Genomic DNA, 60,948 nt, shown 5'->3' with positions numbered 1-60,948 from the left:
AATGTACACATCATAAAGCCTGGTGTTGAAGTTAGTCTTACAGTCTCCAGTCCATTTACAGTCAAACTTTAAAGTCCCGTATCAACCAGATTATCTTTACTTTTTTATTAACATAGTTCCAGTGCATTGCAGAAATTATTTATTTAATTTACAGTCCGTACAGCTAAGTGCAAGTTATCAACAGCTCAGAAGATATTCCTGAGGAGATTCGATATAAGATAACCTTTCCCAAGGAAAGAGAGAGTCAAATAACTGAAAAAGTAATTGGTCTCCATAAAACCATGCAAGATCTGGTACACCTCCAAACTAGACACCATTGAATAAATAATCTTAGAGCTTCAACTTCAAAAATCAAGCTCAACTGGTATTTCTATCCCTCCTTCCAATGTCAGAAAACACTGTGGGTCTGAAAGAATGCGGAGCTGTAAATGGAAAATACAATCAACCTTGGAGATGAGGAAATATCTTTGTCAGTCAATGAATCCCATTAAAAGTCAACTTTATTACACGTTTTTACTTTATTTTTATGAGATGTCCTGCAAACGAACACATTTCCATATATTTGCTTAATCTGTGCACCATAGTATAACTTGGCCCATTCATTCTTAGGTTACGTGAGGTATTACCAGCATCAGAACGGTCTTTAGTTACATACCTGAATCATAAACCCGTGGCAAGGAATTAAGGGAAGCTGGAAAAACATGTTTTTTGGTACAAACATCGTAGGCTTCTTATGTCATGGGTAGGTGTTATGGAAAATATAAGATATATTCCCTTTACATGAGCTCTGTTGGGGTTTCATTTGAAACTGTGGTCATTAACAGTGACAGAATGAACATTAGTAAATAAAGGATGCTCACATGGAGTTTATATTTGTTTGGTGCAGTGAAATCTTCTTTTCTGGAAAGGATTTAGACACTATTATGGCGTTCCTGGAGGGTTTGATTGCATTCAATCTGATTAACACTAGAGAGGCCAGGGACTTACTTAGGATTAGTTCTGGTTCCCAGTTTCACTTGTAATCATTTCAGATGTATTGAAACTCCATCACACCGTTCCACTTGTTACACAAATCAATGCTAGGGATTGCTAGCCATGGCTTGACATTGGGAGTGTTGACGTAAAATCTCATGTGCTGCTGTTCCAAGGCGTCCCATTTCGTTTCATATATTTCCCCAGACCACACACTCCTGTGAGGGGCACATACTGGCAGCAGAGCAAGGAAACACTGTTGTGTCCATGGCTTACATTTTGACCCCACAATTGGATGCTCTCCAGGGATGGGACCAGAACGGGTTAAACTTAAGGCCAGTACGGGCAGCCCACCTGAAAACACAGTGGGTGCACTTTAAATTGTAATAAGAGGTGTCTCAAACTTTTCTGATATATGCTACGTGCTATAAACGATAACCTGCATCTATGTTATGAACATGGTGTCTATTTTTTCTTTATTTCATACCAGTGACGTCAGAGGGGAGAGCGCGCACGCGGCTCTCACGCTTCACTCTGAACTCTTCGGAGCGCGCGCCGGTCTGTGGTGGCGGGAGGTCTGTGCTCGCGCGCGAACGTTAACGGCTTCGGTTCAGATAAGACGTATATAATTAAATAAAATTAAAATAAAAATCAGAGAGGAGGAAAACAGAGTTAAAACAGTGTCTGCGTTCGGATTCAGCGCCGTTTCCCTTCAGAAGTGGATTAGAGCTGAGCTCGGTTTAACTTCTCTCCCCAGAAAATGACCCGCGGCGGAGCGAGGACCGGATCCCCCTCAGAGGTAACTCTAACGGCTCGGCTGCTCACATTCACTCCGCGTTGGTTTCTCATGGTGTTTGTTTGTGTCCGGTGCTGCTCGTTTTGGCTTTACTACTCATTTTCGCGTCTTGTTTTAGCTTTAATAAAATTTTTATTGGGTTAGTTGTAGCTAGAGTTGTTATAATAACAGGATTTATTGCTGAACCTCTCATTATTTATTTTATTATTTTTTTTATTTCTCTGCTCCTTTTTTTTTTTTTGCTTCAGTGCTCTTTTTCAACATTGGTTTTTGTCGGAAAATATTTTTCAGTTGTGTTTTTCTGGTGATTTCTGGGTTAATTTGGCCTTATTTCAAAATTTCCATGTTTCAGTTCGCTTTGCCTTGGATTTTTCTGCTCAATTTCACGTCTGTTTGGCTTTACCTCTCACATTCACATCCTGCTTTGGCTTAAAATGTTTTTTTTCCCTGGGTTTCTCTTCATGCTCACGCCTTCTGTTGGCTTAAGATGGGGTTTTCTGGGTTAAAGCCTGTGTTGGCATGTGTTGAATGTTAGCTAAGAGACTACTGTTGGAACAGAGGAAGAAAATTCACACTGTAAAATGTGGGCGTTAAAGCAGTGGAGTGGGTTTTATAGGGGGTTTAATTTCAGTTTCTAAGTAGTACACATTATATGTACATTTTGAAGGATTAAAATATAGCCTAGTTATTTTAGCAGTGGTATCAGTACAACTGTAATGTGCCTGTTGTGGTTTGCCCGCCTGGGATTCAAGATGCACCACCTCTGGCGGGTAAGTAAGTGAATGACAATAACAACAACAGACATTCTGGTGAAACTGCCTAGTGCACCTTTAACTCCTTCAAGCATCTACATTGTTTATGAAATGTTATAATTTGAATAAACCTGGTGCATTCGTTTACCACTTTAACTATTACAGTGAACATTCAAAGCATATCGACTGTGTAGGGAAGTTTTCTTGAAAGTTAGGCAGTTGGGCTACACCCGGTACAATTAATATAATATAAAATCCCTGGGGAGGACGTCCAGGACAAGCTGCATTTACAATATTTTGAAGAAAACTTTGGCTTCCTGCTGCAACAGCCAGCACTCAATGCACTTGAATCAATGTTGGGAATTAACATTGATTTTAGCTCTGACACTGGGTTTTGCCCTCATTTAATCCTCTTTTAGCCTTAAAGATGCACTGCAATTTCACCAGTGTCTGTCTGTTATTGCAGTTCAACTACATCAGTGCTAGTGGACACAGATCAGTGCACAGGTGAATTAGCCAAGGCAGCTTGACAGGTTTTCTCAAGCACGGAATGTGTTTCTTATTTTTTAAGTATTTTTTCAACTTTCATTGTAATTTGAACCACTAAAAAATATACACTTTATATCGTTGCCAAATGCTTTTGATATAAAGTGTATTGCTGTATTTAATGGAATTTAAAGAGTGCAAATGTTAACATAGTGTTATGAAAAACACATCATTATATTCATACTTTTTAAAGTTGTTTTTATTTGCAGAACTTTTATCTCATTCTTGATCAAATTTCAGAAGAACAAATATTCATTGAGTATCATGGAAATATCGTATACTACATCTTTGCCTCATTTCCCTGATGTAATACTGATGTAAATTAAACAAACACAGACAAACATTGAAACCCAAACTGATCCATACACACACATAAACAAAGCATGTGGTTCAAACCAGTGCCACTGATGCTGGAGCACGGGCTTTGTTTCTATGTTTGTAGCAAAGCAGCGTTAGTTTATTATTAACACAGTTGCTTTACTGCAGGTTAATGTATTAAATGTAATTTGCCTACTGGAAACACTGAATGCTTTGAAAAGGAGCCTGTCTCTAATCTAGACCCTAACATCTCTTTGATAACCAAATGAATTCTGATGAAGGATCGTAACATGAAGCTTGATTGACGTTTGCTTTGAAATTTGCACAAGCCATGTTTGCATCGCGAATGCTTAACAAAAGATTCCATGAAAGTCTTGATGGAAACGTAGGCTGCTGCTGGTCAGATGACATTATGAAGTTATTTCTCTGATTTTGTCACATGCTGCTCTCTCGCTTGGATCCTGCCCTGTTCACTCTTCTTTTTCCTTTCTCTATGACTCATAGAGGTATAATCAGGAAGCCCTATTAATCTCGGTTTCATGGAAATTGACCTAATATTACCCTGTCCACCTCCAACCGTGTAAAAATAGCTCTTGGGTGAATTATGGCCTTTTTAAAGTTGCTCAAAACAAACAAATAAAAGAGGGAGTCAGATATTTTTCTTTGCTTGCTTTGAAATACATGGAATGGTGTATTTATGGGTAAGAAATTAAGGTCTTATGTCCTGTAAAATTAAGGTGGATGGGGATGACTGTTTGATTTGGAGACGTTCAGGTGGGTTTAGCCAGCCAGGGCAGTTCTGTTACAGTGAGACATACATCACAGTACACAAAGAAAAAAGCCTCCTACCTTGACTTTTAAATCACTCTGAATAAGCTGAATAGGTTAATACCATGGTTCTCAAAGTGTGGTATGCGTACCACTGCTGGTAAATGAAATGACCTCGAAAAATGTACTTCTGAATTAAAGAATGTATTGATAACTACAAACCAAAAGAATTTATGTGTAAATTACATAATGTTTCACAGTTTTCATAATTGTGCTTTTATGAAATTCGTTTGTGTTTTCAAAAAATATAGAGTGCATTTTTTCAAGGGTGGGAACACGATCCCCCAGTATTTGGTGAAATGTATGTAAAGAAAGCCTAGTTTCAGATGCTGGACCGAAGCAAAAGCTAGACACAGACATGAGCAATTTGGAGTTTATTACAAAAAGGACAAAGCGGAAACGAGAAAACCAAAAGCCGAGACATACTCCGGAGCCCAGAAGGACTAAGTCCAGAGATAAAAAATATGGAGAAGCAAAGTGAGGATTCTGTACACGTGAAGGCAAAATAGAAGAAAACACTCAGCTGAAGGAAAACAATGTGCCATATCTTCACATCATTAGAGTCCTAAAAAACTGTTAAACAAACCTTCACCTACGGGTACAAGTGCAGAGAGGCACGGTGACCTGCTCCTAGCGCCATGCTGTTTTCACCTGTAGCCTATTACAGCTCACAACTGATATTAAATTGACGACTTCTCATTTTTATTTCTTTCCAAATAAAAATGTACATGTTTTCATAAACGTATAATTGTGTTTAAAATGTTCAGTTTAGGCCTATAGTTATTTTTCATACTCTTTGTATTGTTTAGTTAGTTTTTTTTATTATTTATTTTGTGTAATGCATTCAAATGTCCAGTAAAAAGGCAACAAAAACATGCGAAATTCAAGAAAGACTTTGCCTTATGCCTCCACCTGCCTCCAGAACTGAGGAAAAACCAGGGTCACACATGTTTCTGTGGTAAGACTCATAGGTGGTACTTGGAGGTTTAGGTTTGATAATGGGTGGTACTTAGTTAATACAATGCAAGATACTTGGAGGACAGCCACTCTTTAAATGACCATATTCGATTCACAAGCCGTTCAGCCTAAGATTTAGCTCAGTGCTCTACCGCATCCTGTGATAGTCTCTCAAAACCCAAACAGTTCCATGTAATTCAATTCCTTGAACAGAAGAGCACTACATGTGTGCTTGAGTAATCCAATTCTGAAACCAACAGCCTTACTGAGTAACTCAAAGAATATATACCTTCAGGCCGGAGAGTAGCACTTGTAGTGCTTCATTATGCATGTGCAAAACATGCCGAGATTCCTTAGAAGCTAGTGATGTCTCAGAATATGACACACGATACAAAACTGGTGGCTATTCCTCCTTAAGAATTCTTTGGGGGCGTTTATGAACTTCTCCCCAAACGCCCTGGCGGCCTCATCATCTTCATGCTATGTAAACTAAGTCAGTTTTAAATTCTTGGCTCTGCTTGTACTGCTGCAACTCAGGGTTTTAAATGACTTGCTATGTTGCTTGGAGATGGAATTTTTTCAAAGCACCTTTTAATAAATGCGCATCTTTGTGTGACCTGTTATGACAGTGGAGACAGTGGGGTTACATCAGAAGACGTTAAAGATTTTCTGCTGTGGTAATTAAATTATTATAGAGAGCGGTGAGATAATGAGAGAGTGGTGTCTGTTTCTGTGTGTGTCCATAGAATGGAAGACTGCATGTATAGAAGCTGTCCAAGCTTTTAGTCCCAGCTTTGATGATTGCCATTATTGATGTCTTGAACGTGCTGAATTTTACGGTCTGTGGAATAGCAAAGTTAGGAGCAGGCAGAAGCCACAAGTAAGTGATACAGAGCCGCTCCCTGGTTGATTTGAAAACACGGCAGTATATTATGATTTACAGTGAGTGTTGTTTAAAATCGGAACACACAAATCCTCCCTGCCGGCCTTTGCTGATTTTGATTTTGTGAGCTATTTCAGTGCCTCGCGGTAAATCAGCCAATCAAAGCAGAGCTCATCAAATTATTTGCGAGCTCACCAAATACAGAAAAACAGCTTGTTTTTTTCTCATTTTATTCAGTGCCAAATTATAGGGTGGTGTATAAAACCACAGTTGGGCGTTTATTTGTCCCTGACTGAATTTACATACCTTTTATATAGACATCAGAAAACCGTTTAAAATGCTAAATAATGCTTCCAGTGGCACCTATAAAGCTTTAACCAACAATAAAAAGCAATTATAACTCATTCCAGTGGACTGTAATTTCACTAATAGTGTTTAAGAAATTATTGATACGTTTGTAATAAACATCAGTATGCCAGTGCCAAAGCAGAGGCGCTGCCTGTTGCCTTCTGTTTTAGATGTGTTTTGAATGAGTGACTTGAATTTTAACTGCACAACATAATGAAATTCATTGTCTGTGGTAACTGACCCTATGATAAATATACTGCAAATAGGGATTAGGATAAAAAAAGATACAGGTTTCAGTTAATCCTACAAGCGCACAGGTAAACTGCTTATTGGTTTTATTTGTGGTCTCATAGCTTATAAGAGTATGCCATCTCGCAGTGATAAACATCAGCCTTCCAGTCATTTTGATTCTTGAGAGAAGCTTTTATAAAGAAAAGGAAACCACCGCTTTTCTCCCATACACCTCTCCCACTCACTTGAAGTCTCTGATGTGGTGTGCTCTGAGAGATCTTAACAGTCAGAAGTCCTGTTCATACTCTGAAGTAGAACGCAGTTGCCTACACACAGGGGAAGACATGTGGAATTGGCTTTTATATATTTGAATGTGGCATGGATGAGGAATTTGAATCGTGAAAATGTAAGGAGAATTGAGAATGTTTAAGGCATGAGCTGTTGTTCAGTTGACAAAATAATTCATAATATGAAATACATTATGCATTCAGTAATGTGATTTCAGTCGTGTCAAGGGGTCACCATTGCTGACAAATGTGTTTCGCTTTTCACACACCTGTATCATTGATAAAAATAAGAACTGACCATTTGGAATAGGTTGTTCTTGAGTGGTCACACGTTAGCCTAAGTTCACCTTGCTCAATACAAAGTGTCAGCTGAATTGCTGTAAAGCCCTGCAGCATCAGGCTGTGGAGCAATGTATTGGTGTTCTTTGGTGTGATGGATTACTCTCAAAAAGGACTCCTAGCAGCTTACAGCCATGGTTGTTGTTACTTAGCAACTGGTGTTTAGCAGTGAAATAGGTATCACGGAAAATGTGCAGTTATAAGTATTAACAACACTTGTGGAATTCTTTACAACCACTGAGATTGTGTGTATGAGACAAGCTGCTGTATAATAATGTCATGTGACAGGGGGAATTGACAGGGATGTGGTCAGTGTGTGTGTGCGTGGATGGAAGGGGTTTATTTGTGGAAAAGCATTGAGCTGATGATGCCTGATAAAACTGGCAACAGTGTTCCAGCGTCACAGTGTGATGATGGGTGATGCAAGCCATTTCAATCTCAGATGTGCTGTCTCTATCCCTGTTCAGGAGGCACAGAGGCTGAGGGTCAAAAACCAGAAAACTAGATTAAGCAGACTCACAGGCCCCAAGAATAGCTTATTATCAATAGCTGCACCTCGACTATTCTTAGAGTGGAGATGCCATGTAGATGATAAGGGTTAATGGCCTACTGCGCACATACACGCACAGAAGTGCCTACTTACTTCCACAATATATCCCTCATAAAACTGTAAAATTCTTAGTGTATTGCTAAGTCTTTGAGACACACAGCATACTTCTAATCATATGCACCATTCACATTAATGCGTGTGAACCCATAAGGCTGGTTTAGAGGAGTCAGGTTTAAATGTGGGTGGCACGGTGGCGCAGCAGGTAGTGTCACAGTCACACAGCTCCAGGGGCCTGGAGGTTGTGGGTTCGATTCCCGCTCCGGATGACTGTCTGTGAGGAGTTGGGGTGTTCTCTCCGTGTCCGCATGGGTTTCCTCCCACAGTCCAAGAACACACGTTGGTAGGTGGATTGGCGACTCAAAAGTGTCCGTAGGTGTGAATGTGTTTGTCTGTGTTGCCCTGTGAAGGACTGGCACCCCCTCCAGGGTGTATTCCTGCCTTGCGCCCAATGATTCCAGGTAGGCTCTGGACCCACCGCGACCCTGACCTGGATAAGCGATTACAGATAATGAATGAATGAAATCAAAACAGCTGTAAAATACAAGTTATGGGGGGTTTTAAACATAAAAAAGTGTGCAGAAAATATAAGTAGTACAAAATACAGCCAGCGTCTAAGACTGAACTTTGTGGAAAAATACCTTACTGTGCAAAATTTTAGGCAACTGATAAAATGAGATTTAAAAAGATAGTAATCTGAGCACTAAGAATTTACTTAAACAAAAAATTACACAAATAAATAAATCTAATATTAGAATAAAAACAAATAACATTATTACAGTAAGTAATGATGTTCCATAAGTCAATGTGTTGGTTTAACCCTTTCCAAATCACTCCTTGTATCATTTGAGGTCATCATCCAATACAAAGTTTTAGCGGTTAATTAATACTTCATTATGTTAAATCAAACATGCTGATGATTAAACAAATCCTTAAGATCAAGGATCAAAATATCAGAAAACAAACTGTTTTTCACACTCTCTCATGACACATCTAATACTTTTCAGAAAAATACTTTTACAGTGTTTATGCTTTTGCAATTATATATTTTATACAAGCACCAGGCTTATTGAAAATAATAATAATAATAATAATCTTAGACCGTTGAACAGTACTGTACCTTTGGAATAATGAGAATTGAGTTGTTTAAAATGACTTGGGGTTGTAATAAAGGCTCATTAATTCTAAAAAAAAATTAATAATAATTGGTTTCTTTTTTGACACAGAAAAGTAAATCTGTACTTAATAACCCTTTTAAATAAATGAGATGATAGATTCTGACTTTTGTGTAGTACAGAATCAGAGCCAGTAATTATCTCAGGTTTGTGCTAGAGGGTCTTACATGAATCATGGGGGCTCAGAAACACTTTGTGACAATATTTCCAAAGACACACGTGCAAAAGTACACATAGCTGGAGCTAATTATGTCTACATCTGTGCCTTTATGGGGTGTGTATGTACACTTGTATGTGCTGTGTCTTTATGGGGTTACATGTACCGTTAAGAGCAGAATCACAGCCTGGGAGCTATAGGAAACACTTATCAGTGGCTTATCAAATTAGCATTGACTGCTCTGTTTTTACCCGCTTGAGTTTTATAGCGTAATTAAGGCTCCTTTTTCTACGCGTGCTGCGTTAAACAGATTAGGTCTGAGTTGATTAAATCTTTCAAAGTACACAAAACAGTATGTGAGCAGTTAGATGTCGGTTTCACCCATTTAATAAATCCCCTTCTAACACACATGCTCGTCTACCTTACCTGTAAATTATATTAACTTGGAGTCATTTGTCCTGCAGGGCCGCAGACGGTCACTCAGGTCATGAACGCAGTCACCATTTGGAGATAACTGGAAAGGACATGGCTTTACCAGCTACATTTAGAAATGTGCTTCAAGTCAAGTCAGCTTTGCTACCATAAGTGGCCCTTGGGAGATTAGGAAATGTTGTTATAAACTTATAATATACACGTCACACTGGAGAAATCAACATTTCTTCCAGTGGAAGATTACATTTTTGGTTGATGGGGAGTTATGTTATGTTTTCTATTCTATGGTTGTTTTTAGTGGAGGCCAGTTGGTCCCATAATGAGTGGTCTTTTCCGGCATTGCTTATTTATATATACCTTTGACTTCTTCCTGAAGGAAGTGCCACAAACAAAGGAAACACTGGGTGGATATAATTCATAATGAACCTTAAGAGTGTTTCAGTTTGAGCAGGTTATATAATTGGATTATTATTAATAATTGGATTATTATTATTAACTGATGCTGCAGGAGGTTCCAGGCAGTTATCTTAGAAAGTACTTGGACCACTCTGTGTCTGATTTATTGGTCACATTAAGTCGAATTGGGTTTGTCACATCCTTGACTAAGCACCTTTTTCTTTATTTTTAAACACAGTTTCTTTCTTTTAAATATGTTTCTGCATTTCTGTACTCGTTGTTATGCACATTTATTTTTTTCTTGGGTACATACAATTGGATATAACTTCAATGCATTTGGTTTGTTTTTAGCACAAGCCCCCTGAGAAATCTGGTTATGTGTCAGTGTGTTTTGTGAATGAAAACATTCCTGGAGGTTTGTACCTGCTTCTGCGTGCATCATAGCAATATAAAAGCTGTTTACATACTGCTACCAGAATAAAGTTCAATTCCAATGGGGTTTTTACAGAGAATATTGAGGTGGTGGCATTTTATTTGTTTTGAATATTTTAACATTTTAATCACCACTCCACCTTTGCCTGCTTCGAATGTTGGTGTAGACATGTCACAGTTTTATGAGTGAATAAATAATTATGGAAATGCAATCAAAGATGTGTTCTCGACCTTATACACATTTGCCATGAATGAATTCCACAGTATTCTATCGTGCACATGTTGTGGGTGCTTAGTTATTTGCAGTTTTGTTTTGATATCAATCAATCCAACGTAATATGCTATAAACCATGTATACTGCACTGTTTGTTTTGTGAATTTACTTCATTAATAAGTTCCATTGTGAGTTTTTCTGTTTGCTGTTTAGAATAAAATGCGCTTGGTTCTCACCCCAGCTCCAATCTCCTGACACTGGAACGAATGTGTTTTGCCCAAGGTAACATGACATATTTCATCTGGGCTGTGCTTTCTTTAAAGAATACTTCATTTACTGATTCACTTTCACATTAATAAGAAGCTCTTTTAAGTCACATTTGTGAGAATTCTTCTCAATTTATTGGATCCTTGTGACCCTGCTGATTTTCCTCCCTGTTCCTGATCACTTCTTGGTCATTTTTATGTGTGCTTTGAATATTTTAGACAACACACTGAAGTCTCATTTTGAATTATGGTGTTCCTTAGAGATTCTTTTGGAGAACGTTTGGCATGGTTTTACAGACGGTATTTCTTCACATTGTACAAATTAGATGTCATAGTGATCGCTGCTTAATGGGAAAGTTGGAACACATTTACTTGGTGTGACATGCAACGGTTGATAGCAAATATCAAGGGATTTCCTGTAAACAAACATTATAAAGATGGAGATGTACTAGGATAGTAAAAAATTAATGTGGATTTTAAAAGTTGTTTGTGAAGGTTTTTTCTTTTTTAATAAAAAATGTAGAATGTAGATTTTTGCTGGTTTTATGAGTTGTGTAAAGCAGAGATTAAATAAGCATACAGCACTGAAAATGGTCAGTAAAGTGATAAATAACCTGTTCAATAGTAGTTGGGTTAGTAGTTGGTTTAACAAGACATAAGACTTAAGCACGGCAAAGAGATATAGCTTTGTTATATGTCAGTGTAGCATAAAACAGCTTTCTGTTTTGAGGAATGATGTTAATGTTAATGTTAAATTCAGTTTTTTGAGGAGAAAACATGTTGAACTTGTTATCCTTTGATTCACTCTGCCTACAGCTACATCCAGTCTTCTCATGCACAGCTCAGGGTTCGGGTGCGACCTCTGAGGTTTTCGTAAACAGTCTGTTATCACTACTTAGTGTTAGAAAATATGGCAGTCAACATACAACACACACACACCTAAATGTGTATTACCCTCAATCGTCTCTGTAACAGTTAAGATATTTCTTCTGTTTTCTTGGATCCAGTCAGTAGTGCAGAAGGTCTTTCGCATTTCATATGGTATCTTCAGTAATCAGATGGTGAAACCCAGCATATGCTTAGTCCTACTGAGCAAATCTTTCTGCATACTTTCCTTCCACTGACAGAGTGCCATTTTTGAGAATGTTAACATGCTTGAATGACAACTCTCAGTTCCGCCGTGTGGTCATGCAGAAGCCCATCTGGCTGGAGCATTACTTGGCATTTCTTAGCTGCTCTGCCATATAAAGCAGAAGGACAGAGCATTCAAGGGTATTAGGAGCTGTAGCATACAAAAAACTCTATATTTTGAGCAGGGTATTAATTTCAATTGATTTCAAGATAGTATTTTGTATGCATATGCAAAATCGTTAAAAATAGCACAGGTCAGTGTTTGTGTTGTTGTGTAATTGATCCAATGATTCCCCCCCCCCCCCCCAGAACTGGGATGTAACGTAGAATCCTTCAGCATCAGTTACAGGTTTTATATAGGACACTTCATAGTTAATAAAAACATGGCATATAGCAGTCATTTTATGTATGGTGTGTATGACCATGTATTTTAATCAAGGAAAAAGCAACATTTGTTCTGTACATTTTAAGTACAGTGATTTAACCTGGCCACGGTCCTTGGGTGAGATCAGCTATGAGACTTTTTGTAAGTGTGCCAGTCTCAGTCAGGATGAAGTGGTGTTTGTTAGGGTGTTAAGTGGTGCTCTACAGCACTCACTCAGGAGGGAAAGCCTGAAAGCCCAGATCACAGGCACTGCACACTGAGTGTTTTTCCACCCCTGCTTAAACTAGCTGCCATATGCATAATTCTCATGCTCTCATCCCACACAAAATACATGCAGCTTGTATCCATGTACAGTACCAGTCAAAAGATTGGACACATCTTCTCAATAGTCATTGGTGGAATAGGGCTATTCACTGTATAGAAGTGTGTGCCAGCCCTACCTCTGCACAACCTGCTCAAATATTAAAGAAGGCGAGCAGTTCTTCAAATTAACCCCTGACGAGACCACAGCTGTTCACTGAAAACCATTCCAGGTGACGACCTCATGAAGCTGTTTGAGAGAACGCAGAGAGTGTGCAAAGCTGTCATCAAAGCAAACGGTGGCTACTTTGAAAAGTCTAAATTATAAAACATATTCTGGTTTGCTTAACACTTTTTTATCTACTACATAATTCCATATGTGTTCCTTCATAGTTTTAATGTCTTCCTTATTCATTTACAATGTAGAAAATAATAAAAAACAAAGAAAAACCATTGAATGAGAAGATGTCCATACTTTTGACTGGTGCTGTACATTCACAATAAGTGGAAAATGGCCCAAAACAAAGGAAACACTCCCTGAATGGGTGTGTCCAAACATTTGAGTGGTAGTGTATATACCTATTAAGGCAATAAGACTTACATTGCCACAATAAAGTGACCAGGTCCCTTGATTTAAGACATCTACAACTGTACTGTATTCCTCTTAAAGTCATGCCCTCAGAATACGTTTTGATGGTGGTGGTGTAGAGTGATGTGCATATCAACACAACTTCTTCATAAGTGTGTAACTGGGTTGTAATTTGGTGATTTTGAAGTCCATAACATGATTTACATCATTTTAATCATCAAAACTCTCAGTGACCGCTTGGCCCTGTGGATATGTATGCTGTTATTTTAGGAGAGACTCCTACCTCTCAGGGGACAAGTGGACCCAAACCGTAACAGAATATTACCCTTCAAAGCCAAACAGAAGCCCAGTACCTCTCTCATTGTAGGGGTCCAGGGTCTTTGTGCATGCTCTACATGTTTTTGTCTCAGGCACCACCAGTGTGCAGCATTCACTTGGGTTATGTAATGGCAGCCAGTCCACACTAATACGTTCATCACACATCAGCTATTAGATAGAGAAGAGTAGGGATATCCCCAAATATTCACCTGTTAAAATATTTGTACATTGGGTAGGTATTCGGTTTTTAATATTGAGATTCGGGTATTCGTTTTTTGGATAAATGTGGCTATCGATAAAGGCAATGCTCCACTCCATCTGTATTAAGGTTTTACAGCTGTATTCTGCCTCATCAACTTAAAATTCCCGATTGAAGCCTAAATGAGCCTAACACCCTAGAATAAGCTACTTACAAAGAAGCTTGGTGAAGCTACAGTTCATTTTGTCAGCTTTATACCTAGAAATAGACCAGACCACTTCCACAAAGTTCTGGTTAACTCGTGTACTCTGTACCCTTATCTACAGTGTAGGTGCAAGTTAGGGACCCAGTTAGCGGGAGTTACAGCACAGACTTAGGGATGCAGATTTTATGAACGACAAACACCCCAAATAGTCAAATATTCGCTGAATTATGCAAACAAAGCACCGAAGCCCTAAAAATGGTATATGGGAGAACCCTGGAGAGGAGATGATAGAGGAATACTGAGCCAATTCTTTGAAGATAGTCCATAAGAGACTACAGAGTCAGATTTGTAGGAGAGGGTAACAACTCTACTCTTTTCACCCCAGAACTCAGAGAACCAGGACCTCAGCTTTACGTCTTTGTAAGATTCATTATTTATTCAGTACAGTGTCCTGGTCACTGCACTTATGCTTTGGGATCACCAATGACAAGAGCAGTGCCCCCTTCTGGCCCCAATGACACACCTCCAGCAGCCACTCAAACTTTCTAGGGGGGTCTCCCATCCAAGTAATTGCCAGGTTCAAACTTGTTTAGCTTCAGTGGATTTGCATGTTCTGAGGTTCAGGTGATACGGCTGCTATTGCTAATGCACAAACACCACCTTCCAACCATGCCTTTATAATAAACCTTTTTCCACAGTCATTTAGATCTTTTCCTCCTGCAGTTAGGATCCAATATTGAGATCAGCTGTAAGTGCTGAGAATTTTATACCTGCTACAGTGAATATGTATTTGATTCCAGCATTAGAAGAAAGTTTTATCTTTGTATTGCCGCTAAATTGTTTCAATTACAGCTGCGCTAAATCAGACCCGCGCTATTTGCTTTTGCTCAGCTTCAAGTGCCGCTGTCCTGAGCACAGCCGGTGATTACCAGAATTGAGTTTCCATGACTGTTTCTGAGCGAGGCTGAAAAACATGATTGTGACTTGCGTCATCAGAGAGAGGGTTGCTGATGTCAGAATGGCTTTGGCCCATGTGGTTGGACCCTTGGCCCTGACTGCTGTGTAAACAAACATAGGGCCATGACCTTGCTCCCTGCCTCACCTGCTGCCGTCTGAACCCTGAAACATGTCTGACACAAACATAGCGGCCCTCTTTGTGAATCTCAAACTTGAAATGAACAAAGAAAAGGCAGAAGAGTCATCTTTGTAAAACAAGGAATACATCCAATTGAAAAGCCACATAGGGATTTGATGTTTGGTTTTATTTAATAGAGAATAAGTTGCTAATTGCTCTTATAAAGTGGTTACAGCTTGAATGTTATAAACAAAGTTCAAAGAGTAAAGTAATTTACTATTAAAATATTTTAAATGAACAAGCACTGCATTTTTTTAACCACAATTAATTACTTGATTTGTTATTAAAAATGATTTTCATGCATGCTTTAGTATGTATATTTCATAATAGCTTTGAACATGTTTCAGTCTCAGATCTAGAATGGGTATTTTTTATATCATGAAAATAAATAATAATTAAAAAATAATACAAACTACAGAAGAGGGGATCAGTGCAGATATGGCTCAGAGAAAACTCTCTTTTCCTGAGGCTTATTGATCATTGGCTTCTCTGCTATTTTAAATAAAAGCTCAAAGAAAGAAACATAGTCATGACTCGAAAGTTTCTAAGAAACCTTTGAACTCTGTCAGTTTTAGTGGGCTTTTTTTTCTCCCTGAGGCTGGCCTCTTTGTACATTTTGGTTCTGCCAACCGTACTTCTAGAAAATCAAATTTTAAGAGAGTATCTTGTGGTCTAACCTCCTGTCGTCTGCAGTGAGGATTCTCCAGGGAGCTGTTAGTGTCCTGCCAATGTTCACGCTTAATTTCCCAGACTTCTGCAGGCTCACTGAGCAGGTGGAGTACAGGAAATAAGCCCATATGTGTGGGAGCTGCACTTTAGCTGCTTAATTAACCCCACTTCAGCTGCTGTAACATCACCCTGCGTCTGTTTGCACTCTGAACTAAAAGAAATGGCATTCCCTTTGAGTTTGTACAATGTGTGTATATAATTGGTTTGCACCGTGCGTGCCATATTGACATGCCTATTTATGATATAGCAAGTTATTCTGCTACACAAGGATAAAAGGCCATATTAGGTGTAATTGTACAGTGCTGTGCTTGCACTAATGGACACAAAACTATTCACATCCTGGTTGTGTAGCTGTGGCTGAAGCTTGGTTTACCTCACTGACTGGTGACAAAAAGGCCATTTATTAACACAGTAGCACACAAGGTGACTGCCAGTAATTACAAAACCCAGGACTGGAAACTAGATTAAGGATTTGATTTGAATGGATTTGTAGACCTCTGCGAGAGTATGCCAAATACAGAGAGACCTCTTTCAACAGTAAGGTTTAAAGGAGACATATTTTACACCTTTTTCACAAGTCAGCATAGTTCCCTGGTGTCCTAACGAAACATCTGTGACATGCTTTGATCCAAATACCACGTAGATCAAACAACACATAGCACTGTTCTCACCATCTAAACAGCTCTGTTAAGAATGGCCTATTTCAGCTCCTTTAAATGAGAATAAGCCAAAGCTGACTTCACAGCCTGGGAGGGAGGAGCATGGAGTAGACACAATTTTTCTCAGTTCTCTTCCTTCTCCATTGTTGTTTTTGGCATATTTAATAACTACACTTATTTCCTGGTGCTTGTTGTGTATGTTTTACCCCATTTAACCCTGTCATTGCACTCTCACATAACTCTAGGTCCAGTGCTGTGATTGGAGAGGCTCAGAGGAGGAGGTTGGACAAATCTAAAATATGAACTCCACATAAGAAGCAGCATTAAATCAGAACGGCTGACTTAGGCAGCCAATAAATGACTGGCAGGGTGGTCTTATTTCACCGGTTGTGGATTGGTAGACTCCAGATATTCAAATATATGTGTAAATGCACATGTGTAATTTATTTAGTAATTTGAAGGTTCCTACCACAAAGACAATTAAATATTTCTGCTGAAATTGAATGGTGTTAGTGTAAAATAGTCATTCACTTTGTTTCTGACCGGTCTTTAAATGGTCAGGTGCAGCATGATGTCAGGTCACAATCCCAGAAGTAAAATACTCGGAAAACTACACAGTATCAGAGGTGAGATACGGTCTCGCTTCTTTTCAATTAAGGTTTAAATCCTGGCTCAGGTACAGACTGATGTCTAAAGTGTCATTCCCTGCTTATGTGAAGAAATAGAACTGATGTTATCAGCTGATGTCAGATGCATTAGCTATGTTTGTTCATGATAATGTACCTGACAATGGAAGAACATTTGTTTATGAACAGACTGCATATTACACACCTCTAAACTGGACTGGACTGGAAAACATATTATTTTATTAGTGTTTTTTCATCACAGTGGTTCACATTTACATATTCTGTACTGAAATCAGTTTCTGTATGGTGGTGTAAATAGCAGGTGTATTCTTAAACATGCATTCACTTACAATTGATTTGACCATTCATTCATTCATTCATTATCTGTAAGCGTTTATCCAATTCAGGGTCGCGGGGGGTCCAGAGCCTACCTGGAATCATTGGGCGCAAGGTGGGAATACACCCTGGAGGGGGCGCCAGTCCTTCACAGGGCAACACAGGCACACACATTCACTCACACACTCACACCTACGGACACTTTTGGGTCGCCAATCCACCTACCAACGTGTGTTTTTGACTGTGGGAGGAAACCGGAGCACCTGGAGGAAACCCACGCAGACACAGGGAGAACACACCACACTCCTCACAGACAGTCACCCGGAGCGGGAATCGAACCCACAACCTCCAGGTCCCTGGAGCTGTGTGACTGCGACAACTACCTGCTGCGCCACCGTGCCGCCCTTGATTTGACCAGTGATTTGGTATTTAAAAAGGCCTATATAGCAGATGATATTAACATGTTTTAACACCTAGTCCTATAATAAATGCTTTACTATTTGGACTTTTCATACGCCTTGTCCCACTGACACTGGAGAAAAGCATTTAGTCGCATTTCTTTATTCTGGTCTCAGTGGCTTCAGACCTCAGGTGATAACCCTCCACTATAGGGCAGCTGAAAAAGTTTATTCAACACAAAGGAACTGAACTCAAAAAAAGGCCAAATACAAAAGCACAAGGCAGAAATGCCAATTCCCTCTTGAATGAATGATTCTTCTGCACCATCATTGACCTCCTTGAGAAAGTTTTTAAACTGTTCCACACCTTCAGCTGCTTCACCTCACCATGCTGAATTGTAATTCATAGATCTCTGTGCTTGTGAAAATGGCTGAGGTAACCTCCTGCTGTCTGTTTGAAGAGTTTGGACCCATAGGACAGGCTCATATTTTTCCCCTTCAACAAAAAGTTTACTCCAACGGATTGTAATAGACAACATCTGAAAGTACACAAGGGCTCGAAGGTCAGACTCAGTGAAATAGAAATAGATTGCTTTGGAATGAGTGATTGCTCATGCGGCTTGGCACTGCACCCACAAGCACAAGCCAAATTTCAAAACGTAGCTTGCAGTAATATAGGCTACGTATGGAGGGCTCTCCCCCAGCGCCCTAGGTTTACTTTGAGGCGTAACCCATACACCATTGTATGAAACCATTTGTACAGTGGGAGGGATTACTCTTATGTTGACAGCTGACTTGATAAGGTTGTTGTGGTTGTATTGCACTGCTCTGATGCCACCAGCACTCATGATTAGCCAAGTAAACATCTTTGATCAAACTATCCCTTTAAATGGAGAGAAACTATTGGTGAAATCATTAAAAAGTTTCACTGACATTCCAGCAGTTAGTAGCTGATTGATTTATTAGTGTCCCGAGGGCTTTGCCCGAGAACTCTGTAGGTTAAGCATAATGTGTCACCCTGTATTGTCCACTGTGCCCAAAATAATAGAGAGGTTAAAGAACCTGAGGCAGATTTTCAGTATTTACATAAGCATGTATGAGAATGTCCTGCAGGCCATTGGACAGCATTTCACAGCAGCAGCAATACTGTCTGAATCAGAGAGAGCGAGAGACAGAGAGAAAGTGGGAAAAATAATAACCAGAGGAAGCAACAGAACTGAAAGAGGCCACTAAGATTATGTCAGATAAAAGGTCAGATAAACAAAAAATAAACGGATATTAGAGTGATAAATACGCCTACGTTTTGGTCTTTCTACTGCATTTACAACTACTCAGATGAGACAAAAACAAAGAGAACAGCCTTTAATTGTCCCTCACTTCATTTTCTTCTTCTACATTTACATTTATTTGTAGTGTTAGGTCACTGTTTATTACTGTTATTAGGTGTTTTTTTTTTTTTACATTTTTGAGTCATCCCTAATTTTAAATGCTTCCACAATGAATGGGCTAGAGAGTGAGGGATAGTACTGTGGGTGTTCTCTCTCTCCCTCTCGCTCTCTAGCCATCATGCAGTCTCTTAAATATGTGTTTATATATCACTGATACATTCACACCTTGGTAGATTCTCTGAGCAGTGTTTCAGAAGTGCACACCAATGGAATGCTATAGATGTGTTATTGCTATGTTTGAGACACTCCTACTTTCACTGTTGTCCCTTTTTGATTAAAACCGTCCAACAGTGCCAGAAATCTGGCTTATTAATCAAATTAGTTTCTGTATAACAGCTCTCTCTGTTTTGTAAGGTGGTGTACTGGAAGGCCCAAAATATTATAGAAACACACCTGTGTTATGTCTCTTAATTACCATATTGGAATTTGATGTGTCATCTGCCATTTCATTTCCATTTTTGTGTTGTTTTTTGGGTTCTCGTGTCCCTGCTGAGAGCTGGTATGTGGTAGTATGTCGAGGAGATGAGTGCTTGGACCCCTTTCCTTAGCTATTCCTCAGCAGAGTCACGAATGAGCGCTCCCAGCAGCAGCCTCCTGTTTGATTAACAGCAGCCTTATCGTGCTATGGAGCAGAGGATTACTGTGGCATTCACTTTAAAACAAACATTCTGGAGCAGTGTAATGTCTTGTCTGACACGAACCCAGGCTCAGTGGCACCGCTAGCAGCACCGAGCTTTTTAGTCATTCCCTTTGAAGAGTTATGTGGGGTACTTTGGAGGATTTCTCCACTTGAAAGGTCACGACTTTCAGAAAAAGGTTTAATATCTATCAGTGCCTCACTTTGTCGTACACAGTTCAATGACCATCATCATCAACTAATTATTGAGGACTTCATGAGCTGTAGTGTAGTGTAGAAGAACACAGAAAGAGTTAAATCATTAAAATATGCTTAAAGAGGCGTGAACTTTGTAAAAATCGGTGGCCTTTTTCTTCAAAAGGCCAAGTACAGTTTCTTGATAAGTAATTGGAGCTTTGTGAAAATTGGTCCGGACTAAGGCTTGAGGCTCATTAGGTTGGAGTGTCTCTATATTTTTTTCTTTCTTTATTGTGCCCCCGTTGTAATTGCAGCGTGCCATATATAAAAGGTGTACAAGGCTTTCATGTTGTTGACTGTTCTGTAGGCCATAATTCAGCATGATTTTTGTCCATTGACTTTTTCATCACATGAGCAGCCAAGCTTTGCAGTAATCTTAATTATACATATTAAAGTACATTATAAGTATAACCCAGAAGAGTGCAAAATTGAATCATGGGTCATCAACTGTTTGCTGTATCCACTTCAAACAGCACAGAAATACAGTACCATCATATCATCCCTGTTGAATTTGTCAGTTCATTGTAATAGTACTATTTTCGGTTCCTTTTAACATAGCAACTTTTAAAAATAGCTTATTTATTATTATACATAATCTTGCATATTCCCCTGACCTGACAGCGCTTGGCTTGGACATGGCTGTTGTAGCATGCCTTCATATTCCACTACAGTTGTACGTCTTCATTTTAAATGGCAAGTATCATAACCGTGCTGAATGATTCATTGTATTTTATCGTAACGGCAGTATGAGTAACTGTAGCAGATGTATTGTTAAAGCTGCACAATATTATCTTTTGAGATTTGGTGATTTCTCTGGTGGAAATGTACAATTGCATGCAGTGTGTACAAGAACATTTTGTAACACTGCTTGTGCTTCAGATCAACTCAGTCAAAACCTGGTGAAAGACATGCCTTCAGAGAATGTAAGTGATTGATCAACGACTACCGTCATCATTTTGTCAACAGTGTAATGCTGATTTTGTGTTTGAGACTCACTTAAATGGTCACATACCCAATCCATCAACAGCCCCTTCTTTTTGAGCTGTGTTTGTGATGTTAATGCTTTAAAATGCATGATATGGTCTGGAAAACTACCAAAGATTCTAGTGGCATGTGCCGTCTAGTGGCCTTACATGCTATTGATGAACTGTAATAAAAAAGAAGCAAACTGCTGCCCCCTGTCATCACTAAAGGGCAGATTTGTAAATGTCAAGGCATTTGAGCATAGGACAGTGAGCAGGGCTCTGGCTGGTGAGCAGCTGTCTGTCAGGTGCTGCAGGTACAGGCAGGTGTGTGCTAATGCACTGCAGAGAGAACTAGCCCCACGTGCCTCTGTCTGTGCTTATTCAACTCTGTTTGTTCCCTGAAGCTTTGCGTGCAGCTGTCACCAGGTGAAAACCTTCCTCTGGTTACGAAAGAGGAGTTAGACAGAGCAGATGAGGTTTTATGACTTTGGAACAGATGTACTAAGCCTCCCTGCTAGACCTCTGGTGAAATTAGGACACATTTATCAATGAAAAAAGGAAATTAATTCACTTCTTGTCACTGAACTAGGATTTTTCTTTGTTCTCAGTTTTTCTCACATGCACAAATCTGGCGCTAAAGCCCATGGCCCAGGGCTTGTATTTATCCTAAGCATAGGCTTGTCACAATTATTTATCATATTCTCATAATATAATATAATATTTTTAATCTTGCCCTGCAACCAGTTGTGGCAAGTTGGCTCCAGATACACAGTGACCCTAGTTAGGATGAAACAGTTAGAGAAAATGTGAATGAACACATGAACAATAATTTAAGATGAATTGAATTAAAATAATTCTATTTGTTAGTCTCTAATCATGTGCAAGGTACAGCTAAGATGTAACATACCTCTTCAGCCAATTTGGCAAATTCTGAATTTTACTTGAGTACATGCATAAACTGAACAAAAAGAGACAATTAAACGGTTAATTGCAGTTAATTATACTGTGTTAAATTGTCATTTAAAATTTCATGATTGTGAAAGGCCAACCAAAACCCGACGTTCAGCTCAGATGTTTGACTTTCCACTTTTGCTTTTCATTACTGGTCCCTGCTGTTTGACATGAATAACCAGTGGAGGCCTTGAATGTGAGGATAAAGTGACTCCTGGCTTTGGTTGGGCTGGTGTTGAGTAAATCTTCAGGGTCCAAGGAAACCGGCAGCTGAATTCAGGAAGAGGTTTCAGTTAATAGAGTCACACTGTGCTGGATGAGTAAATCGGTACATTAGTGGAGTAGTGGGGTAGATAAAATACCTCGCAAATGTGTTTTTTTGTACTTAGTACAGCTAGCATCAGCAGTGCAGAAGCTCCTAGGCTCAGTGTTCAGTGTTCAGGAAAATGCGTTTTACCAGCAAGACAGCATCACAAAGCCACAGACCAGATGAAGACCTCAACTTCCCACATGACGGAGAATTCCACCAATTTTTTCAAGCAAACAAAGTTATAATAAAAAATATATATTTTTTAAAGACTTAAATTAGGAGTTTATTCACTTACAAATACAGGAATGTTCAATACCTTGTGTTGTCAGTGTTGAAATGTATCTGATATGAAATAAGTAAAAATATGCACTAAATTTCATATGGCCCCACATAAAGGCAGAATGAAAATTCATAAACTACTTGTCTGAAAGATCTGAGAACAAGAAGTTCCACTGAATAGCATTTCTGTGCTGTAAGGCTGGGAATAAAAAATGTATTCAGCCAAGATTAGACTAGTAGATCCAGTCATGTTATATTTACCAGAACAAGGTAAGGTTTTGAAACAGCTTTTACTGTGATTTTAGAGTTTAAAAGTTATAATTATGTCTCAAATAGCCCACAGATTTACAGTAATACTTAATATTAAACACTTCCCATTTCACCCAAATATAGTATGGTATTTTTGATTCTTTTGCCTGGTTAAAATCACTCACACTGCGATTCACATGCTATTAAAATGACAGAGGTGTTGTAATTGACAAAGGAGTTATAATGACTTGGCCCAGTGGCACCAAAGTAAACTAATTTTTATCAAAATAAGGATTATGTTAAATTAATATAGTTTTTGAGCATGTCAAAGTGCAGAACGATTGACGGCTTATGAGGAAATGCGCTTGAGATGATTCACATTCTCCTCACTTCAGGCTCATTTCTAAGATTGGTGCAGGTCACTGCTTTGTAATTACACCTCCTAATTACTCTCCACCGTACCCCTCCCAACAAGTCTTCTACTGCACGAACCAGGTGGAGTTTGGGTGCCTTGTATCTTACTAGACCCGTGAAAAGAATTATACAAAAGCTTTACTATTAATGCGCTCGGAGGATAATCCATTTTAACAAATGCTGTGTGGATTGTTAAAGCTCAGTCTTGGCTTTGTTAAGACTCTTGGGTGGTAGAAAGTTGGCTGTCACTCAACAGGACACAATACAGGAGGTCCTCGGGTTACGTCAGTCCCAAGTTACGATGTTTCGTGGTTACGACACATCTCCCATTTACTGTATAAAGTCTTGTTTCGACTTAAGTGGTTTTGCATCGTAAACGTCGTAACGCAAACTTTGTGTTTAGTGTGCGAGGCGGAAGAATACACGGTTACTCGGCTCGGGACCGAGGTGTCTTTTGATAATTACTGTGTTATCAAAGGTGTTAGGATAGGATAAGTGCTTACAGTATGTTATTTACGTACAGTATGTTATTTACGTGCAGTATGTACGTATGTTCCAACTTACACCGGAAATCGGTTTACGACGCGACGTAGGAACGGATCAACGTCGGAAGTCCAGGACCCCCTGTAGTGCTGCATGGCAAAAGTATTTGTATCAATGTTGTGGTATGAGTTTCCATGATAATCGCAGGTCTGTCAGGATAGAATGGATCAATTATCTCACACACACCAGAGTAATATAATTAAAATGGACGAATGTAACATTGAAAAGCCAAACAAATGCTTTTCGAAGAGAACATACCAGGCTGTATATATTTCCCTTTTTTGTGTGTTTTGTACAGTTGTCATTGTTGCTTTCAATTTTTAAACAGTATACAATCTGTGACTGCACACCCATCACACTATTTAACACACTCTGTCATTTTGATGTCCTACGGTTTTATTAAATATCAAATTGTTTGTCCATATTTGTGGCTTTGCTAGTCATGGAACAGGGCCACGCCGACATAATGACATACTGCAGTGGAGAGACTGCATCAGGATTGCCCATTCAGCCACCAATCAGGGCTCATCAAATAACAGTCACAGGTGGCACTGCCAAAGGATACACACACACATTTTGCACTGCTGCCTGAATTCACAGCTGACAGTTTGAAGAATTGTATATAGTAGAATATTTTTACCCACAGTGCACCATACAACCTGTAAACAACACATGTTCAGTAGGTCCTCAAACATTCCACAGTGCATAGCCTTCTCAAGTTTAAATCTCCAATTCAACAAATTATTTTGTACTGCTGCTTCAAATGAATCTCGTGTCTGATTAAACTGATTCAGTTTGACCACTTTCTTGCTCTCAGGGCTAAAATCTCCAACAAAAGAAGATTCACCTCTATAGCAAAGTTTATGACATGGAGTGTGAAAAGTAACAGTGTCAAAATGTTAATGTAATGTTCAAAAACATGTTTTTTTGTGAAATAAATAAGTCGCCTAATAGGATTTCACTGTATTTTTAATGATAATATTTAATGAGAATATGCTGTAGGCATGACAAGATGTTTGAAACATGAAAACTTCAATAAACTGGCTTATGTTTACTTGTAATTATATTATCGCTTTTGGATGTATATGGCACCATATCATTGTGCGGATGTTGTGGGTTCCATCCATCCATCCATTATCTGTAACCGCTTATCCAATTTAGGGTCGCGGGGGGTCCAGAGCCTACCTGGAATCATTGGGCGCAAGGCGGGAATACACCCTGGAGGGGACGCCAGTCCTTCACAGGGCAACACAGACACACACACATTCACTCACACACCTACGGACACTTTCGAGTCCACCTGCAACGTGTGTTTTTGGACTGTGGGAGGAAACCGGAGCACCCGGAGGAAACCCACGCGGACACGGGGAGAACACACCAACTCCTCACAGACAGTCACCCGGAGCGGGAATCGAACCCACAACCTCCAGGCCCCTGGAGCTGTGTGACTGCGACACTACCTGCTGCGCCACCGTGCCGCATGTTGTGGGTTGTTTATGCAAAAAAAAAGCGTACTTATAAATATTTCTGGTTCATGTGTCACTCATTGCTTTGTAAAAAAACGTTTATAAAGTGGAGAGTGAATGAGTAAACAAGTGAACCATTTCAATCACAGCTATGGACTTCAGTTAATTTTGTTAAGATATACGCTTGGTTTAATCATAGCTACTCCTGACCTAACTCTAATCCTGAATTTAAGTTCAACACGTCTTCATTTTGGGCGGCACGGTGGCACAGCAGGTAGTGTCGCAGTCACACAGCTCCAGAGGCCTGGAGGTTGTGGGTTCGATTCCCGCTCCAGGTGACTGTCTGTGAGGAGTTGGTGTGTTCTCCCTGTGTCTGCGTGGGTTTCCTCCGGGTGCTCTGGTTTCCTCCCACAGTCGAAAAACACACGTTGGTGACTCAAAAGTGTCCGTGAGTGTGTGTGTCTGTGTTGCCCTGTGGAGGACTGGCACCCCCTCCAGGGTGTATTCCTGCCTTGCCAGGTAGGCTCTGGACACACTGCGACCCTGAATTGGATAAGCGGTTACAGATAATGAATGAATGAACATCTTCATTTAAATATAGTGAGTTGTGGGAACCAACTTGTGGTCCTCACAAGGAAGAGAAGTTCCCACAATGTGAGTGTGTAATTACATTATGAATATCATGCTATATTCATGGCACACACACACACACACCCGCAAACAATCCAGACATGATGAGGACTTAAGTTATGACGAAGACACAAGCTGAGATATATGTAGTGGTGTTGTGTTAGGTGTCTGCAAGCCCAAATACTTTCACCCTTCAACAGTGTTTATTAGGGGTGCAGATACTTACTGATACTTACATTCATCTTTCATAAACACTCATACGCTCACTGTGGCCGGATGATTTAACAATAGAACCTAAGAGTGTGTGCGATATTGCAAATGGCCTCATGGCTGTAATTTGGTCACAGCCATGAGCCAAAGGGAAGTTTTGCAGGTTCTCAGCTGTAATAAATCATAGTGTAATATACAATTGGTTTTATTAAAAAAAAGAAAAGAAAACAAAGAAGCCCTAAACACTGAATCAAATGTGCTTTAATATTGCCAGTGCCTTCCACTAAACAGCCTGTGCTTTATGGATACAGTATATCAACAAAAATGTCACAATATCACATATAGTCCAGCTTTTCAATATTTGCCAGATTATCCTCAGATTTGTTTTGTTTGATGAATTGTGAAGATCCAGGGTCAGTGCTGTGGCCTGTGTTTGCAAAGTAATGCTGTGAGTAGCGAAACACAATGAAATTGTACAAATAACGGTTATTAACTGAAAATGAGAAAGTGAAATATAAAATAATTGTCTCCTTGTATTCACTAATGTACTTGAGTATAAGTAAAATTATTACATGAAAGTGCAACTGGGATGTACATATCCTTCAATGATTTAGTGGAGTACATGAAATAATGTACTAGTTACTACCCCACCCCCCCGAATGAATGAATGGCTAAACGTGTGCTGCTCAACCTCCAGCCTAGAGAAAGGCTCTTAGCTTTGACAGCCACTGTGTAACGATGCCAACATTTCAGCAGTTCTCATTTCCCTCAGTCAGAGTGTCAGGTCTCTCTGTATGTCACACTGCTTTTTTATGATGGGTAGAGCATTGTGTTACCTGAATTGAGACTAAAAAGTCGTGACATAGAGGACATCATTGCTCTTGAAACAGGATGTATTTGAATGTTTCCAAACTGATTTTTCCAAATATTTTTTAACTAATTCCCTCTCGGGTGCATACTTCTGTTCATTTAACTACCACAAACTATATTTTCCTTCAATGGACAAAAGCTCTAAAATTGTAGTTCTATACTCAAATACATATTTAAACAATAGTATAATTATTATAAATTAAGAACATTTGTTTGAGAGAGGACGCCTTCAATTTAATCACCATCCAACTAATGCACTGCAATGCATACAGTGAATGTGAAACAATACAATTTCTCAGGACATTCTCACACTCGTCATTCAGGTACCACACAAACATGCACTCGCTATATACACCTAAATGATTTAGGAATATAGAAAGGAAAATTAAAATAATTATATTGACTCTATTTCACACATTGGTAGGTGGATTGGTGACTGTGGACTGTCTGTGAGGAGTTGGTGTGTTCTCCCCGTGTCCGCGTGGGTTTCCTCCGGGTGCTCCGGTTTCCTCCCACAGTCCAAAAACACACGTTGCAGGTGGATTGGCGACTCGAAAGTGTCCGTAGGTGTGTGTGTGTGAGTGAATGTATGTGTGTCTGTGTTGCCCTGTGAAGGACTGGCGCCCCCTCCAGGGTGTATTTCCGCCTTGCGCCCAATTATTCTAGGTAGGCTCTGGACCCACCGCGACCCTGAACTGGATAAGGGTTACAGATAATGAATGAATGACTCTATTACACTATTAATTTGGTATGTAAAAATGTCCAGTGTGAGCCGTTAACAGTGCACAGTTAATTTACATTCATCTTATGCATAGCACATTGCAATTCCGTTGTTTTGTAATGTTAACTTATAGCAAAAGTTTCATATAAAATGTATTATTAATAAATTAAATGATTTGCTCCGAAAGACAGAAGACCATTTACTCTCTTAATAAATAAATGCCCAGCACAGGAATTCCTGGCTTCTGGATGAGTTTTAAATTTTGTTTAAGACACAACCACTTTTTTAGAATCCCATTGCAAAAATTTTATACATTTTTGACATTTTTCTTACAGTTATTTAGATTTTAGGAAGAGATATTGAAGCCTGGGCGGCACGGTGGCGCAGCAGGTAGGGTCGCAGTCACACAGCTCCATGGACCTGGAGGTTGTGGGTTTGAGTCCTGCTCCGGGTGACTGTCTGTGAGGAGTGTGGTGTGTTCTCCCTGTGTCTGTGTGGGTTTCCTCTGGGTGCACCAGTTTCCTCCCAGAGTCCAAGAAACACACGTTGGTAGGATTGGTAAAAAGTGTCTGAGTGTGTGAGTGAATGTGTGTGTGTGTGTGTCTGTGTTGCCCTGTGAAGGACTGGCGCCCCCTCCAGGGTGTATTCTTGCCTTGCGCCCAATGATTCCACGTAGGCTTTGGACCCACCGCTACCCTGAACTGGATAAGCGCTCAAAGATAATGAATGTATATTGAAGCCTAGGTGTCATTAATAGTGAAAAGCTTTGCCATGCTCTGTACATAGCTCTTGTCTAAACATGCTAAATGTCACTAAGCTGAGAAACAAAATGGCTGTTTATGGAAACTGATTATGGTAAAGTTTATGAAAGTTACTCGACACAGTTTAATACTTAACATATTTTAGAACCCACCCAAGTTGTATTCATGTACAATAAGGCCAAGTGCTTTCTACATCTGTTCTCTCTCCTTTGCTCACTTGCTCACTCTCTGTCTCACAAACACATTTAGTCTTCGTTCTACTCACTTCATAAATCCACATTAGACTTGCTGTTCATAATTTACCCTTAAAGAAGAGTGGGAATTTAATGAGGTTAATGGAAAGAACAAGATAAATATTGATACGTTGACACAAACTGAGCAAACCTTTCTGTCCCTGAGCTGAGAGTGAGATGGCATAGCTGGAACTCAGCATAGACATGGAGATGGTGGATAAATAATGAAATGTTTCGTAAATAATGTTCCTTCAGGACCTAAGCAAACACAGATTATCACTTGAAAAAGTGCATTTGAGAGTGTGCCACAAGCTAATGGAAGTTTCATAGAAATAGAATTCTTTGAACAATTAGTTTGACAATAGAACACGAGAGGTTGCGCGTTATCAAAAAATAATATCACAGCTGAATCACAGATGCAATAAAGCAATATCATTTAATGAGGAGCCCTGTAAAAAGTTGTATGACTGCAGTTACTGTATTTATGCAGTGTTGTATTTTGTGGTGGGTAGCGGTAAATCATGTAGTGTCACTCTCTTCCAAACCTCACTCCTGGGTATTGGTGTTGTGGCATCAGTCTGTGAGGAGTTTTCTCCCTGTTTCTGCCTGGGTTTCCTCCATGTGCTCCAGTTTCTTCCCACAGAACCCTGTGATGGACTGGCTCAGGGTGTGTTTCTGTGCAAAAACATACGGAGCATGTTCTGTGGTCACAGTGGACAAGTTCACAGAATGCTGAGAAAATGATAATCAGCCAATTGTCTCAGATACATGATCATGTTCAGACATTTCATTACGCTTGCATACTAATATCCAATACCTGTGTTTTGAGCCATGTTGTTCCCTGCAACCAAGTGTTCAGCTGAGTGAGCGACCACTGGGCTGTGTGGCAGAGTAAAGTGTTTAATGTGTTATAAACCACATTCCAAGAAGTACAAATTCCGAATGCTCAATGATTGACACAGAGAGAGAGAGAGAGAGAGAGAGACCTTCTAGTGTGGAAATAGAATATGGAAAGGATGAAGGAGGACATGAATGATGAGATAATTTTCATACAAAGGATGTTTTTACAAACATTTTAATTTAAGCTGTAAGATATGGAAAGGAAAATATCATTCATCCAGATTTATTTTAAATGCCCAAATGAATATAAAAAAGACAACATTACCTTTAATAGTTAAAGTGATTGTTAAATATAACAATTATTTTTATAACAAAATGCATTTAGGAAATGTACTCACTATCCAAAATAACTCATTAAAACAATATAACAATATAATAACGGGGCGGCGCGGTGGTGCAGCAGGTAGTGTCACATTCACACAGCTCCAGGGATCTGGAGGTTGTGGGTTCAAGCCCTGCTATGGGTGACTCTCTGTGAGGAGTTGGGTGTGTTCTCCCGGTGTCTGCGTGGACAGGTAGATTGGCGACTCAAATGTGTGTGTGTGTGTGTGTGTTTGTCGCACTGTGAAGGACTGGCGCCCCCTCCAAGGTGTGTTCTAACGTTGCGCCCAGTGATTCCGGGTTGGCTCCGGAAACACCGTGACCCTGAACTGAATAAGTGCTTACAGACAATGAATGAATAATAATAAGCGTTGAGGGTCAGTTTCCGAAGCTGATTGTTTTGAAATATCAGATAAATTATGAATAGATTTGACCTATTTTGCTGATTCAAGTGATTTTTTTCCATAGATATTTTAAAAGTGCAGGCTCAGGATGCTGAATCAAACAGTGAGGTCACCTCCATCACCCATTTATTAATTATATGCAACGAAGCAGGACAATACCAAACCACTGATTTAAGGTATGAAAATGTGCTAAAAGAAAGTTTAAAAGATGTATGGATTTACGCAAAGTGAGTACCTCTGTCATCCATAAGGATGCCAGAGGGGTTTTCAGCTCAATATCTTATTGATGTAATGGAGTGTTAAATGAATAAATTCATAAACCTCTGCCTTTTCATGTAATAGCTTTCCTTAAAGCATTTTTTGCAATCATTTTTTACCTCTCTCTCTCTCTCTCTCTCCCTCTCTCTCTTATTCATTTGAGAAGACATCTGTGATTGGCTGTGATGTGTGCTAATGTATATGGCAAAAAAAAAAGGCTCATCCCACAGTCTTTTGTGTTATCTGTATGTGTTTATATCAAAGCATTGATATGTGAACCTTCCCTTTTAGACTTACTAAGTGTTTTTTATTTTAGTTGCTATCACTTGATGCATATATATAGTCACTTTGCTTATGTATCATTAATTCATTTATTCATTCATTCATTCATTGTCTGTAACCCTTATCTAGTTCAGGGTCACGGTGGGTCCGGAGCCTACCAGGGATCATTGGTGCAAGGCAGGAACACACCCTGGAGGGGGCGCCAGTCCTTCACAGGGCGACACACTCACACAGTCACTCACACACTCACACCTACGGACACTTTTGAGACGCCAATCCACCTAACACGTGCTTTTGGACCATGGGAGGAAACTGGAGCACCCGGAGGAAACCCATGCAGGCACAGGGAGAACACACCAAACTCCTCACAGCTTCTGTATCTATGTCTTTAATTATTACTGTCCCAGAAAATCTACGTTACTTTATACAGTATATAATACTATATACTAGATATATACTGTATAGCATTTACAGTTTCAGTGGATGATGCACTGAGTGCTCTTTCATTTCCCTGTCTGTGCTCAGTTACTAGGGACTTGTGACTCACACAATGAATTCACATTACCTTCTTGGCATTGGTCCTGAGATGTCAGCTTCTAGTGCACGAGGCAGTATGAGACAGTCAGTGCTGAAACGAATCTCCTCCCTCACTTGTACTCATCTCCAGCTATATTTATACGTTGATGCTTTCTCTTCCGATGCTTTCTTCTCACAAACTAATGAAGAAGAAATGTGAAAACTCTGTCACATATGGACAAATGATATCAGCAGAGTTGTTATATTTCGGAGCAGCAGTTTTCCCAGACAGTGTCCCCCATGCGCAGAGAGGATTATTAACTAGGCAGTGTGGGTCGTATTATTCAGTCAGTCTCCAAGGCTTACCTTGATCCCTTGTGTCTTTGCTTCAATTTGAGCCTCAGAAACAAAGTACAAATGTGTCGTTATGAATGAGTTTAAGAAAGAACCTTTGACACTTGGCTAATGATGAGGAAACAACAACAACAGAAAAGTCTGCCCTTGAAGTTTACAAAGTCACCTATCGCCAGTTTGTGTGTCAGGAATTTAGCTTTTCATTCTGTTGGCTTGGAGCTGAAATTAATGACCCAATGACTCAGCAGCCTTTCTTTAAAAAACACACCCACCCCAGTTCCCACTCTGCCTAGCATGATGGAAGCGGATTAACAGACCAGTTATGGCAAAAAAGGTCAGTTTATATCCCAATACCAAGGAAAGATGACAAGAAATAGCTATTGTACAATGCCCATTATACAGAACAGCGGTAGAGTTGAACACAACAAGCTTTACTTCTCACTTGATTCACAAATCCAAGCTCTGGTATTTTGGACATATTACAGGAAGAGTCAAATTCATTGGCAAAGACCATTACTGTTGGCACAGTTCAAGGAAAACATGGAAGAGAAGTGCCAGCACTAAGATGGATGGATACAATCAAAGCAATTATGAACAAGTTGTCAGGAAGTCTGAAAACCAAAGTAGCAGGCAAGACATTCTGAAGAATTCATCACTTTTCAGAGTTTGCGAAGAAGTTGTTCTGCACAGGGGTTCAGAAGTGTGAACATCTGGACTGAGCCTGATTTGATTGATGTTTCACTGATTTATTTGATTTTATTTGATTAATTGAGATATTATTTTCCAGCAATACAAGCTTCTTAAATAAAGTGAATTTATTTATTTTTTGTTTTTTGGGCTGTTCTTGCATCGAGAGAGAACAGGTGAATGATTACAACAGGAATGAAAATGCGGCTGCCATGATTTGAGCCAAAATGGCACTAGCATTTATCTATCAGTGTACATAGATTGGTTTAATGGCAGTGTGCCATAGTTTAATAACTGAAAGTGCCTCTCCTGACTGATTTATGTAGCTGTCTGAATTATGTAACTCACCTTGACAGGCGGTTCTTTATGTATTACAGTGTTGATAACGTGAGGCCCTACTGGCGAGTTGACTGGACAGTAAAATCACTCAGATGTTTGTCCACTGTTGCAGAACTGGAGCGTTCTCTCTGTTGTTTTGAACTGTTTCACTCACATATAGATCACATTACACTGGATGACTTCCTCCTGGCTTCCAGTTAAAAGACAAACATCAATTACTATGTATTTGCTGAACTTAACATACTGAAAAAAATATGTCATTTGTTCTCTATAGATTTTGGTAGCGTATTTTAACTTTATTACAAAGACAAAAATTACAAAGAGCATGATTTATGTTTATCCAGATTTAGTGCAGTGCAGTAGGTTAAATCTCATTTTTATTATGTGTTTGATGACTGGTTTTAAATGTGGTGAGATATGTATATTGTGAAAATGTAAGCTATTGTGATATGATAAATATTATGTGCTATATTTCCTGCTCTTATGATCAGAGACTCTTAAGGTAGTCTGTAAGGTAGTGTCTGCCCTGTCTTGGCCATTATCCCATGCACAATTATAGACTCAGTATTGGTTAGCTAGGGACTCTCAAGGGCGGCACGGTGGCGCAGCAGGTGGTGTCGCAGTCACACAGCTCCAGGGACCTGGATTCCCGCTCCGGGTGACTGTCTGTGAGGAGTTGGTGTGTTCTCCCCAGTTCCGCATGGGTTTCCTCCGGGTGCTCCGGTTTCCTCCCACAGTCCAAAAACACACGTTGGTAGGGGAATTGGCGACTCAAAATTGTCTGTAGGTGTAAGTGTGTGTGAATGTGTGTGTGTGTGTGTGTGTTGCCCTGTGAAGGACAGGTGCCCCCTCCAGGGTGTATTCCTGCCTTGCGCCCAATGATTCCCGTTAGGCTCTGGACCCACCGCGACCCTGAACTGGATAAGGGTTACAGATAATGGATGGATGGATAGGGACTCTCATCCTTCGATCAAACCTTGTAACTCTAATGAACAAAACTTGCAAAACTGACCACTGTGTACAGCAGACTTCCCTATCTAGTGAAAACACACTGAAATTCATTATGGCTTGTTGGTTATATTTTGCGTTTCTGACTCACAATGATTCATCTCAACATTGTTGTGATTTTGAATTTGACTCCTTTGTGTATATACCACTGAAGCTAAAAAAAACCCAACAAAAACAGTGGTTCTTTCTCCTCATAGACAGGAATGCATCAGCATTTTAAGAATCTTTGTTGAAACTCTTGGCTCTTCTCTGGGGGGAGTAGCTAGACTGCTGTTAATGTTTTCTCACAAGTAAAAGAGCTGCGTGGCTGAGACAGTGGGAGCAGCTGATGAGCGTATGTTTCTGAAAAGAACTGAAAGACAAAACTACTACTTTTATTTTTTAATTCGGTTTTTATTTCTTTAATTCAGTTTAGATTAGGTTCACGACTAGGTATAAAATTATTATTATTTTTTTTTTTATCTGATGCTTCCTCTTGTGTGATGGAGTGCATCTGGCTCCAGGCCTCCAGCCAAGTGCAGTGTGGTGTTGTGTTTTCTGTGGTTTAATGTGCCTGATTCATCCCATCATTTAGCCAATTATCAAGCTCTTAATGAGCAGGGAAAACACTGTGGAGAGGTAGGCGGTGGTGAGGAAAAGGACTTATTCACTCTGTGCTTATTTGTACAGAAACACTACACTATGAACCTTTTGCTTTGCGAGGGCAACTACAGTTTAAACGTAAATCAAAATAAATTCATATTAAACCTTTTTTGTTAACAGAACTATTGATGGTAGGAGGTTTACTATGATGAGTTTATTTTTCCGTGTCCAGTTGATTCTTATCATTCCTTAGACAATTTGCAGGTGTATGAATGGATTAGGCTAGTGGTTTGTGGTATGTGGGGTTCCCACTCTAGTGGATTGCGCAGAGCTAGGGGGCTGGGTACAGCAAAGCAAATGAATGAGATGCATAATAAATGTCATTTTTATTGGTTCCACTGTAATTGTGATATAGTGGGGGTAGTGGGGGTGTGGGGTATAGGAACTACTGGACAAGACCATCACACGGTTTGAACCCCGCAAACATAATTCAAGGTAAATATTTTGCTTGTTATAAAGTGTACAATTTGAAATGGACACGACTGAATAGACCTATGCTGATGCCTTCAAAGGGTCCTTCTGATCCATGTAGCATCCGCCAGCTCTGTACAGAGAATGAAGCCATTTTGCAGTGAGTGAGAAGAAAGGGCAGAGTCTAAGACAGGGTGGTGGTACTGAGTCCGATCAGGGCGGTTGGCCTGCGGCAGCAAACTCCAAGTCATTTTCCATAGTGTTCTGAACTGCCGAGCCGTTTGGACAACGTGCTGGAACAATAGACTCAGCATCCGTGAACTTTATTTCACCTCCTTATCAGATCACAGACCTCTCCACCAGTGAGGACAGCCTTCCGGTCACATCACAAGCCTCAGGGAAAGAATCACTCTGTTTTCCTTTTGTATTCTTTTGGGACAAAGTTGTCTTCACTATAGATATTTATTCAATTGATTATGTGAAGGATTTGATGCAGCTTTTTCTTGTGTCTTTTTACACTAGCATTTACCCAGTCTTTATTTTCTAAGGAGAAATGCAATTAAAGATAAAAAAGGACACTCTCTGGCAAACCTGAGCTCTGTATGGAAGCTTAACAGGAGTTAGAGCTGGTGTTAGTGGAAGTGTGCTACTCTGGGTGTATGGGTCATGCTAAGTACACTTTCTGGCATTGGTTTATCAGTACTATCAGAAAGAGTCCAGTGGTCTTAGATAAGCCTTCACTCTTAATGTGTGGTAGTAAACTATAAAAGAGTGTATATGTTTCACAGTACTTATTGGTCCAGTCTCTTTTTTTGAAGATGTTCCTAAATGTTAATGAAGTGCTAATGGCTATATTAAGATAACCTGATAACCTCAGTCCTTTTTATTGTGTATTTTACCCTGTCATTTTAATGTTTTACTGCCATTGCACAACATACCTCAACATTTTTTCTCCGCATTTAATCTATCAGTGAACAAATACACATATTTACACACACACACACACACTGCACCAGGGGTAATGAGTGCATTGGGCAGTGTGCCATTACATACAATTTAGTATTGTGCCATTACATACAATGATACTAAGAGTTTTATTTCATTATTATAATTCATGTAGAGCCCGTGATTAAGCCTGTTCAACACAGCCCCACATACTCCATGTCTCATTCAGTACATTCTTTAAAGAAATGCCTGATTAGGTTAGTACTGTGCCCTCAGCATATGAATGTAACTCCAGCACACATCACTCAAGGCACTATAAAAACAGGACTATAATTACGCCTGACCCAGCTGTATGTGCTGGGGTCTTCCATAGTGCAAGACTGTAAGGGTAATGATGAATAGACCCTCCACAGCAGATGCACATTGTGTGGTTGGATGCAGAGAGCTTTGTTTTCTCTCAGATCTCACTTATCCTCCTTTTTTATGAGCAGCCGCTAAAGAAAGGAGAGCCCTTGAGCAAACGTAGTCAGTGGCTGTCATAGCGCACTCGTGGGTTAGTTAAAGCACTCCACGCTTGTCACTGCTTTGTTCTGCTGAGGGACATTGGCATTATCTTCAGTAATTACACTCTGGGCCGGATTTAGCGTATGCGTTGGCAAGTCAAACTAGTGTTCGTTTTTTCAGAGTGGCATCAAAACAGTAAAATGGAGATGTTTTGAGAAGAGGTTTGACCATACTAAGGTTTGTTAGTTGACCGTGTTTCAGGTTCTGCTCCCAATAATTTTTATTCTTATTAAAGAAAAAGTTTAAAAATAGATATTATATATATGCATTTTATTAATTAAATGAAATGTTACTGTATAATGGTTTTAAAGATTGAACAGTTTTGTTAGAAAAAACCTGCATATCTTGGTGAAATAATTTATTCATTCATAATCTGTAAGCACTTATCTAGTTCAGGGTCGCGGTGGGTCCAGAGCCTACCTGGAATTATTGGGCGCAAGGCGGGAATACACCGTGGAGGGGGCGTCAATCCTTCACAGGGCAACACACACATTCACTCACTCACACCTACAGACACTTTTGAGTTTCCAATCACCTACCAACGTGTGTTTTTAGACTGTGGGAGGAAACCGGAGCACCCGGAGGAAACCCACGCGGACACAGAGAGAACACACCAAACTCCTCACAGTCACCCGGAGGAAACCCACGCAAACATGGGGAGAACACACCACACTCCTCACAGACATTCACCCGGAGGAAACTCATGCGGACACAGAGAGAACACTTCACACTCCTCACAGACAGTCACCCGGAGGAAACCCACGCGGACACAGGGAGAACACACCACACTCCTCACAGACAGTCACCCGGAGGAAACCCATGCAGACACCGTGCCGCCTGGTGAAATAATTGTTTATTATTATTATTATTATTATTATTATTAGTCAGGTTTTACAGTGTATTTGTCATGTAGCACTTTGCCACTGTTATTTAAAGTTACTTTAAGCCAAACAGCACCCTTTCTCCCTTTGGCTTTCATTTAATTTCACACAACAAGATGTCAGCGTGTTTTGAAGAGGGATCTAGTCAGAAGTGCACTTGTCAAATCACAGTCAGAGCAGCAGGCAGGAACAGACAGCAGTGTTAACACACAGATCGCCTTTCCCTTGTCTTGCATTTCACAGTGAGGAGCTTGTTGATGACAGAAGTCAAGGGGATGCCCTGCTAGGTGTGAATCTCATACGTAGTTCTAATTGTGCTGTTTGTAATTAAGGTTACCTTGAGCCTTGTGAACCAGCAATAACCTGAATGTGAACACTTTTACAAAAGGAGCTCATGAAGCGCTCACTCTCTCCAGCTCTTCCTGCCCCGCTGTTATGCAGATTAGATTAAAGAGATGGTGTATTAACAGGGTTCTACATGGGAAGACAGCTAGAAATCTCTCTCTCTCTCTCTCTCTCTCTCTCTCTCTCTCTCTCTCTCTCTCTCTCTCTCTCTCTCTGTGTGTGTGATTAGGCTGGAGGTGGTTTACTCCCACTTCATGTGTTTCTGATGAGCAGATTAAACTAATTGGGTTCAGTGACTTATGTGATGGTGCAAATTGTGGCCTGCAGACAGTCGTAGATACGATGAATACATATTTCTTTATTTGGGACAAATCGCTCTTCAGGCACACACCTCAGCAACAGGCCGATCTCTGAGACTGTTCAATGTTGGAATGCAGTGTTGAGGCAAGGCCACATAATGTCATAGTGTCATAGTCATAGTGTCACAGACTAGGAGGTTTTCTGAACAATTGGTGTGGCTGTTTTAGAACAGAAAAATGATAGTAATAATGTCAAGAGCACCAGAGATATTACAACCATTTACTATCCATGGCTCAGCCACTGATCTGTTCAAATTTGAGGTAATCATTGTGGGTAGCACATGATGGTGCTAATGAAGATAATGGTGAAATGTTTCTCTGTGAAGAGAATTCATATTTAGATTTTGAGTCTTCAGCTCAGTGAATCAGGGCCTGTGTTTGGCTGGTACTATAAACTCTGATGGGGTTTTGACAAGTTATTTATTACTATTTGTGTTATCAGCTGTAAGTATCATAGGGCTGTCTGACTATGGCAAAAATGACCATCATCAAAATCCATTTGGATCTGTGTTGATAGCAATTGCAAAAACTAAAATAAGGTAGCAGTGGAAAAAAAAAACACTTTTTTTTTAAAACGTACTTTTTTTTACTTTATTCTACATTTGTTACTTCATAAATGAATAAAAACAAATAAAATTCATTCATAATCTGTAAGCGCTTATCCAGTTCAGGGTCGCGGTGGGTCCAGAGCCTTCCTGGAATCATTGGGCGCAAGGAAGGAATACACCCTGGAGGGGGCGCCAGTCCTTCACAGGGCAACACACACACACACATTCACTCACACACTCACACCTGCGGACACTTTTTGAGTCGCCAATCCACCTACCAACGTGTGTTTTAGGACTGTGGGAGGAGACCGGAGCACCCAGAGGAAACCCACGCGGACACAGGGAGAACACACCAACTCTGTGTGACTGTGACACTACCTAAAAACAAATAAAATCCTTGTTCTAAATCTAGAGCAATACATCAGCCCTGTCTGTTAGCTATATCATACAAATACCCTTCTCTCCTTGACCTGCATTTGTTAAGCTGGCTATGAAAGAAAAGCCATGCTCATTGATGGACAAGCCACTGCTCACAGTTTAGGAATACAGATTCACTTTTGCTTGCTCTGTTTAAGGAATCTGTGCTTCACACAAAGTGATAAATCGTCTTAATCATCAGCCAGGTGTGCCTCTCTAAAAGTGCATTGTGTGGCTCATAAGAAGCAGATCCTAATATGAATTTTGTGCCATGGTTTGTTATTGTTTAGAGTCCATTCAGATCCAGAAGGCCATTTCTATGTTTTTGGCCGTAATATGAAACACTGATTACATAATTAGTCATCAGAATAGTTGGTAGGCTCATCGCATCACTGAGGACGTCCTTAAGTGGTATGTAAGACATGTATAATCATTGTAAACATATATGTGCTCTGACTGATGACTGACCAGCCTAAATAGAACTGAACTTTCAGAACTAAATGCTTAAAATGTGGTGAGTGAATCCTGGCACAGTCAGCCTTTTCCTTTCCCCTGCGGAACAAAGCACTCAGTATATTGTATAAAGCTTGTTTGTTTTACAAAAACGTAGGCGTGGCCTTTCGACACGCGCTGTTGGTATTTTCTTCTGTTTGCTGAGAGAATACTGATATAGCAATTAATCTCTTTGGCACACGTACTTGGCTGAGGTGAGGCCTTGGCCAGGTGGACTGCTGAACTTACTTTTTTAGTCATAGATATTAATAGTAAATGTTGAATTATGATAAGGTGCATAGTGTGCTCTGCTGAGAACCAGGTGAAGGAACTTAGCTGTTTCTAGGTAATTGATCTTTTGTGAATTTACAGGAGCACTTCCTGCCCTAACCCTTAGAAGCTGCCAAACATGCCAAGAGTCAGGTGTGAGAGCAATGTATCCACCTAAATTTGGGTATTTTTTCATCAGAGTTTTCATTCATTCATTCATTATCTGTAACCGGTTATCCGGTTCAGGGTCACGGTGGGTCCAGAGCCTACCTGGAAGCATTGGGCGCAAGGTGGGAATACACCCTGGAGGGGGCGCCAGTCCTTCACAGGGCAACACACACACAGGCACTTTTAAGTCGCCAATCCACCTACCAACGTGTGTTTTTGGGCTGTGGAAGGAAACCGGAGCACCCGGAGGAATCCCACGCACACACAGGGAGAACACACCACACTCCTCACAGACAGTCACCCAGAGGAAATCCACGCAGACACAGGGAGAACACACCACACTCCTCACAGACAGTCACCCGGAGAAAACCCACACAGACACAGGAAGAACACACCACACTCCTCACAGACAGTCACCCGGAGGAAACCCACGCAGACACAGGGAGAACACACCACACTCCTCACAGACAGTCACCCGGAGAAAACCCACACAGACACAGGGAGAACACACCACACTCCTCACAGACAGTCACCCGGAGAAAACCCACACAGACACAGGGAGAACACACCACACTCCTCACAGACAGTCACCTGGAGGAAACCCACACAGACACAGGGAGAACACACCACACTCCTCACAGACAGTCACCCGGAGGAAACCCACGCAGACACAGGGAGAACACACCACACTCCTCACAGACAGTCACCCGGAACGGGAATCCAACCCACAACCTCCAGGCCCTGCTGCGCCACTGTGCCGCCCCTCATCAGAGTTTAACATTTAAAAAAGGTAAATAATACTAAACAAAAAGGTTTTAAAAAATCATAGAATAAAGAATTTGCTCAATTTTTCTATATATCATTTAAATTGTCTTTTTTTTAAAGCAGTAGGTGTATTGGCCTAATGTAAACTTTGTAATTAAACAATGAAAATATTACAGAAATATATTCTTATGAAGCTCTTTTTGTAATTTCGATGAAGCTCATTTACATTATTTTTCTCAGTTACTTTAACATGCCCTCATGGTGGACTAGGATGTTTACTGAGGGCACACATTTTGTATAATCTGCACAGAAAAGAAAAGATACCTTCAAGAATGGGAAGTGCCTAATGCCAGTCGTGGGCTAGAGGTATATAAAAGCTGAGGAGCAGTGGAACTACATTCTCTGGAGTGATTCTTGGGGATGGAGATTTCATGACATAAGAGTTTGTAGGTCATAAAACCAAAAGGCTCTCCAACAGGAGCAGTGTTGAAGGACATGAGATAGGCTCCTCATAGCCCCTCTAACTCCCTATGGGAACTGAAACAGATACGTTAGAGGAAAACACTGTGCAGGACTTTTTCAGAAACCTGGTTCCACAGAACAAGAAGACGCATGTGGTAGCATTCTGTGGTTGTAAATGAAAGAGAAGTTTTGTTCTAGACATATGGTTTTAAATCCTGATTAAGATCTAGACTTGCATAGAGCAAGGCGGTTAACGCAAGTGGACACCACAAAACTTTACTGAGTGTGACCACCACACATACCACAGATAAGCCCTCAAGATTAGCTTCATTTACGACTTCCTTAACAACTTGTGGACTTGTTTTATGTGTCTTTCATCACTTCAGAACACAAAAAATGTAAATAGGGTTATGCAGCTGCCCTGTCCTGCCCAGAGACTGGAACAGAATGGAATTTGAAACGTTTTAGCCAAAAATGTTTCCATGGTAAAGGTGTTTTTTGCAGAAACGTTTCAGATTTCGTTCCGTTCTCCAACTTCAGAGTGAAGCAGGAGACAGGGGTTGTGGATCAGTCTGCAGGTAAGTGACCATCAAGTCACAGGGCAACAGGAAACAACACAGACTACCTGAGTATAAAAATAATATGCTTATGTATTTATATAGGCAACAAAAGTACATTATTGTAAACATTTTATTATCATTAATTATCTTTAAAGATGGCTGTCAGGGCAATGCAAGGCAAGTTTATATATAGAGCACCTTTCATACGCAACAGCAATTACAGAACAGTACAGAAAATATACAGTAAAAGAGTTCAAATTTTAAAACATAAATTCAAAACATTAAAACAGTTTAAAAGCAATTTACTTATTTCAGGAAGCAGTCATAGGACTTTTGATACTATGTTTTTTATATAATAAATGCCCTGACAATATATAAAAACACACATGTGCAACTTTGTTTAGGATTTTAGAACTGATTAAGTTATATCAATTGTTTTTGTGAATATACAGTTACTCTGTGGTGGTGTAAACAGGATTTTCTTACTGGTATCATAGTGTCATGTCTCTTTCTCCTCCACTAATTGGCCTGGGGTCAGTGTACTCAGGGACAAAGTGTGTCCTCTCCTTTCCACTGCCTCCAGCATAATAACTAGACTCTGATAAACAGACAGGCACCGTCAGCAAACTGTGACCTGGAAGGCCTTCCTTTAGGCTCAAGAGCTGCCACTGCTGGACATTTGAGCATGCAGTAATGAACAGTTTGTCAAGTGTAGATCTTATTCAAGCAAGAAAATAACACCAGAGAGCCATCGGGTACATGGTGTATCCTGAAAATTACATTCTAATTTAATACACGATTAGCATAATACAGTTTGTTGGGCGGAAGACTGTTGGCCTCGGTGGTTGCTCTATTTCCAGTTCGTTCAAAATGTATATCCATCATTTTGAATGTTCTGAATTTTTCTGGTCATTTAGCGCATAAATAAATATAAATGAATATCAAAGTAATGCTAATTTCTACTGCTAATATTGAAAGCACATTACTTGGAATCATTTAACAGCAGTAATATCCTGCAGTGTACCACGGCTTTGTGACTTAGACCCTAATTTCAGACTGTTAATGACGCATTCGTTTAAAGAAATGAAAGAAATAAAGTTTTCTTTTGGAGACATCATGGCAGTGCTAGGGTTCTTTTGGCAGCATATTTTGCATATGTTGGTTTTCAGAATAAGTTACATATCTAGAACATCCAGAAAGCGTACATTATTACATTTCTCCCACACATTGATGGGCAATATGACATGATTTCTGCTTTTTGCTTTCTGTCCAGTACCTGAGATCCTAGAAAACTTTGAAATAGATTAAACAGATTTAAAATAAACATTTGTTTGACTCTAATTTTGTATATATGAACCAGTTAAAATGTGTGTCATGGCTCAAACATGTATTTTTAGACAAAGCCTTTGTGACAGTGTGTGTGTGTGTGTGTGTGTGTGTGTGTGTGTGTGTGTGTGTGTGTGTGTGTGTGTCCAGTGTAGGCAGCGTGGTTGCCCCAGGTAAAGTTGTCCTATGAGGTGAGCTCCACCTCACCCTCCTAAGCCCCTGTCCGAGTGCCAGCAGCAGCTGCTCGACTGAGGGATGTCCCAGCTGTTCATCCTACTCAGCCTACTCATATTCACCTCCTGCATCCAGGTCAGTCTCAGTCTCTCTCTCTCTCTCTCTCTCTCTCTCTCTCTCTCTCTCTCTCTTTATATATATATTCGTGTGAGCCTTGCAGAAGCACACTAGCAGTAGCTTTTTGTTTAGAGGGAGCATAATCATTGAGGCCCCTGCAGAGTGACTGAAGCAGAGACAAAGTCCAAACAAAACCCATTCTACAAGATTAGGTAACATGACGAAAAGTAAAGGAGCTGTGGATTGTTAGGGAAACACTAGTGAGAACCAAAACATCACATTTGTTCAAACTCACAGACTATTTCTGAGAATGTCAAGCTGGTGTTTAGTTAAAGTAAAGGTGATGTAACAGAAAGCACACTGTTGCAGGCGACAGGTTACAGGGCTAAAGCAATGCACTTGATACTTTGCATTGAACCACATTCACATTAACACAATAGGAATTGATCAATAACGGTAAACAATACATCTTTACATTCATCTAACATGCAGTATTGCAGAGGTGTTGGTAAACAATGAGAAGACCCAAGTTCATGTGTAAAAACAATACTGTGTTCATTATTTGTCATTGCTGTTTCACTTGAAGGCATCCTCTGCTTTGTCCATGAAAATTGTAATGGCAAAATGGATGATGTACAGAGATGACTGCTTCCAGAACAACAGCAGAGAACCATCGGTCACAGGTGAGCACTTCTGCAGTTGGTGTGTTTACAGAGCTCTGCATAGCTGCTCTGTGAGTGCTGATCAAATCTCATTGCTCATGTAAAGGACTGGTCCAAAACTACATGCTGGTTTTATGATGCTGGCCGTGATGAAAGCTTCTGCTGATTAGAGCCAAAAAAAACAAAAAAAAAACAAAAGAGACCTGAATCCTTCAAGTCCCTTCCTTAAACTTACAAGGGAAATATATTGTTATTGCAAAATAAAGCGGGGTCTAAATCAATTATTTATTACTTACACCTCAATATAAAAGTAGTTAAAATGCAGTTTCAATGGCATAGGTGTAAATCCATAGCAAATATGTAAATATATTATAAAATTTGAATCATACCCAACCAAATTATCTGGATTATGTTCTTAAATGTTATAAATGTTCAGTAGGGTGTAAAAAACAGGATGATCTCCTGTGTTTTTCTGAGGGGTTTGAGACATCAAAAGATGTCACACTGCTTCACCCAGGTTTAATGGAGCACTAATAGAGGAGGGATGATTATTTTATTCTATTTTTTTATGGATTTTGAGACATTTCCGGTGTCTCTTCTAATATGTTGATGACTCTGTTGTCCAGGTCTTGTGTGTAATAGGACATTTGATAAGTACACTTGCTGGCCAGATGGAATGCCCAACACCACTGTGAGTGTACCCTGCCCCTGGTACCTGCCCTGGCATGGAAAAGGTGAGAGTCCACATCTATCAGGGAGGCAAGGAAGAGTTTTGTGTGTGTTTACTGGTTCACTGCCTGTCAGATCTTAACCCAGCCTTAACCAGTCAAATTGGCTACAAGTTATTCAAGTGTCAGCTATAAAATTATTATGTGCTGAACCTTTTTAATCAACAAGGAGGGATGTGTGGCATGAAAACCAATGCAAAGTAGAGTGTGTCCATAACAGAACATGTGTGTGTCTTTGTGTATCTGCTACAGTTCAGCATGGCATGGTGTATCTGGAGTGTGATGCAGATGGCCAGTGGGCCAAGAAGAAGAACACTAGTGAGTGTGAGCCAAACGATCCAGACCAGAAGGACAAGGTATGTCTGAAAAACATTTAATTGGTTTATTTGGAGACTGTAGTAAAACAATGAAAGATATTAAGTGTGGATCTGAGCTCTTTATTAAACATTATCATGTTTGTATGCCTACAGCAATACTATGGGAGTATCCTTAGTAATTTCAGGACTATATACACTGTGGGTTACTCTCTCTCCCTTGGAGCACTGGTATTGGCACTAGGCATCCTGGTGGCCTTCAGGTAACAGTTGCCTTCTGACACTCAAACTGACCAGTGGTGGTGGATTAAACATATTTTGTGCACATTAAATATCTGTTACAATCTCATTAATAATTAAACGATAATTCATTTCAGTAAACGATGCTAAATTATGTACAAAGTTATTTTGCGTGAGGTCTCTTTTGATGGATCTATATCAAATATTGCAAACTGCCTGTCACAATCTGGAATATTTTCAAATGGCATTTAAAATACTGTAGTCTGACCACTACTCAGGAATCAGTATCATGAGGCTTAGTGGTGATGGATGCTGCTTTTGAACATATTTACTAAGATAGTCATAACTAGACTTTTTTGTGGCTTTTTCGTCATAAATTTATCTTCAATGTATGCCTTCTCACACTATTCTTGGTTCCTTTTATTTCTCAGCCACTAGGGTATGTAATTAGTAAATATTGTGAGAGCTTCTTTAGTTATGCAGTCGAAACTCAATCTTATAAGTTTGGGTATTGATTCATATCACTTTTCTTTATTACCTAGAAACTACATATCAAGTGCTATTGGATTAGTTATATGAAATAATATGAAATTATATAAAGAAACTAATGTGAAAGCACAGTGGATTTAAGTGCAGACAAAGAGAAGCGTTTTGCCTGATGCCTTAAGTCTCATTCGTAATATTAATAAAGTAACGTAAAGTAATATAACAATTCACATTCCAAATGTTGACAAAATTAGATCATACCCTGCAGTGCAGAATATTAGGAAGCTGATTCAGCCTCCTCTTTTTTCCTGAACTGACTATTGTTACACACTATTAACTGGGAACTTAAAATAACATTGAAAAAAAAAAAATGCCTCAACAGAATGTGACTTATAGAGTGCTTGCAAAACAAAAAGATGAACAGATTACATCTGTTCTAACAGCTGTTCAATGGCGATCCACTTAAGTTTTTTCTTAAAACATTCACTTGTTTTAAGACAAGTAATGGCAAACAGTTTTGTACATCTCAGACACATGCTGACTCTGTCTGGACTAAATACATCACAGTACATAAAAAACAAACTCTTTTTTAGTTTAGCATTTTAATTATTTTTATTATAATAATACATATACATTATAATTATTATTATTAACAATTTGATTCACCCTTCCATTTTTAAAAATATTTTATGTTGATTATACATTTAATTATTCTGTATTATTTTCATTGTAGAACAGGGAGACTTAGATGTTCATGAGATTGCGGAACCTTTTTTGAACCTGACGAATGTCTCCCATTCAGCAGCACTTTATTTGTGGCTGTTATTCTTCTAGGAAGCTCCACTGCACAAGGAACAACATTCACATGAACCTGTTTGCGTCTTTCATCTTGCGAGCAGCATCCATTCTCATTAAAGACGCCTTGACAGTCAGGTCAAGCTTTAACATCGACCCGGGCATCACCACAGACCTGGAGATGGAGTGGCTAGTCAAGAATGAAGTGAGAACCCAGATCTTTCTTTATTTACTTTCTTTCTTCCTTGCTTTCAAATGTGCATTGTGTTTACCATCACCAGTATAAAAGTGTCCTGCAGAATTAAAAGTTTTACCTGGAAAAATTGTAAAAGCCTTGGTAGGGGACAAATTCAACACTCGGGCTTTGCAGAACAGGAATACCTCTGCAATCTGTATCAATTTTTTTTTGTCTAAAGCAGCATGATATCCCTTAACATGTCAGATTTTGCAGACTGCCGTTGGCTGCAGGATTGCCATGGTGATGATGCAGTACAGTATCATAGCAAACAGCTACTGGTTGCTGGTGGAAGGCATCTACTTGCATAACCTGCTGGCAGTGACTGTTCTGACTGAAGGGAATTACTTCAGCATCTACCTGTGCATCGGTTGGGGTGAGGACTTGTGTATATTCTCATGCATTTTCGTCAGTGGACAGTGACTATGTTTAGATGTACATAACTACGGAGTAACATCTCTTTAAGAGAGCTGTACTTTAGCTTAGTAATCTGTGCATGCATGTTTATTTACCTCTTGAAATCTTTTGGATTTCTCTGTTTACGCATGCACCCAACGTTAACAGACAGAGTGTAGAGCCGCCTCCAACACATCTTGAAGTTCTCTTAACATTCTGTGTCTGAAAATTAGATTATGCACAAAATCTGCTTCCATTAAGTGCCTGTAAACGCACTCATTGATTAAACATAGTCATACATTCTGTATTAAAGTGTACAGAACAGAGACAATACTGTCATTTATTTAGTTTCCACTCAAAACACTTATACGTTTTATGAGTTTGATATTGTCTTGACTTTCTATTTCTTGGATTAAATTACCATTTCACTGAAAAATGTAAGGGTGGTCCCTGGCATTTAAAATTGTTCCCAATGTACAGTATACAGTAAAATATTATGTGAAAATATTTTTACCTAATAGAAAAAAAATTTACTTGCATTTTTATGTATGTATGAATGTAGTATGAAGTTTTTAGATTTGTTAGTGTGACGTGAAAGTGATTTGTGCTGTCTCACGTATTTCTCTTTACAACAGGTGCGCCACTGATCTTTGTGTTGCCCTGGATCATTGTGAAATACCTCTATGAGAATGAGGAGTAAGTAACTCAGTTTATAGCAAACTTTCCAAAACAGTTGTGGCATGGTGTGAGTGTCACGAGACCAATCACTTTATTAATTAGTATGATGACTGGATTGCTCTTAGTGTCCCTGTGGGGTTTTGTTACAAATCATGTTTCTGAAACATCTAGGCAGAGTTGTTGAGAGAGAGACAGCGAACATGTTTAAAACTATATCCGGCATTTTAGTTCCTGGTAGCAGACGAAAGGCAGAGGTGATCTCTCTCTCTCTCTCTCTCTCTCTCTCTCTCTCTCTATGTCTCCAACAGCTGTTGTATAACAAATCAAGTACATAAGAGACGAATATGGAATGAGAACAAAAACTCTTATGTAGCACAACCATGCTGTCAAAAACATTGAAACTACACAGATGATAGGCTTTTCTTTGAAGTGCTAGCTGGGAAAAATGCATCTTGTCTTCACATCTCACAGTAGCATCTCAAACACGCCATTATGCTTTCCTACATTCGTGCTGAAGCCCAGGCCTCACAATGTCTGGACACTGCTCTTTCTCACAATGTATACATCACATGATCTCTTGTAGTTGTTGGACCATTTTCAAGAAATAAATTACATAGCCCCATATTTGCCTGCTTGATAGTATTATAAATAAGGATATGTTTCAGATATTTTATGACATGCCTGAGGTGCACAGCTCTGATTAATGACTCTGTTGAATGGTGGCATTCTTCATTCGTACGCAATTTCCTTTAAGCGCATTCTGTGCTTTACAGCAGACCTCCCTAAAAGATCGTAATTCATTCCAAAAAAGGACAGAGGTTACTTGAATCTGAGACATATGTGCATCATAGGTAAGCACTGCAGCAGATCCAGTAGATGGGCTTTAAGATGGTGAGAAATTAGTGAAAATCAAATTGGAAAATTAGCAAGTAGGAAATTACCAAAAAAAAACAACAAAAAAAAAGAAAGAAGTCTTCCAATAAAACTTGAGTCTGACAAAATTCAGTTCAAATCAACCTCACCCACATGGTCAATTCTTGAATTTTGAAATTTGACTGAGAAATCAAGAAATTCAAATTCAAAACAGATAACTGGCCACCAGATATCTGCTGTTAAGTGTGACCATAATAATAGCCATCATCAGATCATGGACAAAAAAAACAAACATTTTGCCTGGGAGTGAAAACTTGTGTGCTAACTAACATGCTAATATGTCTGCTTATTAAAATCAGATATTTGCAGAAAATATTGTCCAATTTAGAAATGAAAACATATACAGGGGGTCCTCGACTTACGACGTTGATCCGTTCCTACGTCGCGTCGTAAACCGATTTTCGGTGTAAGTCGGAACCTACGTACATCCTGTAAGTAAATAACATACTGTAAGCACTTATCCTAACACCTATTCTCCTCGGTCCCAAGCCGCGTAACCGTGTATTCTTCCGCCGCGCACACCAAACACGAAGTTCACGTTACGACGTTTACGACGCAAAACCACTTAAGTTGAAACAAGGCTTTATACAGGAAATGGGAGATGTGTCGTGACCACGAAACATCGTAACTTTGGACTGACGTAACCTGAGGACCTCCTGTACATACATAGAAATACTTCTGAATATGTAATGGACAGTTACGGCTATTTACTGTATGTAAAATATTGAAAAAAAATGTGGCCTGTGCAAAACAGAATATGGCTGAGTAAAGCAATTTTTCCCTGATATTAAAAAAATATATAAAAAAAATCATGCACTTTATAATTCAGAATATTTCCAACGTGTTAACTTATTTTTACTGAGAAAACAAACATATCTGATTGTTTATGTAAACCTTTGTGCGCAACTGTACATTGTATAATACCTCTCACTTTTTTGTGGCTAAAGTGAATTCATCCATCTCTATCAAATTAAAAAGGACTGGAGCCAGCCCGCTTAATGCTGTTCTGGAACACCTTCAACTATTATGTAAAGGCTGTAAATGGCATTCCTTCTGCAGTGAATTGCCCCTCTGCCTCTATCTGCCCTCTTACTGCCACTACTAAATGTGTGTGTGTGTGTGTGTCAGGAAAAATTCCCCTGCTCCTTTGCTAGTTTCAGGACCCTAAACCTGCTCTGATAAAACATCCATTAATTCCTTTGGATGAGCCTAGCCTTGGCTTGTCTCCTCTGTGGCCTTCAGCTGTAGTATCTGTCTCTCTCTGGACAACTTATCTGTACCACCATACCCTTTCTGTCTTGCTAACACTACTGATCTGGTATGTGTACAATATTATAATCTAAATCCCCTCCATATGTGGTGCTATACACAGAACACTGTAATGTCTTTTAAGATGGGTGCCACTGTCACACATTATATAATACAGTAGAACTGGAACATTTAGAAACAGTAAATGTGTCCAGATATTGTGGACACTGTGTGTAGTACTGTGTTTTATTAATCTCTTGACTCCTGCCTGTCCCCAGGTGCTGGGAGCAGAACATACACATGAAATACTGGTGGATTATCCGTTCCCCCATACTGCTGGCAGTTCTGGTGAGAGCCTCTCTGCTTCTATCAACTTCTATTTTAATCACTTGCTCTCATTCAGCTTCCTGTATAGATCACATTGTCCTCTGTCTGATCCATTGGATAAAGCCACTTTATCCTCTCCCTTAAACACCTTCCTCGGCAGAGCCCTGACTCCATTCCTGTTTAGCCTCTGTGATTATGATGTACTTTTTCTTTTCATATCCGCTCCTGTTCTCACATACGACAAAGATATTTGAATCACTATATGGTTTAACTGTAAATTCATAATTATATGATTAGTTACACCGCTCTGGAATTAATTAAAAACCTCAATTTAAATGTTAAATAGCATTCACAATTGGGCCCAAGTTCCAGAAGAGTATGTATTAGTATGGGAATGTACTAATGTCGGTGGGGTGTATTGGTGCCCATGACTTGTCACTTCTGTGAATGCACTATTAATATATTCATTCATTCATTATCTGTAACCACTTATCCAATTCAGGTTCGCGGTGGGTCCGGTGCCTACCCTTTAGCTTATTATAGATCATGCATATTTTAACATGACTGCAAGCCACATTCTGTATGTTATTTAACTCTTACTTACCTCTCTCCCATTGAAAATATGTACCATTACATGAAGCACAAAATTAGGCCTCGTACAGTTGTACAGCTGAAGATGTTTATAACAGAGAAATGGCCAGAAATTAAGTTTTTAAACAGGATGAGTCAGTGTCTTCACTCTCAACACAGTTAAAAAATTATGTCAAAAGGAAAAGTGATGAAACAATGGAAAACAGGCTCTTTTCCAACTTTTTCCCAACTTTATAGAACATGTGGCAGGCATCAATTTTTGATCATTGCTTCATTCATTCATTGTCTGCAACTGCCCATCCAGTTCAAGGGCGTATGGGGAACACACCCTGGAGGGGGCGCCAGTCCCTAACAGGGCGACACACACTCACACAATCACTCACACCTATGGACACTTTTTGAGCCAATCCACCTACAGTTTTTAGACAGTGGGAGGAAACTGGAGCACCCTGAGGAAACCCACGCAGACATGGGGAGAACACACAAAACATTTTTGAGCTTTAAATATATTGGTTATTCGTTATTTGTGGTCTTGCTAGTAAACATTGAGTTGCTAGTAAACATTGATATATGTAGGCTTAAATGACATAAATTCAAGCTTGGAAAAATAGAAAAATGAGGCACTTTACAGTGCATTTTCCACCCTGCCCTATTTAGAGACCACCTGGCTAGTAGCCCCCACGTAAATCGAGTTTTAGATCTCTATTTGAAAACAGTTCAGTATTAAAGTGATTTCTATTAGATATCATTTGAAACGATACATATTCCCATGACCTCCTAAATAATGCCTTTTGATTTCTAAATGAACAGTTCTTGAATTGTCTCTAAATCATGTTCTGTCATAATTACTGTTCGCTCTTGTTTGTCACAGCATTATGAATAATGACCGCACATTTGAGCCAGCTTTGGTTCTGAATGATAATGGGTTGGAAGAGCATTTGGCAAAAACATCTCTGTCTCTTATTGCGCACAGCTGCTGTAATCTCACACTCACTGGCTGACAGGAACGACTGCGTTTGAGCCTGTGCGATATTAGAGATGCCTGTGTGAGAAATTATTAAATGAAACACCACTGACTTACCTACTTTCTTCATGCCTCTGTTCATTTGATTCCTAGTTTGTTGCTGCTTGCTGAGTGAGGAAAGAGGCTGCACAGTTATATTATCCTTAATGTGACATAATGGTGATAAAAAGCAGTCGGAGATCTTTTTAATGTTGATTCTGCCTTGTTCTCTGCTCAGATCAACTTTTTTATCTTCATCCACATCATTAAAATCCTCGTGTCCAAGCTGAGGGCTCACCAAATGCGATATTCAGACTACAAGTTCCGGTGGGTGTTCTCATGTTCTGAAAATGTGGACCTGCTTTGCTCCATTCATCAAACTGTTGATTTGCATGACTAAGTTTGAGATGATATACATTTTTACAGGTTCTTATCATTTTAAAATGAGATTTCTATTTGTTTGTGTGTAAATACTGTCATTTACTGTGTTATTTTCAATGTAGGGGCTAGCTAGCAAGATAACTGTGTTCCAGAGGACTTACTCTAGTGAGAATAACAACCACCAACTAGCCAATCTAGCCTTTATTCTAGCTTCCATTATCAGAGATCAAAAATGGCATTTTAAACTAAGTTCAGAAAACCTGTAGGAATAATGAAGCAGACTGTGTTTATATGCGCCTGTTACAGAACTGGCGTAAACCAGCAGATGCTGTTCTATAAACAGGTGGTAGTCTGTGAAAAACAGGCTCATTGATACAAGACCTCACCAGCAGCTAAAAGCGTCGTTTTATAAACTGGAAAATCAGCTTTATGTACAGACTCTAACAAACATTATAGTGTATATATTTTGAAAAGAGCTGAGTTGTGTACCAGAGTTTCTCATTAGGTTGAATGTGGCTTTTGTTGATGTTCTGTAAAGCTTTTTAAGCCATTTGCTGCCGGACCATGGATGGATAAATTGGGCATCTATTTGTCAATGTATATTTATCTCCAGTTTTTATTCTGTCTTATTTCCATGTGTTCCATTTGCAGGCTTGCTAAGTCCACACTAACTCTGATCCCTCTGCTTGGCATCCATCTGGTCCTGTTTTCATTCGTCACTGACGAGTCCACCTCAAACGGCGCTATACCCCTGCGCCTCACCAAGCTCTTCATTGACCTCTTCTTCAACTCCTTCCAGGTCAGACACAAACATACAAAATCTTCAGCGCACAGACAACTGAGACGAATATTCAAAAATCAATGGGCACCGTGCTTGTGCATGTACATTTGGGTATCTGGAGTGTCGACAGACTCCATAGACTCTAAAAGGAAAGAGAAATAAAGTCATTTCACTAGGAGCCCTGCTGTGCCTTGTGGAAAATGAGTATAATGGATTTAATCTCAAGATTCATTATCCAGTAACTAATACTTGTTCAGTGACTTCCATGATACAAATTTACAGAGTGCAAAGTGTGCAAAGTCACCAACCACCCTTCAATTATTTAATTTCTGGACTCATAGTTCATTGAGTACAAGTCATTCATTGTGCAGAAGCAAGTGACGCAATCATATTAAGGGTGAATTAGTGTGTCCATTCTTTGCTTTTATTATAGCTTCCATTAAATATGGAAGACTTTCTTTCAGTTTTTCAAAGACATTATTCAGGATACAGTTCAGTCAGAAGTTGGTAGAACTGTCTGCTGCTTGAGGTCTAATCATCCCATACTCAGTGTTTCCTTCATGGCTCTGGGTTGGCTGGTCTGTTTTTAGCTTATTTGTTTGATTTGACCCATAGCAATTAGCCATAGTCTCAGTGTGGAAGAATGGAGAGAAACAACTGAGGTTTTTTTTTTTTAAACAAAGGTTTTGGTGGCCTCCCACATCTTGCACAATTGTTAAAGTCCTATTTTCTCTGCCTCTTTTAATACTTCCTTTTGAATTCCAAGCTTGGAAACTGATTTCCATTTCACTTTCCCCTTTCTTGTGTGAATGGTCTGTGATTCTTCTGCAAAATTAGTTGCTGTTATGTAATTAGAAGAGTGAGGACAGTAAGCATGGTCCCACATGTAGACCCTTGCTGTTTAAATACTTAATACTGGAGATTAGTTTAAATAAAGCTGTGTAGGGCTGTACTATAAAGTATTCCAAGAGGCACATATTGATGAAAGGCCTTACAACATACATAGCATAAATCGGTGGTGTGTCCAGAGTTCTATATTAGCATGCCCAGCACCTTCAGTTAAAAAAAAAAAAAGAAAGAAAAGACGTGCTTTCACTACTCTTATTATGTTACAGATAATTACAGTGGGAGGGCAGGCATTGCGATCTTGCTGACTCATTCCATGACAAACTGACAGTGACACTCACATGGAGCACAGCTGCAGCGCGTCAAGCTCACGTCACTGAGTCAGATAAATCGTCTTGATTAAGCTCTGCTCGTCTAGCAAATCAAAAAAGAAAAAAACAAGAGAGAGAGAGAGAGAGAGAGAGATAGAGATAATAGTCTGGACCGTGAAGAGTACATCTGTGCACATTTCTTTGTTATAATTGGAGCCAATCAAATTGCAGGTTCACACAGCTTCAACTTGTGATTCCATTATTAAACATTATCTGTCACTGTATGTCAGGGTATCTATCACTCTATTTGCCAAAACAAGTCCTTCAGAGCTTTATGAATAGCAGTGCTGATTTGTCTTTCCTCAGCTTCCTCAGTTGGTGTCGTGATTAGCTGTTGTGACTCTAACATTGCTCTGGGAGCGGCTCACAAGTGATGACAACTGACTCACTTTCTGATGTGTTCACAGGGGCTGCTCGTGGCCATCTTGTACTGTTTTGTCAACAAAGAGGTGAGTTGGATTGACTTGCTTGCTTTAGCATTAGTGCTACAGGCAAAACTGATCTAAGGGGAAGTATGCAGATCTAAGACTAGCCCTACTCTGAATACAGACTCATTGTAAAAACACAAGGTAGTATTTTTACCTTAAAATTCACTCCTTTGCCATTGCTATTCAGGACTCAGCACAGCTGAAACTGGACTATGTAACTTTAGGAGGAGGTTAGTGACTCCCCCTTCCCCTTAATGTCAGGAGAGTGCTGTAAAAGTGACTTACACTCTGCAACTGTAAGGGAGCTTAGAAGCAAAAATACCAAATCTTACCTTAGTGTTTCATTAAAACACATATATACTTTTTATTTTACTAATTATTCACCCTTTACTCAGTGTGTGTGTGTGTGTTTCTGTGGATCAGTACATTTTTTAAAGATATTTTGCTCGATACCATAAAGGCATTCCATTTCAATACTCAATCCTAATAATAGTTGATGTTCCCTCTGTGTTTTGGGCTTAAACTTGTGACTTTTTAATCTGTTGTCCTTGCCATGTTCAGGTGCAGTCGGAGATCCTGAAGCGGTGGAAGCGATGGAAACTGGGGAAGGATATTGAGGAGGAGTACCGCCACACCTACAGCAACACGGCTCAGGTCAGCAACAGCATGCTCGTCCACTCCTCGTCCAAGCCCAAGCTGCCGGACATCGCTCGCCTGGCCACTCCAGTCTCCAGTCCAGAGGAGAAGCACCTGCTTACCGTCAGCTGTCAGAATGGCCAGGACCTCCAACAGAGGGCACAGCTCACCCTGCCACATGAGGGCGTCACCAATAGCAGCCCAGCAGAGAATGAAGAGCTAGCGCATAGAGTGCAGTGTTACAGAGCACCACAGGGGAGCGATGAGAGCAACCTGTGAACTGGAGAAGTGTGTGTGTGTGTGTTTGTGTGTGCTGTATTGTAGTGATGGTTCCAGCCTGGCCCACACTCCATTCTCATTCTGGATTGGTCCTGAGCCCAACATTCGAGCAGCAAGGAGACAAGTGTGTGAGTCTGAGTGTTTGTGTATGTGTGTGTACGTGTGTGTAAGTGGGAGTGTACGTGGGCATGTATGGGTATGTGTAAGAACTTGTGAAAACATAAAACACCCTTCATTTATTTATATCCCAATCAAAATGGCATGAGCAAGAACAGACCTGCATTAAGAGTCTCATTTTCTTTAACTCCTTCTGTGGTTTTGTCCAGAGATCTGATGAATAAAGGGTGCTGTATGATTTTGCAAGGTACGGTATGTGTGTGTGTGAGAGAGAGAGAGCATCTGACTGAATGATTTTGTGTGTAAGAGTAAGTTCTTTGGGCCCTCTGCCTCTCATCAAGAAGGACGTTATATTCAGCTGTTTCATGTGAAAAGGTGTCTGTTTTATGTGTTCAGTTTAATCGGTTGTCTTTGTGTGTTTTAACACTGCTTTAAAAACACAACCGCTACACATTCAACAAACAGACCTGGACAATGGATTCTGCTGGCCAATCCACATCAGAGAAAATCTACAATGTAACCCTCAGCTGACACAGAAAGCTGAACCATCTCCAAACTTTTAATGACTGACTGATTTTTGGTACAGAAGACTTACAAAGACGAGAGTAAAGGAAGTTTTTCAGAACCCTTGATGTACATGCCAAAGCACAAAGGGACATACCGAGATACTCTACGTTTGCAGAGAAGTGTGAATTTGTCTTTAGAGTACAAACCTAATCACAGGTACCAAACTCTAAATGATTCTTGAGGATTTCAAAAAATCGTTGGAAGCTCAAATCTATCTACTTTGATCATCCGAATAACTGTCCTTGCTTCTTGTAATTTTAGCTCTGTCCTCAGTGTTGTTCTTACAGTCCGAAGGATTCTTGGAAGTGTTTTGCTATTTGTGAAACCTGTGAGGATTAATTCTTGCTGTTCTCTTTTGTGCTGTGGTCGTCGTTGGGATGTTGAGATCTCATATTTATGACTACAGGACAGGTGGAATGCTCTGGTGCCTTTTCTTTCCAGATGTGTGAAAACTAATACTCCAAAGGAGAGTTTGACCAAAAGTCTTAGTTATGTGATGTCCCTAGTGTGGTAACAGTTTAAGCTCGTTTGTCAACAACAGTTCACAGTGTTCCTACGTCGTGTCTTGCTGTGAAGTAGGGCTGCACAATACCCATGTAATATATATATGTATGTAAATCCATGTGGTTAAAAACTGGCCACAATTTTAGATCTTGTGATTGCCTTGATCCACTGAAAGATCCAGAGACTCATACGGATCACCTTTGCTTGGGCATAATACAATGCTTTTCCTTACTGCACTTTCCTGGTAATATTGGTATCGCAAATGTCAATACTGTGTTTACATTTAGGGCTGGGTCAGCTTAATAATAATTTAATCTAAGAACGATATTTAAAAATAGAACATTGTGCAGCCCTACTACGAGGTAAATATTCGTCACGAGGTACACAAGTACGTGCATCTGATTTGTATTCCGTCCTTTCCTTTATATGGCAGCAAACAAAATATAAAACCTCCTTTAACACAAAAAAGACTCATAACACCCACAGATATGCACACACAAACACACACGGCTGCTACTGCAAACCACACATTTGTGATCAAATTGCAGATTTCTATTGTACAGTTTAGTTGACAAGACGTCTAAGCACAAGTTACGTGTAATGCATTATGGTGAATCACAACGACGTGCCAACTGGCACACAAGTGCTTCTCCCTCTGAGGACATGCTGCCCTTGCTCTCGTCAAGTAAAAATAGCCATGCAGAAGATACAAATATGTAAAAAGCCGGAAAGGCCCTGACTCAATGCCTTAATGGGGCATCATGCCAGATTGGGATCCTCTTCAGAGGTCCTCCAGCATCGTCTGTCTCTTTACTCCCTGCATTGAATGCAGTTTGTGCTGCTGATTAATACCATAAGTATATTTTAGCAGTTGTGGGAAATGCAGGTACATATCAAGGGCTTTGAGTTACGCCCCATACACTGCGCAAAATGATATCTAAGCAGTGAAAGCATCTTAGGGTTAACATGGATTGGAAATCTGGGGGGTCTCTGACCCAGCAGAGAAATTCCCCTGATAGGCCATAGGAGTGGGAGATGGAACATGATATTAGTTCTATCTTCTGGTCCACAGTCACAGGCAAAGCCATTGCGTCCTGCTGGAAGATTACAGGCATATATTTCGTCTTTTAAATTATATTAATTGTGATTAATATGTGGTACAAAAGGCCAGTTTTCATTTCTGGTTGGCATTAAGTGTATGCTCTTCCATGTTTTTCCTGTCATAAGATTGTTTCACTTGCCAAGATATCATTTTTGCAACGTACCGTTGGACATTCTGAACAAACTACATAATGAAGTTGATCAAATCTTTTTCTTTTTTACTTTTTGTCAGAATCCACTGCAGTCCTGACACTTAAATACTGTCTAGCAAATCTCGCAGCAGGACATACGCATTCTTCATCATCAGATATGGAGGATAAGGACCATGACAGAGGTTGGCATGTGACTCTGAGGGACTGTTTGCACAATGTTAATTTATAATTGCGGAATATGTACATATCTGTACAGCCTTACTGAGGTTTATAATGACTGATTTTCTGTTTTTCAATTGTGAGCATATGAGTCCATGTGTGTTTATGTGCTCATGGTGTGTGTGTGTTGGGAGTGGGGGTAGGGGGGGTGGAGGGGAGGGTTGTATTTGCATGGGCCTCCAGGAGGGGATGGGGGCAGTCTACATTGGTGTCAGCTGTGCTCAGAATAGCATCTTTGTTGTGCTCCACTAGAAAGACTAGAGACCAAGTTTACCTACAGAGCGAAGTGATGATTCACCCTCGTATCTGCTCGGAGGGCTAAACGGATGTGGCTGTTTCGTAATCCTTGTAGGTGGGGAGCTCTTGCTCTTCACTGACAGCTGAGTGCAAAATGCCAGCAAAATCCAGCTGGACACTCGCGTAAAAAAAAAGGAAAGTTCTTCATTGCTGTGAGGGATCAAAAGTCATGAACTTCTATATTGATGTTTATACGCCAAAGCATCGCAGTCCAGACTGTAGTTCAAACTGTATTCATTTTGACTGAAGACTGAAACGCCATCATTTAACGCTAGCCAAGCATGAGAGAGGGAAATAAATCATGCATATATTGTTCCACTTCCCCCTCTGCTCCTCGCTGGAGTCCCAGACCTTTGTGTCCAATAACCAAACTGAAACGTTGCCAAAAACCAGACATCCTGAGACCATACGCTGAGAAAAGTGCTGCATTGGGTTTTCTATGTGAATAAAACGTATTCCATCAACACATTCTTGTCTCTCAGTTTACTTAACTTTTGTAATAACTGACCCATTCGTTTATTAAGAATCTATATATGTACTGTACTCACAAATATATTTTTAGCAGTTGTTTGGGAATGTCTCATCTCACTTATTATTCAAGAGATGATTAATTGTATATATTTTGCATGAGCTCCATTTATTTCCAAACCCCTTAGCCTCAATTAGCTACAACCGCACTGTCAAGTAGTGTAGCATTATTAAAATAAAACATCCTGTAGTGGCGGATTTGATTGAATAGGTTCTTTGCCAATGTTCTGTAAAGCTTGTCCAACGTCGCCACAACTGCTACTAAAGCTCAGACCAATGTGTTGATGAAATATGTTCTATTCCCTTGGAAACAATACCTACGTTTAAATCAAGTCAGTTCAACAGATCACTTTTTCCAGTGTGAGTCAATCCTGTCCCTTGGTGCTACAGTCTCTAGATCTGCTTTGCTAAAGGAAAGAAAGGAGGGAAAGTGTATGAAGGTACAGTATCTCCATGTCATATCTGTCGCACTGGTAAATGGAGTGCTTGGCTTGCAGTTGGCGTCTTTGGATGTAATGGAACTTTGTCGTAGATTGAACACTGTCTTTTCTTTGCCTCCTGAGGGGCGCTCAGATTTCTCAACATTTCAGTGCAGCTCAGACAACAGTCATTCCTCTCTCTTTAGCCAGATTTGGCAGGAAACCACAGTCAGTGTAAACTTTAAATATTTTCTTCCACCTTGCAGTGTGAAACTATTGCCATCCAAATAGTAATTAATACAGTCCCACATCTGGCTGATATCATACAGTCTCACATTTTACTTGTTATTTATAGACAGTGGGGGATAAATGTTTAAAGGTTTGGGCTTAGATGCTAACTTTTTTTATTCCCAGTGCTATTGTACAAGGCCATGAACAAGGATGTAAATGTGCATGTCAGTGTTCACAAAATTTGAATTTGATGTGATGTTCACTGCAGTAAATTCTCCAAATCTCCAAAACCTGGCACTAAAACGGTCAATGCAGTGAATTTCATTAAAATGCACAATCCGTTGTGTCGTATTTACTAAACACACTTTATATTGTAAGACTCGGTGTGGTATAATTTCCAAATTCAGTTGAAAAACTACAACACAGTTACCGCTAAAACAAGTCGCTGAAAAACAAAACATGTGACCGAAGTAAACTTGGTGCATCACCTAATCCAGGTCTGAGAGAAAGACCCCTGAGCCTATTTTCTCCTGCAGCTGTCTGAATGTAATATGCGTATCTTCATAAGGGGATAGCACACCTTTATCAGTCCTGGCTCCGCTGTTCTGTGGTGGACCTGGACAGGGACAGAGATTCTCTGCTGTAGATAATAAAGCCTCTGTGCTTGTGTATGGTTTTGCATACAATGTTGTGTACAAATGGTGAAAAAATAAATACATGTAAAAAGCCATGTGATTGACTACTGTTTTTTTTTTTTTAAAGGTCAAAAATGCATAAATTAACATATCCCTGAGCTTCTATTAATTAGATTTTAGGCAAACGTTGGCATTTTGATGAGAAAACAGTCAACAGGAAGCTTAGACCCAAAAGTAAACTACAAAAACTCATTCGGATTGATTTCGCTCCTTTTCTAAAGGTAACATTCTGTAGATACAGGTTTTTTATTTCACATTGCAGCTATATATTGAGAGCAGATTATGCTTTGATATGGAATTGCGATGACCCTGTGGTGGTTTTGAGGCTTCTGAACCATTTTACTCCAAAGTGATTATAATCGAAACCAAAATGGC

The 60,948-nt window shown here is 39.8% G+C and overlaps 1 protein-coding gene across 1 annotated transcript; it reads left to right on the top strand.

The window, feature by feature from the left end:
* Window positions 1–1,591: 1,591 nt before the first annotated feature.
* gcgra (glucagon receptor a) lies at window positions 1,592–58,508 on the top strand. Its single transcript, XM_066674452.1, has 14 exons — window positions 1,592–1,771; window positions 43,245–43,403; window positions 43,972–44,068; window positions 44,674–44,781; window positions 45,028–45,131; window positions 45,246–45,352; window positions 46,650–46,815; window positions 47,053–47,221; window positions 47,877–47,937; window positions 50,379–50,448; window positions 52,260–52,348; window positions 53,054–53,201; window positions 54,808–54,849; window positions 55,390–58,508. The coding sequence occupies exons 2-14, from the start codon at window positions 43,350–43,352 to the stop codon at window positions 55,741–55,743; spliced, it is 1,569 nt and encodes a 522-aa protein (XP_066530549.1). The 5' UTR covers window positions 1,592–1,771; window positions 43,245–43,349; the 3' UTR covers window positions 55,744–58,508.
* The last annotated feature ends 2,440 nt before the right edge of the window (window positions 58,509–60,948 follow it).

This window comes from Hoplias malabaricus, chromosome 6 (assembly GCF_029633855.1).
Source record: "Hoplias malabaricus isolate fHopMal1 chromosome 6, fHopMal1.hap1, whole genome shotgun sequence".
Classification (NCBI taxonomy): domain Eukaryota; kingdom Metazoa; phylum Chordata; class Actinopteri; order Characiformes; family Erythrinidae; genus Hoplias; species Hoplias malabaricus.
Note: the sequence above shows the minus strand (reverse complement) of the source record. Positions and strands in the feature narration are given on the sequence as shown.

Bases quoted from the DNA above. Each gene is read 5' to 3' on its own strand.
- gcgra (XM_066674452.1), top strand. From the start codon at position 43,350: ATGTCCCAGCTGTTCATCCTACTCAGCCTACTCATATTCACCTCCTGC. The intron at 52,349-53,053 runs GTGGGTGTTCTC...TTCCATTTGCAG, and splicing joins TATTCAGACTACAAGTTCCG to GCTTGCTAAGTCCACACTAA. The intron at 53,202-54,807 runs GTCAGACACAAA...ATGTGTTCACAG, and splicing joins TCTTCTTCAACTCCTTCCAG to GGGCTGCTCGTGGCCATCTT.